The sequence below is a fragment of the Erinaceus europaeus genome, chromosome 8 (genome assembly GCF_950295315.1).
Source record: "Erinaceus europaeus chromosome 8, mEriEur2.1, whole genome shotgun sequence".
Classification (NCBI taxonomy): Eukaryota; Metazoa; Chordata; class Mammalia; order Eulipotyphla; family Erinaceidae; genus Erinaceus; species Erinaceus europaeus.
Genome location: NC_080169.1, coordinates 18,242,897 through 18,314,985, shown reverse-complemented (window position 1 = coordinate 18,314,985; position 72,089 = coordinate 18,242,897). Strand labels below are relative to the sequence as shown.

The 72,089-nt window shown below is 43.9% G+C and overlaps 1 protein-coding gene across 1 annotated transcript; it reads right to left on the bottom strand.

Moving 5' to 3' along the window:
* Positions 1-20,284: 20,284 nt before the first annotated feature.
* Positions 20,285-63,301, bottom strand: LAPTM4B (lysosomal protein transmembrane 4 beta). The gene is made up of 7 exons (XM_007532698.3): positions 62,971-63,301; positions 50,880-50,991; positions 45,456-45,529; positions 44,683-44,805; positions 43,254-43,352; positions 38,711-38,806; positions 20,285-20,742 (listed from the first exon to the last, which is right to left on the bottom strand). Exons 1-7 carry the CDS (start codon positions 63,067-63,069, stop codon positions 20,653-20,655), a joined length of 693 nt encoding a protein of 230 aa, XP_007532760.3. The 5' UTR covers positions 63,070-63,301; the 3' UTR covers positions 20,285-20,652.
* Between the last annotated feature and the right edge of the window lie 8,788 nt (positions 63,302-72,089).

Genomic DNA, 72,089 nt, shown 5'->3' with positions numbered 1-72,089 from the left:
CTGCCTGACAGCCTTTTTACTTTTTGTAGAGCCCAGTTGATGGGTCTATCTATAAGGAAAAAAATAACAGGAAGAATGGACAGCTTTAAAGTATAGGCTAGAATGTGTGGAAATTTGTTTTCTTGGATATTGACAAGGTGGAAACAAATGCTTGTCTCCCTAGAAACTCATCTAACTTTTGATGAAAAGAGAGAGACAGAATGAACTTGTTCTGTATGGAAGCATCACTCAGAGACACAGATAGCTGCTTCTATCCTCCATGAACCTATACATTGGCACAACAGCCTGCTACTTTCACTCTCATGCCTGTCATACTCAACTACCTCTTACAATGTCATTAATCAGTCTGTGTCTACCTGGTGTTAAACCAAATTGCAAGATACTTGGGCAGTGAGTATATGTATCTGTCTGATAAAATCTTCCAGCATGCTGGCAGAGTTCAATAAATGGCAAATGTTCTCTTCTGCTGAAGAAAATAACTGAGGCATAGTTATTACCAGAGACTGACAGAAGGGCAATCACTACAGATGGTCCAGTGGCAAGAATAAGGTGGTGAACTGCTGGGAGTGACAAACATCACAAAATAGAGAAAAATAAGATATAACACAATAAAAGGAACACTTCCATTTGCAGGCAAGTTTCTGAAAAGAAGCAATGGAAATTTCTGGACTAATTTAAAACAAGAATTAATAGGGAGCCAGGCAGTGACACACTCAGTTGAGTGCATATATTATCATGTGCAAGGATCTGGGTTCAAGCCCCTATGTGGGAGAAGCTTTATGAATGGTGAAACAGTGCTGCAGGTTTCTCTTTCTCTCTCTCCTTCCTTCTCCTTCACCCTTCTTCTCTCTCCTCCCCTCTCAATTTCTCACTGTCCTATCAAATTAAAGGAAAAAGGGGAAAAAATTGCCACCAGGAGTGGTAGGTTCATGGTACAGGCAGAGAGCCCTAGCAATAAACCTGGTGGCAAAAAAAAAAAAAAAAGGGGAGAGAGAGATAATTAAATTAATAAAGCATCAATTCCCAGTTGCACCATAAGCCAGAGTTAAGTAGTGCTCTGGTTTAAATAAGATTTTTTAAGAAATAGGGGGCCGGGTGGTAGCGCAGTGGGTTAAGCGCACATGGCACAAAGCTCAAGGATCCCAGTTAGAGCCTCCCCCCCCCCCCCCCGCTCCCCACCTGCAAGGGGAGTCACTTCACAAGGGGTGAAGCATGTCTGCAGGTGTCTTTCTTTCCTCCTCTCTGTCTTCCCCTCCTCTATTGATTTCTCTCTGTCCTATCCAACAACAATGACAGCAATTAAGAACAACAATAACAACAACAACAATGATTAAATAACAAGGGCAACAAAAGGGAAAAAAATAGCCTCTAGGTGCAGTGGGTTTGTAATGCAGGCACCGAACCCCAGCAAAACTCTGGAGGCAAAAATATAAATAAATACATAAATAAATAAATAAATAAATTTTATAAAACATTTTTAAAAATTAATAAAATAATTTCAAAGTGTGCAAAGTGCTAGGACATTATTAGGTAAATATACACAAAGAACAAAAAAAATGATGAGAAGAAAATGCCACAAGGGGTCAGGCAGTGGAGCACTGGGTTAAGTGCAAATAGTACAAAGCTCAGGGACCTGCTCAAGGATCCTGGTTCGAGCCCTGGCACCCCACCAGAGGGAGCATCTTTTCACAAGAGGTGAAGCAAGTCTGCAGGTGTCTAACTTTCTCTCCCCCTCTCTGTCTTCCCCTCCTCTCTCCATTTCTCTCTGTCCTATCCAACTGATGACAACAATAACAATAACTACAACAATAAAACAACAAGGGCAACAAAAGGGAATAAATAAATAAATGTTAAAAAAAGAACTGATATTTTTAAAAAAGAAAGAAAGAAGAGGAACCTGTCTCTACCTTTTGCAAGGGCCTCTCATACTTGAGGTTCCAAAGTCTCAGGTTCAATCCCCCACATCACCATGAGCCAGAGCCAAGCCGTGCTCTGGTTTAAAAAAAAAAGGGCTGGGGAGACAGCATTATGGTTATGCAAAAGACCCTAATGCCTGAGGCTCTGAGGTATCAGGTTCAAACCTCAGCACCAAGAGAAGCCAGAGCTGAGCAGTGCTCTGGTCTTTCCCTCTATTTATCTCTCTTTCATTAAAAATAAATATATATACTGGGGGGCAGGCAGTGGCACCTGGTTAAATGCACACACTACAGTGCACAAGGACCCAGGTTCAAGTGCGTGGTCCCCACCTGTAGGGAGAAAGCTTCATGAGTGGTGAAGCAGGGCTGCAGGTGTCTGTCTCCTTCCCTCTCTACCTCTCCCTCCTCTCATTTCTATCTCTATCTAAAAAATCATAGATAAATAAATAAATATACTTAAAAGGGGAGGTAGTAATAATTACAACAACTGCAACTAAAGAATGAAAGACAAACATGTTCTATAGTATAGTATTTCAGGATTTTATTGAAGGGACTGGGGGAACAGCATAGTGGTTATGCAAAAAAGACTTTCATGCCTGAGGCAACAAAAGTTCCAGGTTTAATCCAAATATCACCATAAACCAAAGCTGAGCAGTGCTCTGGTAACAATAAATAATAATAATAATAATAATAGAAAGAAAGAAAGAAAGAATGAATGAATGAATGAATGAATGAATGAAAGAAAGGCAAGCAAGTGAATAGGGGCCCAGTGGCGGTGCACCTGGTTGAGTGCACGTCACAATGCACAAGGACCCGGGTTTGAGCCCCCAGTCTCTACCTTCAAGGGGAAAGCTTTGCAAGTGGTAAAGCAGGGCTGCAGGTGTCTCTCTGTCTTTCTCCCTCCCTATCACCCCCTTCCATCTTCATTTCTGGCTGTCTTTATCCAATAACTAAAGATAACAATAAAAAATTAATTAAAAGAAAAGAAAGCAAATAATAAAACTGACATATGAAGTGCCTAGAAATGGACAATATTGTTTCCACATTTCAGTTCCCTGTTAGTCACTCAAAATTTCCCTCCCAAGGCCTCAGAATTTTTTTTTTTTTTGCCTCCAGGGTTATTGCTGGGGCTCTGTACCTACACTAAGAATCCACTGCTCCTAGAGGCTATTTTTGCCCCTTTGTTACCCTTGTTGTTTATTGTCATTGTTGCGATTAATGTTGTTGTTGCTGTCATCATTGTTGGATAGGATAGAGAGAGGTCGAGAAAGGAGGGAAAGACAGAGGAGGGGAGAGAAAGACAGACACCTGCAGTCCTACTTCACCGCTTGTGAAGCGACCCCCTTGCAGGTGGGGAGCCGGGGGCTCAAACCTGGATCTCTGAGCCAGTCCTTGTGCTTCGCGCCATGTGCACTTAACCTGCTGCCTTACCGCCCTGACCCCCAGGACTCAAGAATTTTTTAGGGTCTCACATTTGGTTATTGATGGCTTTAACAATGCAGTGATCCTCTAGGAAAAGGAAAAGAGAAAGTTCTGAGCAAGAAGGTTATCTCACAACCGGCTTTTTCAGTCTGAACCTGTAAAAGGAACTTGAATACAAAAATAGTTAAGATCTGAGAATACTGTTTCCTTTTGATTTCAGATTTTAACAAGTTTTAGCTAGCCTCTTATCTGAGTAGATCCTTAATCCTTTTTTCAGAGATCAATCCTTTTATTACAGTGTGGCTGGTTTTAGTCCATCATTTTCCCAACATTCTTCTAAAAGTCAAGATCCCCTCCCCCAGCCCCTATGCATTCCATACAGCCAGTAAATACCACACTAACTGGGACTTGGTAGGATTTTCTGGCTTTAAAACCATCCTTTCCTTAAATGATTTGTAGAAGTGAGTTGTTTCTATGTTGCTTTGCTTTGTTTTATTATGAACCTGTCACCTCGGAGTCTCAGACATGGAAGGCTTTTTGCATTACCATTATACTATGCCCCCAACCCAGGAGTGAGATTTCTTTATCTTGTGGGTTCTTCCTTGAAAACTGGGCTCTGGAACTGGAGCTCCCCTGAGCTATTCTAAGGGATTTGTTGCAATAACTATGGATGGGATTACAGGTGACATTCATAGTTCTCATAGGTTTATTTTAGTTTGAATATGGGATGATCTTACAGTTTCATTTTACTTTTATTCTAGTCACTCCCTTTGATTGCCTGTCATTTACTAGACAAGTGCTAAGCTCCAAGGACAGAAGAGTTAAGAATACCAACACAGGTACTCTAAGGGTTTCTTATCTCCTTAAGGATTACAGATAAGAAGCAACAGATGTGCCTTGTCTGGAACACTGGCAGTGCTGTGTGAGAACATAACGTGATGCCTCGCAGCCAATGGCTCATAGCAGGTTTGCCAAAGGAAGTGACTTTCATACTGAGACCCAAAGGGTAGATTTTTAAACTACTAGCTTTGTTCCCTCCCCCTCCTTTCCTTCCTTCCTTGTGTTTCTTTTATTGTTTCCTTCTTTCCTCCCTCCTTTCTTTCTCCCCTTCCGTCCTCCCTCTCTTTCCCATTGTCAAGGCTTCATTGCTCTAGACTGACTTTTTCAGATAGAAAGACAGAAGGTGGGGGAGATAGCATAATCATTATGGCACATGTGATACTGGGGACTGAACTCAGGACTTCTTGCCTGAGAATCCTAAGCTTTATGCACCGTTCCACCTCTCAGGCTCCTCATGTTCTTTTTTTTTCCAATAATTATTTATTTATTCCCTTTTGTTGCCCTTGTTGTTTTATTGTTGTAGTAGTTATTGATGTCGTCATTGTTGGATAGGACAGAGAGAAATGGAGAGAGGAGGGGAAGACAGAGAGGAGGAGAGAAAGATAGACACCTGCAGACCTGCTTCACCGCCTGTGAAGCGACTCCCCTGCAGGTGGGGAGCCGGGGGCTCGAACCGGTATGCTTGAGCTGTTCCTTGTGCTTTGCGCCACATGCGCTTAACCCGCTGTGCTATCGCCCGACTCCCTGGCTCCTCGTGTTCTGAGAGGTGGTAAGGTAGATAAAGCATTGGACTCTCTAGCATGAGGGCCTGGGTTCAGTTCCCACTAGCACATGTACCAGAGTGATGTGATGCTCTTGTGCTCTCTCTTCTCCTCTTTCTCTCTTTAACAATAATAATAGTGGTCTGGGAGGTGGCTCAGTGGATAAAATATTGGACTCTGAAGCATGAGGTCCTGAGTTCAGTCCCCAGCAGCACATGTACCAGAGTGCTATCTAGTTCTTTCTGTCTCTCCTTTCTCATAAATAAATAAATAGTTTAATAATATTAATAATAAGACTGCCATGCCTGAGGATCCAAAGATATCCTAGTTCAATCCCCAGGACAAAAGGCTAGGGAGAGAGCATAGTTGTTATACCAAAAAATTTCACACCTGAGGCTCTGAGGTTCCAGGTTCAATCCCTCATACCAGCACAAGCCAGAGATAAGCAGAGATCCAGTTGAGAGAGACAGACAGAGAGAGAAAAAGAGAGAGAGAAAGAAACACTATAACACAGAAGCTTTCCCCAAAGGTGGTAGGGGTTTATTCTTATAATAACATGTAATTTTTGTGACACCTACAAGTTGACAGTGTGTGGGATGCTAGAGTTATATCTGGATTCTCTATAAAGGTGTTCACATTAAGGTGTTCAAGGAAGGTTGTTGTCAGAGACACAGGTAAAAACGTGCATTCAGGCTGGGTGGTGGCACAGCCTGTAGAGTGTGCACACTACCAGGTCCCAGTCCCCAGTCCCCACCTGCAGGGGGAGCTTTATGAGTGGTCTCTCTCCATTTCTATTTCCCTCTGCCCTCTTAACTTCTGTCTCAAATTAATAAATATGAAAAAAAAAAAGAAAAAGAAAAAGTCTTATTTAAAAAGAGAGAAAGATGGGGGTCGGGCGGTGGCGCAGTGGGTTAAGCGCATGTGGCGCAAAGCACAGGGACCGGCATAAGGATCCCCGTTCGAGCCCCCGGCTCCCCACCTGCAGGGGAGTTGCTTCACAGGCGGTGAAGCAGGTCTACAGGTGTCTATCTTTCTCTCCCCCTCTCTGTCTTCCCCTCCTCTCTCCATTTCTCTCTGTCCTATCCAACAACGAACAACATCAACAATGGCAATAATAATAAACACAATGAAGCTACAACAAGGGCAACAAAAGGGGGAAAAAATGGCCTCCAGGAGCAGTGGTTTCATGGTGCAGGCACCGAGCCCAGCAATAACGCTGGAGGAAAAAAAAATACAAAATAAAATAAAATAAAATAAAATAGAGAAAGAGTAGCCCGAGCATGAGGACCTGAGTTCAATCCCCAGCAGCACATGTACCAGAGTGATAACTGGTTCTTTCTCTCTCTCCTCCTATCTTTCTCATAAATAAATAAATAAATAAATTTCTTAAAAAGAGAGACAGCACATTAACATCCCTTTGCAGAAGAAATATTTTGGCCCCAACAGAAAGGACTATTCTATGCTGTCCCCAGTGACAAATGTGAAAACAAGACACTATGGCAGGCTTTCTGGAGCAGGGGCAGGGAAGGAAGCTAGCTGTAAGGCCAACGATTCCTCCAGCATTATGCAAACAAGTTACATCACCGTTTGACTTCAGTAGCAGGCTGAAGTATGATGTTTGTGGCCTTAACACGCATATCCCTCTCACCACATAAATCAGTGCAGTTTAAAATGTTACCTATTTTCTTCAAAAGAAAATGCTCATTTAAAGCAATTAGCCCCTCTAAAAGGCCCACCTCAGTTAATCTTTCTCCCTGTTTGCTTTTTTCTTTCATTCTTCACCCCATTCTTTCTTTTTATAATAATAATAACTATCATTATTATTATTATTTTGCCTTCAGGGTTATTGCTGGAGCTTGGTGCCTGCACTATGAATCCACTGCTCCTGGCGGCTATATTTTTCCCTTTTGTTGCCCTTGTTTATTATTATTATTGTTGTTGTTATTGCTGTCACTGTTAGATAGGACAGAAATGGAGAGAGGAGGGGAAGACAGAGAAGGGGAGAGAAAGACAGACACCTGCAGAGCTGTTTCATACAGATACGGGGCCAGGGGCTTGAACCACCTACATATCAGATTTCAGGCTCATGGAAAAAAAAAACTAGTATAGGCACAGGCCCGTTGGAATATAACTAAAATATGCCTACTAGCTATCTATAAAACGGAGATGCCCCAACTCTCCATCTGCACTATTCCAGCCCTTAGGTCCATGAATGGTCAACAATTTGTTTGTCTTTGTATGTTAACTCTCTTTTCAGCCACCAGGTTCCAGATGCTAGCATGATGTCAACCAGACTTCCCTGGACAGACAACCCCACCAACGTGTTTTGGAGCTCCGCTTCCCCAGAGCCCTCCCCCACTAGGGAAAGAGAGAGGCAGGCTGGGAATATGGATAGACCTGTCAACACCCATGTTCAGCAGGGAAGCAATTACAGAAGCCAGACCTTCCACCTTCTGCATTCCACAATGACCCTGGGTCCATACTCCCAGAGGGATAAAGAATAGGAAGGCTATTAGGGGAGGGGATGAGATACGGAGTTCATGGGGTGGGAATTGTGTGGAGTTGTACCCCTCATCCTATGGCTTAGTCAATGTTTCCTTTTTATAAATAAAAAAATTTAAAAAAAAAACAGTGGGGAGTCGGGCGGTAGCGCAGCGGTTAAGCGCCCGTGGCGCAAAGTGCAAGGACCTGCATAGTGATCCCAGTTGGAGCCCCCGGCTCCCCACCTGCAGGGGAGTCGCTTACAGGCGGTAAAGCAGGTCTGCAGGTGTCTATCTTTCTTTCCCCCTCTCTGTCTTCCCTTCCTCTCTCCATTTCTCTCAGTCCTATCCAACAACAACAACAACATCAATAATAACTACAACAATAAAACAACAAGGGCAACAAAAGGGAATAAATAAATAAAATAAACTGTGTACTGTTACTCTTTAAATATGGGTTTTTGTTTTTACATAATGGATAAGACAAACAAAACCTGAGCCCCTCATGTTTTTCTTTTTAAACATTTATTTATTTATTCCCTTTTGTTGCTCTTGTTGTTTTATTGTTGTAGTTATTATTGATGTTGTTGTTGTTGGACCTCATGCTGTTTTAAGTCAAACTTTTCAGTTAGAAGCAGCTGCTGTTTCTCATCATTAGGCCCCTGATGGGTGGATAGTGCTGATACTTAGGTTTCTGATGTAACTTTTTCTGGGTTTGGCCAAGTGACAGCTTGTTACAATGCACAATGCTTGTCTCTCTGCTCTACTTAAAAGGTCTGCATGGGCTTCTAGGCTGAAGGTTCCAGAGCTGGCTGGCTTCCCGCTACACACCAATTACTGACATTTGGCAGAAAACTCAGCCACTGCACAGAAATACTTTCAGTGAACTCCAGGGTGTGGAGATAATTTTGCAATGTGGAGAAATCTTTGCAATGCCTCCAATGCCTTTCCTTTTGGTATCTCAGCTGCTGAATGCCCATTAGGTACAATCCCTGGCACTGTGTTTGGTGCTGCTTGGGTCTGCAGGTGTGAAGTCGTGAGTCGCCCTCATGCTGACAGTTCTTTCACTCAATTACTTCTCCATACCTTGGCAGATATACCTGTCCTCTCTCTTGCAGACCATAAAGGACTACAGCAATATTATTTCATGATATTTAAGCCGGTTTCCAGACTGGCTGCATAAGCCAGCACCTCCTTTTAAAATAAGTGGCAATTTTTTCCCTAGTCCCATTAGTTTTCCTCTATCAGAAAAAGTCAAGTTTATACAGTGGGACTCTTCTTTCCTGCATGATGAAATTTTCAGAAACAACATATCCCCTCTATGGAGAAAACAACTTTAATGGTTACAATCTGTGAAGATGTTCTATTGAGATCACTGCTAAGAATTGCTGGTTAATGAACTGAGGGTGGAGAGGAAAAGACAGATGAAATAAGGCGTGGTGGGGTTAGGCAGTCAAACTAAGCAAATGTTTAGGGCCAGAGCAGCGCAAAAATGCAGGAGGGGATTTGTACTATGAAAATAATTTTGGGGGTGTGGGAGGTGGCGCACCTAGTTGAGCGCACATTATAATGCACAAGGACCCCGGTTCGAGTCCTTGGCCCCTACCTTGGGGGGAAAGCTCTGCAAGTGGTGAAGCAGGGCTACAGGTGTCTATCTCTCCCTCTCTCTCTTTTTTTCATATTTATTTTCCCTTTTGTTGCCCATGTTGTTGTTTGTTGTTGTTGTTGTTGTTATTGTTGTTGTTACTGATGTCATTGTTAGATAGGACAGAGAGAAATGGAGCAAGACACAGAGGGAGAGAGAAAGACACCTGCAGACCTGCTTCGCCACCTGTGAAGTGACTCCCCTGCAGGTGGGGAGCTGGGGGCTCAAACCAGGATCCTTATGCCCGCCCTTGAGCTTCGCGCCACATGCGCTTAACCCACTGTGCTATTGCCCAACTCCCTCTCTCTCCCTCTCTCTCTCCCCCTACCCTCTCAATCTCTGGCTGTCTCTATCCAATAAATAAAGATAATTTTTAAAAAGTAAAATATTAAAAAATATAATTTAAAAAAAAAGAGAGACACAGAGAGGAAGTGAAAAAGATCACAGCACTGCAGCTTCCTTCAGTATGCTGGGAGTCAGACCCTTCAGTATGCTGGGAGTCAGACCCTTCAGTATGCTGGGAGTCAGACCCTTCAGTATGCTGGGAGTCAGACCCTTCAGTATGCTGGGAGTCAGACCCTTCAGTATGCTGGGAGTCAGACCCTTCAGTATGCTGGGAGTCAGACCCTTCAGTATGCTGGGAGTCAGACCCTTCAGTATGCTGGGAGTCAGACCCTTCAGTATGCTGGGAGTCAGACCCTTCAGTATGCTGGGAGTCAGACCCTTCAGTATGCTGGGAGTCAGACCCTTCAGTATGCTGGGAGTCAGACCCTTCAGTATGCTGGGAGTCAGACCCTTCAGTATGCTGGGAGTCAGACCCTTCAGTATGCTGGGAGTCAGACCCTTCAGTATGCTGGGAGTCAGACCCTTCAGTATGCTGGGAGTCAGACCCTTCAGTATGCTGGGAGTCAGATCCTTCAGTATGCTGGGAGTCAGATTTGAGCCTGTGTTGTGCACATGTAGAGCAGCGCACTCTCCAAGTGGTTCATTTTGCTAGCCCTAATTTTTTTTATTGATTTATACTATTGCATAAGTTCTAATGTCACCACACTATCATGACCCCTCTACCATTTCTTCCCAACCCTCTTCTGGGGACTCTTGGCAGCAGCAAGGACAAGGACAAGGACATCAGACTCTAGTGCTGCCCATGTTTATGAGGAAGGAGGTAGGTGCAGGAGAGAGCAACTGGTCTAAAACTCTTTCCCAAGACCTGGCAGTCTGAAAATCTGACTAGACATTGCAAGGTTTTTGTTTTGTTTTTTGTCTCCAGGGTTATCGCTGGGGCTCGGTGCCTGCACCACGAATCCACTGCTCCTGGAGGTCATTTTTTCCCTTTTGTTGCCCTTGTTGTTTTATCATTGTTGTGGTTATTATTATTGTTGTTGCTGTTGCTGTCATTGTTGTTGGCTAGGACAGAGAGAAATTGAGAGAGGTGGGGAGACAGAGAGGGGAAAAGAAAAATAGACACCTGCAGACCTGCTTCACCATTTATGAAGCAACCCCCCTGCAGGTGGGGAGCCAGGGGCTTGAACTGGGATCCTTACACCAGTCCTTGTGCTTCACGCCATGTGCATTTAACCCGCTGCGCTACCGCCTGACTCCCCATTGCAAGGTTTTTATGGGTAGACAGTTTCTCCCCTTTGCCTTAGTAAGAAGGCAGAAACCCTTCACCTCCTATATCTGCCTACTTCTTAGTGGCTAGCTGAACTGTGAGATGAGGGAATCTCAAGACGAAGAAGCAGAAAATAGGGTGTTCTCATCAGCAAAGTGCTCAGTAAAAGAGGTCTGCATGGGGCAGGCTAGTGGTGCACCTAGGTTGAGTGCACGTTACAGTGCATAAGGACCCAGGTTTAAGCCCCTGGTCCCCACCTGCAGCAGTGGGGGAAACTTCTTGAGTGGTAAAGCAGGGCCGCAGGTGTCTGTCTCTCTCACACCCTATCTCCCCTCCCTTCTCAATTTGTCTCTATTCAATACTAAATTTTAAAAGACATTTTTTAATTTTTGTATTATCTTTATTTATTTATTGGCTAGACACAGTCAGAAATCGAGAGGGAAGGGGGAGATAACAGAGGGAGAGAGACGGGGAGACACTTGCAACCCTGCTTCACCAGTTGTGAAAGATTTCCCCCTGCAGGTGTGGACTGGGGGCTCGAACCCGGGTCCTTGCACATTGTAACATGTATGCTCAACCAGGTGCACCACCACCTGGCCCCTAAAAAATATATTTTAAAAGGGGGTCGGGCGGTGGCGCAGTGGGTTAAGCGCACGTGGCACAAAGCGCAGGGACCGGCATAAGGATCCCGGTTGGAGCCTCCGACTCCCCACCTGCAGGGGAGTCGCTTCACAGGCGGTGAAGCAGGTCTGCAGGTGTCTATCTTTCTCTCCCCCTCTCTCTCTCTGTCTTCCCCTTCTCTCTCCATTTCTCTCTGTCCTATCCAACAACAAAGCAACGTCAACAATGGCAATAATAACCGCAACGAGGCTGCAACAACTAGGGCAACAAAAAGGGGGAAAAATGGCCTCCAGGAGCGGTGGATTCATGGTGCAGGCACCAAGCCCAGCAATAACCCTGGAGGAAAAAAAAAATTAAAAAAATATATATATATATTTTAAAAAAGAAATAAGCAATCTTAAAATGGTTCACTTAATTTGTCTCATTGAAATAGCCAGATCAACACCTCTGTAAACACATAGTAAACCCCACTTTAATATCTGGCCACCTTCTTCCTTTTTTTGTTGTTTACATAGAACCATCAAGAGTTATTAACTGGGGGGGGGGAAGGGTGATAGCACACTGGGTTAAGTGCATATATCATTAAGCACAAAGACCTGTGCCAGAATCCCGGTTTGAGCCCCTGGCTCCCCACCTGTAAGGAGATTGCTTCACAAGCGGTGAAATAGGTCTGCGGGTGTCTTTCTCTCTTCCTCTGTCTTACCCTCCTCTCTCAACTTCTGTCCTATCCAAAAAAGTTGAAATATGGCCACAGCAGTGGATTCATAGTGTAGGCACTGAGCCCCAACAATAACCCTGAAGGCAAAAAACAAAAAAGGAGGATCCAGGCAGTAGCACAGCGGGTTAAGCACAAGGCACAGCTCAAGGATCCTGGTTCGAGCCCCTGGACCCCCACCTGCAGGGAGGTTGCTTCATGGGTGGTGAAGCAGGTCTGCAGGTGTCTTATCTTTCTCTCCACCTCCTCTCTTGATTTTTCTTTGTTCCATCCAACAACAACAGCAATGGCAACAATAATAATAAGGGCAATAAAATGGGAAAAATCCACTCCAGGAGCAGTGGATTCATACTGCCAGCACTGAACCCCAGTGATAACCCTGGAGGCAAATATATATATTAACTTTGGTTCTTCTGCCTGCAAACCTCTTTTTCCTTTTTTTTTTTTTGTATTATCTTTATTGGATAGAGACAGAAATTGAGAGGGGAGGGGAGTTAGACACCTGCAGATCTGCTTTACCACTCGTGAAGCTTTCCCCCTACAGGTAGGGACCACGGGTTTGAACCTGGGTCCTTGTGCACTGTAATGTGTGAGCTTGCCACCATCCAGCCCTATTTATTCTTTATTCTTTGTTAATTTGAAAGAAATTGAGAGGGCATGGAGCTAGAGAGGGAGAAAGACACCCGCATCACTGCTTCACTGCTCATGAAGCTTCCCTCCTGCAGGTGGGGACAGGGTCCTTATGCATGGCGATGTGTGGCTCAACCACATGTGCCACTGCCTGCCCTTGACTATGTATTCTTTTCTTTTTTGCCTCCAGGGTTATCTCCGGGGCTTGGTGCCTGCACTATGAATCCACTGCTCCTGTGGCCATTTTTGGGGGTAGGACAGAAATTGAGAGGGATGAGGGAGAGAGGGATCAAAAAAGAGAGACACTTGCAGACCTGCTTCACCACTTGCGAGGCGACCCCCCTGCAAGTGGGGTGCCATTGACTATTCTTATGTGAGAGAGAGCCAGAGAGATGGTCAGCACTCACTCTGTGGACCTGTCCAGGGAGCAGTCACACTCACTGAGCACCTACCACAAGAATGGTCAGCACTGTCTGAGGACCTAGCACAGGAGTGGTCAGCACTCACTCTGAGGACCTACCCAAAGATGGTCAGCATTCAGTCTGAGGCCTTGCCCCAGAGTGGGCAGTACTCACTCTCGGTACCTGCGCCAGGAGTGGTCAGCGCTCACCCTGAGAGGTGAGAGCACTACTTTGGCATATGTGCTACCAAGGATTGAGCCCAGGGACTCACACAGGCAAGTCCTTTACTCTACCTGCTGGGCCATCCCCCTGGCCACAGCAGCAGTTTAATCCACACAACACTATCTGCTGTGAAGCAACTCCTTTGCAAAGGCCAAAATGGAAGAAGTTCTGGAGCAGAGCCTAGGCCATGCCCCAAGTCATAGCGCCGTACTGAGCTCAGAACTCTGAGAATGAAGTGAAACCGTGGCATCTACACCACTTGAGCACATCAACCAGCTCCTTTCTGGGACCTACAGACTCTCCAAGTCAGCACTCCTCTCCATTTGACCATGAGCCATTTTTCTACTCTTAAAATATATATATATGGGGAGTTGGGCGGTAGCGCAGCGGGTTAAGTGCACGTGGTACAAAGCGCAAGGACTGGCATAAGGATCCCAGTTCAAGCCCCTGGCTCCCCACCTGCAGGGGAGTCACTTCACAAGCAGTGAAGCAGGTCTGCAGGTGTCTATCTTTCTCTCCCCCTCTCTGTCTTCCCCTTCTCTCTCAATTTCTCTCCTAACAATGATGACACCAATAACAACAACAATCATGAAAAACAAGGGCAACAAGAGGGAAAAATAAATAAATATTTAAAAAATGGAGTTCTGGTGGCGGGAATTGTATACCTCTTATCCTAAGGTTTTGTCAGTGTTTCCATTTTAAAAATAAATTAATTAAAACTATGTATCTTAATAACTATTTTATAATTATGTACTTAATTTTAGAGAATCAGAGCATCACTCTAGCACATGTGATATTAGGGATCCAACTTGGGATCTCATGCTTGGAGTCCTATACTATTTTTTTTTTAAGATTTTGTTAATGAGAAGGTAGGAGAAAAGAGAGAGAATGAACCAGTGCTGCCAGGGATTGAACTCGGAACCTCACGCTTAAAAATCCAAGGCTTTATCCACCGCGCCACCTCCTGGACCACGGAGTCCTGTACTTTATCCACTGTACCATATCCCAAAACTATGTGCCATTTTTCACAGCACAGTAGTTATTAGGCAAAGAGCTGGAAAATCAGAGAGGAGGATGCTAATAACTGAATTCCTATGTGCCTTTATCCAAGACTGGTGAAACTACTTCATAGACCCTTTCTGTCCTTAAGAAACCTTAATATATTTAACTTAGTGTTAATCATATAGGCACATTACTTTAATTTGGGTTTTTTTGGTTGAGTTTATAAATAACTTTTTTTAAATTTTTTATTTAAGAAAGGATTAATGAACAAAAACATAAGGTAGGAGGGGTACAACTCCACACAATTCCCACCACCCAATCTCCATAGCCCACCCCCTCCCATGATAGCTTTCCCATTCTCTAGCCCTCTGGGAGCATGGACCCAGGGTCATTGAGAAGGTAGAAGGTCTGGCTTCTGTAATTGCTTCCCCGCTGAACATGGGCGTTGACTGGTCGGTCCATACTCCCAGTCTGCCTCTCTCTTTCCCTAGTAAGGTGTGTCTCTGGGGAAGCGGAGCTCCAGGACACATTGGTGGGGTCTTTAATCCAGGGAAGCCTGGCCAGCATCCTGGTGGCATCTGGAACCTGGTGATTGAAAAGAGAGTTAACGGGAGTCGGGCTGTAGCGCAGCGGGTTAAGCGCAGGTGGCGCTAAGCTCAAGGACCGGCGTCAGGATCCCGGTTCGAGCCCCCGGCTCCCCACCTGCAGGCAGGTCCCTTCACAGGCGGTGAAGCAGGTCTGCAGGTGTCTGTCTTTCTCTCCCCCTCTCTGTCTTCCCCTCCTCTCTCCATTTCTCTCTGTCCTATCCAACAACAACGACATCAATAATAACTACAACAATAAAACAACAAGGGCAACAAAAGGGAATAAATAAATAAAATTAAAAAAAAAAAAAAAAACTTCAAAAAAAAAAAAAAAGAAAAGAGAGTTAACATACGAAGCCAAACAATTTGTTGAGCAATCATGGATCCCAAGCTTGGAATAGTGGAGAGGAAGTGTTAGGGAGGTACTCACTGCAAACTCTAGTGTACTACTGCTTTCAGGTATATATTTTGCAGTAGTTTATGGATACGTGTGCACATAAGCTCTCTCTCACAGAAACTGGTGTATATCTAGGTTATGGGACTTTGTTAGAAAGTGAACTACCTGAGATGAAATTAGAGTGTACTATAAAAGGAAAGGTCTCACCCGAGTAATGAAGCTGAAGGGTTGTCATTCCACACGTGAAGTCTCTGGACACAGTCTGAGGTGAAGCATGTTGAGGTGGCAATCGTTGCGTTGGTTAGGTTGTGATCGGCGGATGCAATATTATTTGGTTTGGATTGGGAGATGCATACGGGAAAGTGGGCCCTATCCAAGGGTTCCAGGACTGGGGGAAGTAGGAGCTCTATAGTGGAGATGTGAGGTTCCTGCTGTCTTAGGGTTCAAAAAGACAATCGATAGTTAATGTTATCATCACATTATTTGTTAATTGGGTTAACTTTGAAAAGTCCTTTTGTTATGGTTTGCTGTACATATAAATAACTTTAATGATCAACACCAAAAGGAAGAATTGTACTTGATTCTCAGGGACAAAATATAACTTCCCCCTACCTCTTACTTTAATCTTCCTTGGAATAGAGCAAAATCTTACTAAAAAGTGCTCTATAGGGGGCCCGGCGGTAGTGCAGCAGGTTAAGAGCACATGACACAAAGCGCAAGGATTCTTACCTGTGTAAGAATCCCGGTTTGAGCCCCCAGCTCCCTACCTGTAGGGGGGTTGCTTCACAAGCGGTGAAGCAGGTCTACAGGTGTCTTTCTGTCCCCCCTCTGTCTTCCCCTCCTCTCTCGATTTCTCTCTGTTCTATCCGACAACCACAACAATAACAATAATAATAAACAAGGGCAACAAAAGGGAAAAAAATAGCCTCCAGGAGCAGTGGATTTGTGGTGCAGGCACCAAGCTCCAGCAATAACCCTGAAGACCAAAAAAAATAAAGTGCTCTATGGAGCTGGTGAAACAGTTCACTTTTGGGAAGGCAGCTGCCTCACCACATGTGGGACCCTGATTCAAGTCTTAGGCCTGGGCTGGGTGGTAGCACACCCAGTAAAACATGCATGTTACAGTGCACAAGGACACAGGTTCAAGCCCCTGGCCCCACCTTCAGTGGGGAAGTCTCATAAATGTATTCATATATATATTCAACTCCATAGATTATAGTAAGAACACATACTCAAGTCGTAGGCCCTCCACTGCACTGCAGGAAACTTTGCTGCTGTAGCAATTATCACTCTTGTCTCAAAAATATCAGCCTGGAAGCTCTTGTAACAATAACAAAAAGAACTAGAGAGATAGCACAATGATGTGTGCACCAGACTTTATGCCGAAGACTCTAAAGGTCCAGGTTGAATTCCTGTCACCACCATGAATCACAGCTGAGCAGTGCTCTGACCTTTCCTTAAAGTAGTATTTTTATGAAAGGTGTAGTACAGACATATGGTGGTTATATGCCTAACTGCTGAGAATTCAATGCTCAGAAGCAGAGTAGGAATATTGGAGGCTAGGGTCTTTTCATCTCCATCTCATTAGACCCAAGATGCCCTGATCTTATCAACACCGGATCTTTTTTCTTTTGCCTCCAGGGTAATCACTGGGGCTTGGTGCCTGCACTATGAATTCACTGCTCCTGAGGCTATTTTTCCCTTTTGTTGCCCTTGTTATCATTGTTGTTATTATTATTGTCATTGCTGTTGTCACTGAATAGGACAGAAATTGAGAAAGGAGGGGAAAATAGAGAGGGGGGAGAGAAAGACACCTGCAGACCTGCTTCACCACTTGTGAAGCGACCCCCCCCCCGCCCTTGCAGGTTGGGAGCCAGGGGCTCGAACAGGAATCCTTATGCCGGTCCTTGCGCTTCACTCCATGTGCGCTTAACCTGCTGCACTAGCACCCGACCCCCAGCACTGGATTATTATTATATGCCTGTGTATAAAAAATAAAAATGAAGTGCACATGTGTGAAACATGCCATAAACTCACCTTTTAAAGATTTTTTAATATTTATTTTTTATTTATTCCCTTTTGTTGCCCTTGTTTTATTATTGTAGTTATTATTGTTGTTATCATTGTTGGATAGGACAGAAAGAAATGGAGAGAGGAGGGGAAGACAGAGAGGGAGAAAGACAGACACCTGCAGACCTGCTTCACCGCCTGTGAAGCGAGTCCCATGCAGGTGGGGAGCCAGGGCTTGAACCGGGATCCTTATGCCGGTCCTTGTGCTTTGTGCCATGTGCGCTTAACCCACTGTGCTAATGCCCGACTCCCTTAAACAGATTTATTTTATAAGGAAAAGAATCAGAGCATCACTCTGGCACATGAGGCCTCATGATATGATTCCAGTGCTTTACCCAATGCACCTCCTGGCCTCTGATGTTGCCTTTTTAGGCTGAACTGTGTGTGTCTGTAAAGCCACTCGTGGGCACAGTAACTAGAGATGAACGGATATTCTCCTGGATAGGGGGAAATTTCACTTTAGTTGCAAAGTCTTCATTTAGAGCACATTCAATAAGGACCAAAACCAAAGTGGAGAGCTAAGGTTTATGAACACATGAATATATAATAAAACCCCTTGCAATTTAGATAATGGGTATGAGGTTATTGTGCAAGGAAAGCATTCCTCCCCATCTTCCTGAGGGCTGGCTGACATCTTCAGTTGTTTATCTAAACAGATTTTGATAAATGTGAGAGAGCCCAGAACACCGCTCTGACACAGGCACCGTGGGAGATTCAACCAGCACCACCTCATACATGTGGTCCACGCTTCACCTGTCCCATCACCTCCTAAATGGCAGGGTGACGGTTAAAAAGCTTCAGGAGGGGTGAAGCAGAACTGTGGGTGTTTCTTCTCCTCTCCCTCCATTCCTTCCCTCTCAATTTGGCTCTACCCAATAAACAAACCCATAATAAATAAATAAATAAATAGATGGTCACACATACTGGGAGGCTCAAAGCAATAGAATGTGCCTTTCAAGGTAAGAAGAAAAACTTTATATTATTATTATTATTTTACCAGAGCACTGCTCAACTCTGGCTCATGTTGCTGTGGGGAACTGAACCTGGGACTTTGGAGCCTCAAGAATGAGTCTCTTTGCATAATCATTGTGCTATCTACTCCTGCCCAAAGAAAAAACTTTTTTTTTTAATATTTATTTATTCCATTTTGTTGCCCTTGTTTTATTGTTGTAGTTATTATTGTTGTTGTCGTTGTTGGATAGGACAGAGAGAAATGGAGAGAGGAGGGGAAGACAGAGAGGAGGAGAGAAAGATAGACACCTGCAGACCTGCTTCACCGCCTGTGAAGCGACTCCCCTGCAGGTGGGGAGCCGGGGTTCGAACTGGGATTCTTATGCCGGTCCTTGTGCTTTGCGCCACCTGCGCTTAACCCGCTGCACTACAGCCCGACTCCCAAGAAAAAACTTTTTAAAATAATTATTTATTTCCTTTTCGTTGCCCTTGCTTTTTAAATTTATTTTTATTTATTCCCTCTTGTTGCCCTTGTTGTTTTATTGTTGTAGTTGTTGTGGTTATTGATGTCATCGTCGTTAGACAGAACAGAGAGAAATGGAGAGAGGAGGGGAAGACAGAAAGGGGGAGAGAGAGACACCTGCAGACCTGCTTCACCACCTGTAAAGCGAGTCCCCTGCAGGTGGGGAGCTGGGGGCTCGAACCGGGATCTTTAAGCCAGTCCTTGTGCTTTGCGCCACCTGCATTTAACCCGCTTAATACCACCAGACCCCCAGAAAAAGACTTTTTAAAAATGTTTTATTATCTTTATTTATTGAATAAAGACAGCCAGAAATAGAAGGCAGGATGATTTAGACACCAGCAACACTCCTTCACTACTCATAAAGCCTTCCCCCTGCAGGTGGGGGCTCAAACCTAGGTCCTTGCACATTTTAACATGTGTGCTCAACCAGGTACACCAGGGCCCAGCCCCCAAGGAAAAAGCTCATTATGACTACGGACGTGAACTCAGTCTTACAGGGACTTACAGGTTGTACAGTCTCCATTGCTAAATATGAATACATATAGGCCTCAGGTTATATCATTGTGGTAAAGTTAATTGCATTTATGTATTTTCTTCAAGTTTGCGAGCAACTCTCAGTGCTAATCTTGTTTCCTGGTTCTACTCAACTCTAACATCATCTTCCCAGACAATATTTTAATATATATTTTTTAATTACTTCATTTATTATTGGATAGAGATAGCATCTATCAGCAGGAATCTTGTTTTTATACCATCAATGAAAGAGAAGCAAATCTAGAAAACACCAGAGGAAGCCAGGCAGTTTGACACATCTATCTGAGAGAAGGGGAAAAATGGAAAAGACACTTAGAAGTAGTGATAGGTATATGGGTGAACTAGAAAGGGGGGGGGGGAGGGAGAAGAAAAAAATAGTTATAGGATCAACCTGTATCTGTGACCTTGGGAAAACTACTACACTTTCCAATGGAAACTGTGGGAACTGTAGGGAATCACACTCATATTACCTTACAATTTTGTAAATCAATATAAATCTCTAATTAAAAAAAAAAACTCTTTGTATGTAGCATTACATAAATAAATACCTATGAGTTATTCCACTTTGATCAAATGAGGCAAATGTTCTTGAAGATGGATGAGGTAAAATACAGCAAAAAGAAATACCTTTTATTGTGTAGTGTCAGTAGATCAAATACCCCGGCCCCACTTCCGCCATGATGAGACATGTTATTCCAGGACTACAGACATGGTGACCATCCTCACCACCACTCTGTGTGGGGACTAGATGGTCTTAATCTTTAGTCCATGAACTAAGTGCTTGAACCACATACTGATTGCCACTGAATTTAAATCATGAAGAATCTCAAGGAAATCCTTGTTTTACTGATGTATAGTTGAACTCCTATGTGTCACATTAGAGCAGTGATTGATTACACGATCAACAATCCTGTTCTTGGAAGGGCTTCTTTTACACACTGAAAGGGCTTGAGAAAAGTACTGTTTAATTATGATTTTATTTTACACCTTCAAGAGATACAGAGGGGATAGATGGAGTGTGGCTAATTCCCCAACTTGGGGGCTTCCCTAGGTATAAGACCAGACTTCTTTGATTTAAATTCATTGTTGGGAGGTTTCAATACCCATGAAAGCCTTAGGAAACCCACTACCTCCTGCCCCTACATAAAGAATTCTATAGATCTATCACAACGCTCCAACAGCTAGAGCATGTTTGCAAACTACAAAGGGTTTCAGCTTAGTGTCTCATTTTAAAATGGTAGCATTACAGCAACAAATATGCTCATTGCAGAAGTGAAATGAAAGAACTCTTGCCCCCCGTTGCTCCCAGCGGCACCCCTTTCTGGCTCAGGCTGACACATAGGGCGGGGGCGGCTCTTTGGCGGTGGCGGCGGCGGCAGCGCTCACAGCGGCATCACTGTACGGGGGCAACAGCACCTGAGAAGGAAAAGACAGAGAAGACCAGACTCAGTGTTCAAAGTGCACACACTGCGCCCTGGGCTTTTTCTTTCATTGAATTTTTACTCTAATGAAACATTTTCCATAACTCGTAACCTGTATCAACTGCGACTTTCCAGCAAGTGGATGCACTCTGAGGAGAGTTTTTTGAAACTTTCAAAGCAAATGGGATTAAGACTCTTGGCCCTGAGTTTTATGAACCCTGTCCACATGTGCCTGCCAGGCTGGAAGGCAATGCCTTTTTTTTTTTTCCCTCCAATTTTATTTATTTATTTACTTACTTACTTTACTAGAACACTGATGAGCTCTGGTTTATGGTGGGGGAGGGGGATTGAACCTGTGACTTGGAGCCTCAGGAGAAAGAGTCTCTTTGCATAACTATTATGCTATCTACCCCCCACACCCTGAAGGCAGTGTCTTTAGGACTGCAAAGAGGTGGTAGTGGTTCTAAAGAAGAGAAAGACTGGGGGGGGGGGGGTAACATAGTGGTTATGCAAACAGACTCTCATGCCTAAGGCTCCTAAGTTTCAGGTTCAATCCCCTGCGCCACCATAAACTAGAGCTGAGCAGTGTTGTTCTGGTGTTTCTCTGTTTCTCTGTGTGTGTGTCTCTCTCTGAATCACTCTCAAAAATAAAATAGATTAAAAGTATATATATAATTGAAAAAAGAGAGAGAAAGACTCCAGGGCAGTGTGCTGGTATCACACCTGCAGAAAATAGGCAAAAGGGAGCTGGGCGGTAGTGCAGCAGGTTAAGTGCACATGATGCAAAGCACAAGGACCGGCGGAAGGATCCCGGTTCAAGTCCCCAGCTCCCCACCTGCAGGGGAGTCACTTCACAGGTGGTAAAGCAGGTCTGCAGGTGTCTGTCTTTCTCTCCCCCTCTGTCTTCCCCTCCTCTCTCTACTTCTCTGTTCTATCCAACAAAGATGACAATAAGAACTACAACAATAAAACAACAAGGACAACAAAAGGGAATAAATAAATATTTTAAAAAGCATTAAAAAAAAAAAGAAGAAGATAACAGGGGTGTAATTCCATACATTTGCCAACACCAGAGTTGTGTCCCATCTTCTGCACTGGAAGCTTCCCTACCCCTTATCCCTCTGCCTTCTGGGAGTATAAACCAGAATTCTTTTTTTTTTTCTTTCTTTTTCTTACCAGAGCACTGATCAGCTCTGGCTTATGGTGGCACACGGGACTGAACAACCTGCGACTTTGAAGCCTCAGGCATGAGAGCTTAACCTGCTGCGCTACCGGACTCCCACACCCCTGTTATCTTACAATCATGCTAATCATTATGAAATCACTAAAAAAAAAAAGCTCCGTGCAGGGGAACGGAAAACGCAATGTATCAATCTGGACTCCAAAGCAAGATCAGTTACACTTCAGCATCACAATCTTGAGTTCTCTACTTGTAAAATCAAGAGACTGGAGACTTAACAGACACATAAAATATCCAATACAGCCTGGTACACACACAAAATGGGAGAACTGATTTGTAAATAGCTGGAGAGAAACACAAAGCTATTCAACATTCTCTCTGTTCAAATTTCAAGTAGAAAAACAACTGCTATGTTCCGGGAGGTGGCACAGTGGTAAAGCTTTGGATTCTCAAGCATGAGGTCCCGAGTTCGATGCCTGGCAGCACATGCGCCAGAGTGATGTCGGCTTTTTTCTCCTCCTTTCTCATAAATAAAATTAAAAAAAAAAAAAAAAAAGGGAGCCGTCGCTCTCTGACGCCAGCGCCGCCTCTCGCTCGCCTAGCTCCAGCCGAAGGAGGAGGGGGTAAGTAAGGAGCTCTCTGCCATGGCTCCTACAAAGCAGACCGCCCGCAAATCCACCGGTGTTAAAGCAGCGAGGAAGCAACTGGCTACAAAAGCCGCTCGCATGAGTGCGCCCTCCACTGGAGGGGTGAAGAAGCCTCATCATTACAGGAGGCAAGTGAGGCCTACCTGGTGGGCCTTTTTGAAGACACCAACTTGTGTGCTATCCGTGCCAAACGTGTAACAATTATGCCAAAAGACATCCAGCTGGCACGCCACATACGTGGAGAGCGTGCTTAAGAATCCACTATGATGGGAAACATTTCATTCTTTAAAAAAAAAAAAAAAAAAAAAACTCTTCCTGTTATTGGTAGTTCTGAACGTTAGATATGTTTTTTTCCATGGGGGTCAAAGGTACCTAAGTATATAATTGCAAGTGGGGGATAGGGGGCAGAAATCAGGAATTGGCAGTTCTTTCCGTTTTCATTTGTGTGTGGATTTTTAATATAAACGCGGGGACATATAAAGCATTACTGCAAGTCAAAATGTTTCAGTGAACAAGTTTCAGCAGTTCAACTTTATAATAACAATTATAAATAAACCTGTTCCATTTTTCTGGACAATGCCAGCATTTGGATTTTTTTTAAAACAAGTAAATTTCTTATTCATGGCAAAAAAAAAAAAAAAAGAAAGAAAGAAAGAAAGAAAGAAGGAAAAAAAAACTGCTGGCAATTGCTGATGAACTGTCAACACAAGGAGAATATGGACGATGTTGACTTACTAGGAGGAGATATGAAAGCAAAGCAAAGCATCAAAAGAATCAAGCTTTCTGCTAGGGAGAAACCATAGAGATGTAGGCAACAGACTTTTGTGTCTGTGGGGTGCAGGTTGCAGGTTCAATCCTAGAACTGAGAAAAGTTAAAAGATAATTAACTTTAGGAGGGAGATTAGCCTTTTGTTATTCAGCTACCTCACGTTTATAATGCACCTTCATGGCAGGCATTATAGAAATGAGAAGAATGAAAACCTTACCCAGAATACACACTTCTTAGAAAGAAGTTGCCCCAAGTACTCTGTAATGCCCAACCAAAAAGATCTACGTACACCTATGTTCATAGCAGCACGATTTGTAATAACTAAACCCTGGAAGCAACCCAGGTGTCTGTCTTTGCTTTATGTTTGATTCTCTAGGAAGAAGGCCTGTGTTTAAGCAGATGTGGGGAGTGACACAAAATTGTCAGTCACAAGGATCGGGCTGAGGCTATATTGCCAAGGTTCCACCAGAGAAATTTGAGGTTGCAGGTGTATCACAAACTGGTGGGAAGAACTTTTGCTCTTTGTGTACCTAAGGGAACCAGTTCCACAAAACTGTTTTCAATTATCTGCAATTGCAACATGGTTGATAGCTTTTCTTTGGCTTTTTCTTCCAGGCTGGATGGGCAGTTGTTGACACAGTCTCAGTGTGGGGTGAGTGGCAGTTCTAATGGCGACTGCCTGTGCCAGGCAGGCATCAGGGGCAGCCAGGCGGGTCAGATGGGCAGCAGTGAAAAGAACCCATAAAGAAGGACTGCTAGGGGCCAAGTGGTGGCGTGCCTGGTTAAATGCTCAAATTAGAGTGTGCAAGGCCCCAGGTTCAAGCTCCCGGTTCCTACCTGCAGGGGGAAGCTTCACGAGTGGTGAAGCAGGGCTACAGGTGTCTCTCTGTCTCTCTCCCTCTCTATCCCCCCATCCTCTTGATTTCTGGCTGTCTCTATCCATTAAATAAACATAATAGAAAAAAATTAAAAAAGAGGACTGCTGGGAGCTGGACGGTAGTCCAGTGGGTTAAGTGCACATTGCACAAAGCGCAAGGACCGGCACCAGGATCCCGGTTTGAGCCCCAGGCTCCCCACCTGCAGGGGGGGGTCACTTCACAAGCAGTGAAGCAGGTCTGCAGGTGTCTGTTTTTCTCTCCCCCTCTCTGTCTTCCCCTCCTCTCTCCATTTCTCTCTGTCCTATCCAACAACAACGATAAACAGCAAAGGGCAACAAAATGGAAAAAGTGGCTTCCAGGAGCGGTGGACTCTTAGTGCAGGCACAGAGCCCAGCAATAACCCTGGAGGCAAAAATAAATAAATAAATAAAAAGAGGACTTCCCAATTGGAGCCTAGGTGAATGTTGTGGAACTGAGTAGAGAGTGGGTTTTTACTTCTAATATTAGAGGGTTTTCTTTGTTTTGTTTTTAATTTTTTTATATTTATTTTCCCTTTTGTTGCCTTGTTTTTTATTGTTGTAGTTATTATTGTTATTGTTATTGATGTCATAGTTGTTAGACAGGACAGAGAGAAATGGAGAGAGATGGGGAAGACAGAGAGGGGGAGAGAAAGACAAACACCTGCAGACCTGCTTCACCACCTATGAAGCGACTCCTCTGAAGGTGGGGAGCCAGGGGCTCGAACCGGGATCCTTACTCTGGTCCTTGTGCCACTTGCGCTTAACCCGCTGTGCTACCACCCAACTCCTATATTAGAATTTTTGTTCTTGCTGCCTGTAAGTATCTTTTTTTCTTCTTCTCCTTCCCTTCTTCTTCCTTCAAATATTAACTGTGATCTAGGAAGTGGATAAAGTGTTGGACACTGAAGCATGATGTCTTGAGTCGAATTCCCAGTAACAAATAAGAAGGATTGATGTTCTGGTCCTCCTTCCCTCTTTTCCCATTAATAAATCAATAAACTACTACTAAATCAATGAAAATAATTTTAAAAAAACATGCCAAGCTGCTTTCCAAAGCAACATTATAAAGGGGGGGGGATCTGGGCGGTAGCGCAGCGGGTTAAGCGCATGTGGAGCAAAGTGCAAGGACCGGCAAAAGGATCCCGGTTCGAGGCCCCGGCTCCCCACCTGCAGGGGAGTCACTTCACAGGCGGTGAAACAAGTCTGTAGGTGTCTGTTATTCTCTCTCTCCCTCTCTGTCTTCCCCTACTCTCTCCGTTTCTCTCTGTCCTATCTAGCAACAATAATAACAACAACAATAAAAAAACAAGGGCAACAAAAGATAAAATAAATAAGTATTTTTTAAAAATTTTAAATATATTTATTTACGGGCTGATGGCGGCACACAAGTTGAGTGTACATGTTATACTGCACAAGTACAGGTTCAAGGCCCTGGGCCCCACCTGCAGGAGAAGCTTCACACAAGCAGTAAAGCAGGGCTGCAGGGGTCTGTCTTTCTCCCTCTGTCTCTCCTTCCATCTCAGTTTCTCTTTGTCTCTCTCCAATGAATGAATTAAACATTGCTCTAAAGGGCGAGGAGAGAGGAGAAAATTCTGGCACACGTAATGCTGAATGTCAAACGCAGACATCCACTGTGCCACCTCCCAGGCCACTAGCTTATTTTCTTTTGTTGTCATCTGAGTTCCAAGCCTTTTTCTATGCTGGTTTTACTATGTATCCTATGTTTTTTGTTGTGATCACGTGTGTGGAAAGAAAACAGAAACTGCTAACCTGCTATCATTACTTGGAACTTCACCTCTCCAGACCCCTAGCCCACTAGGGAAAAGACAGAAACAAGCTGGGGGTAAATATCGACCTGCCAATGTCCATGTCTAGCAAAGAAGCAATTACAGAAGCCAGATCTCCACCTTCTGCACCCCCAAGAAAGAATTTCGGTCCATACTCCCGGCAGAGGAGAAATGATAGGGAGAAGAGGAACAGAGGGCTCTGAACTCCAACTCCATCAGGACACAGAGAGAAAAAAGGAAGGACATTCAGAAGTAGTAACAGGTGTAGGTGTGACTTTCAAAGGGAAAGATGGGACTGTTAAAGAAAAAAAAAAAAAAGAACAAACATATACAAATATAGACAGTTGTAGAAATAATAGTTAACCCATATCTGCAACCCTGTAGCTTCCAATGATGGGAATGAGGATACAGAACTCTGGTGGTGGGAACAGTGTGGAATTATACACCTGTTATTACACAAATGTTAATATAAAGTCACCAATAAAATTAAAAGAAAAATCTCTCTCCTACCATGCTTATAATAAGGAATCACTTATTTCCAAATACAAGTAAAAAGGATTATATGTGCGTTGATATTTTATTTTTATTTTATTGGGTAGAGACAGAGAAAATATGGGTGGGTAGGGGGGAGATATAGACATAGCAAAAAAGACACATGCAGAAGGCCTGGTTAAGTGTGCAAGGACCTAGTTTCAAGCCCCTAGTTCCCTACCTGAAGGGTAAGTGCTGAAGCAGAGCTCAGGTGTCTGTCTGTCTGTCTCCCTTGCTCCATACCCCTCCCCTCTCAATTTGTCTCTAGCCAATAAATAAAATTTAAAAAGAGAGGCACCTGCAGCACTTCCTTCACCATTTATAAAGCTTCCCTAATGCAGCTGGGGATAGGGGGCTCAAACCTGGGTCCTGGTGCATGGCAACAGATAAACTCAACCAGATGAGTTACTGTCCAGTCCCTCAAGGGAAGCTCTTAAAAGCCAGCTTAGTAACTTGTTTCTAGGCAAGTCTTCCTTAAATCAACTCAGAAAGTTAGGACTTTTCTGAAGACATTGCATGCTCGTCTTAGTAACATTCTAGGCTTATTGCATAGGAAAGAATTTGAAAAAGTCTGACTGAGTAGCCCACCTGATGTCAATTTAATTCAATCTCCTTTTGTCTCTCTAAATGGGGTAAAAAACAAACAAAACATGCTATCATCTAGACCAGAACTTGTTTCTAGGTTACCTAGGAAGTAATGGGTAACCTGATTTTCAAAAACAGGAAATGGGAAAAAAAATTTAAAAATTAAAAGGTGAGCTGGGGAGACAGCATACTGGTTATGCAAAAAGACTTTCATGCCTGAGGCTCTGAGACCCCAGGTTCAATCCCCAGCACCACCATAAACCAGAGCTGAGCAGTGCTCTGGCCTTTCTGTGTCTTTCTCTCTGCATCTCTCTCATTAAAAAGTAAATAAATTATTTTCTTAAAAAGGTCGTTTTAGCAGTCACTGTAACTGACCACTATTTAAGTCCCTCCTACCTCCAAGCCAAGTTAACTGATAATTTGTTTTGACAGCCCAGGTCAGCCTTTATTAATCTTGGCTACCTCAAAGAGAAGCTAATGGAAGTGGCTGCCAGGGAGATAATCTGGCTTTCACCCAGCTCCCTGATTTTCTTTCTTAGCTGTGTTTTCCAAGCAGTCTGACTCAAAAGTCCCTAGCGGCAAAATACTGTGTGAAGTCGAAACAATAAAGTAGTATAGAGTGCTAACCAGAACTAGCAGCTCCAATAAGCATGGCCTAACGGACTCCATGAAGTTTAACATTCTCCTGCTTATTTCTAAGTAATGAGCCAGTTCCCTACATTATTCAAAAGATTGTAATTATTTTATCTGGCATCAGAATTTCAGATGCTACCTTGGCCAAATACCAATTTCACTACTTTTAAAGTGCTCCAATTCCGAAATAAATGGGTTTTTACAGAGTCAGGTGTTGACGCACCTGGTTGAAAGCAAATGTTAAAGCCCCTGGTCTCCACCTGCAGGGGAGAAGCTTCACAAGTGGTGAAGCCGTGCTGCAGGTGTCTCTCTATCCTCCCCTTCCTCTCAATTTCTGGCTGTCTCTACTAAATAAATAAAGATTTTTTTTTTTTTGCCTCTAGGGTTATTGCTGGGGCTTGGTGCCTGCACTATGAAACCACTGCTCCTGGAGGCTATTTTTTCCCTTTTGTTGACCTTGTTGTTTATCATTGTTGTTATTGCTGTCGTGGTTGTTGGATAGAACAGAGAGAAATCAAAAAAGGAGGGAAAGACAGACACCTGCAGACCTGCTTCCCTTCCCAGAGGCCACTTTTTTCCCCTTTTGTGGCCCATCATTGCTGTCGTTATTATTATTGTTGTCACTACTGTAGGTTAGGACAGACAGAAACTGAGAGGGGAGAGGAAGACAGAGAGGGGGAGAGAATGATAAGACACCTGCAGACCTGCTTCCCCACTTGTGAAGTGGTAGGGAGCCAGGAGCTCGAACCGAGACCCTTACTTGGGTCCTTGCGCTTTGCACCATGTGCGCTTAAGCCTCTGCACTACCATCCTGCACCCTCAGTTTTTCTTAAATTAGGTTTTCAACATTTGAAGTAAGCAAAAAAGTAAAGCTTACCATGACTCGTGTATTTATTTCATTAGCAAAAATAAGGCCGCATAGATTAAAAATTTCAAAATCTAATTTTTTTTTTTGTCTCCAGGGTTATCACTGGGGCTTGGTGCCTGCACCACGAATCCACTGCTCCTGGAGGCTATTTTTTAGGCTATTTTTTCCCCTTTTGTTGTGCTTGTTGTTTATCAGTGTTGTTGCTACTATTATTATTGTCATCGTTGTTGGATAGGACAGAAAGAAATTGAGATGGGAGGGGAAGACAGAGAGGGGGAGAGAAAGATAGACACCTGCAGACCTGCTTCACTGCCTGTGAAGCGACTCCCCTCCACGTGCGCTTAACCCGCGGCGCTACCGCCCAGCCCCCCAAATCTATTTTTTTAATATTTATTTATTCCTTTTTATTGCCTTTGTTGTTTGATTGTTGTAATTATTATTGGTGTCGTTGTTGGATAGGACAGAGAGAAATGGAGAGAGGAGGGGAAGACAGAGACAGGTGAAAGAAAGACACCTGCAGACCTGCTTCACCGCCTGTGAAGTGACTCCCCTACAGGTGGGGAGCTGGGGCTCGAACCGGGATCCTTATGCCAGTCCTTGTGCTTTAGGCCACGTGTGCTTAACCCACTACACCAGACTCCCAAAATCTAAATTTTTATAGATTTTTAATGTGAAAAACATCTTATATACTGTACATGTTCAGTGTTTTATTTAAAAAGTCTTTCCTTGGGGTTGGGTGGTGGTGCACCTGGTTGAGCACACATGTTACAATACACAAGGACCAGGGTTTGAGCCCCCAGTCCCTACCTGTAGGGAGAAAACTTCATGAGTGGTGAAGCAGTGCTGCAGGTGTCTCTCTGTCTCTCCCTCTCTACTACCTCTTTCCCTCTGGATTTCTGACTGTCTCTATCCAATAAATAAAGATAATAGAAAATTATGGGGCCAGGTGGTTGCGCACCTGGTTGAGCACACATGTTAACAATGCACAAGAATCTGGGTTCAAGCCCCCGGTCCCCACCTGCAGGAGGAAGGCTTTCTGAGTGGTGATGCAGTGCTGCAGGTATCTCCTCCTCTATGTCCCCCCCTTCCCTCTCGATCTCAGACTGTCTCTATCCAATAAAGACAATGAGATAAACAAATAAAATAAAACAAAAAGGTTTCCTCTAAAGGCCTATTTTGCACTATATTATATATTACATAGTATGTATGTGATTTTGGGGGGTCACCTACATAATTGCTGGGGTTCAGTGTCTACATGACAATTCCACCATTCCAGGTAGCCTCTTTCTACCTTTCTCTCTCCCCCCCCTTCTTGTAGAGACAGAAAGAGAGAGGGAGTGTGGAGAGGTTGGGAGAGAGAGAGAGACACCCCTACAGCACTGCTCCATGGCAGTGCAGGTCAGGGTCTGGAGCACCTGCCCATGTGCATTGTATGTGAACTCAGTCCCGTGTGATTTCTTTCTTTCTATTTTTGCCTCCAGGGTTATCGCTGGGACTCGGTACCTGCACCACGAATCCACTGCTCCTGGAAGCCATTTTTTTCCCCATTCTGTTCTTGTTACTATTATTGTTACCATTGATGTTGTTGGCTAAGACAGAGAAATCGAGAGAGATGGGGGGGGAGAGAAAGACACCTGCAGACCTGCTTCACTGCTTATGAGGCGACCCCCCTGCAAGTGGGGAGCCAGGGGCTCAAACCGGAATCCTTAGGCCGGTCTTTGCGCTTCGCACTGTGTGTGCTTAACCCGCTGCGCTACCGCCCTACCCCCAGATTTCTACAACAGTGTTCAACAGTGACAGCTGAGGTGCCCAACAACGGCAAGCAGTGACTTATGGTGGCACTTAGGAAGAGCCTCTGTCTTTATTTTGGTGGTTTTGTGGTTCTTTGCTACCAGGGTTATTTCTGGGGCTCAGTGCCTGCACCATAAATCCAGGTCTCCCAGAAGCCATTTTTCCATTTTTTCTTTTATTTGAGAAATTGAGAGGGAAAAGGGGAGATAGAGACTACTTGTGAAGCTTCTCCCCTGCTGGTAGGGAGCAGGGCTTGAGCCCCCAGATCCTTGCAAAAGGAAACAAGTGCGCTAAACAGGGTATACCACCAATGGACCAAGTCTGTTTTCAAAAACAATGCAACACCTAATAGATATGACACTAAATATTATCCTTAAGGTGTCTGAACTTGACCACTTAGTGTAATGAATAGTTAGGCACTTCTTCTGGCATAAGGGTACAATGGAAAAAGGTACCAGAGTCCTAAATTATAATGAACTAACAGGGTTGGTAACCCATAGGTCTTAGGTTGTCGTTTTTTTTTGTTTTTTTTAACGATATATTTTTTTAAATTATTTATTTAGTTGCCCTTGTTGTTTTATTGTTGTTGTTGTCGTTGTTGTTGGATAGGACAGAGAAAAATGGAGAGATGGGGAAGACAGAGAGGGGGAAAGAAAGATAGACACCTGCAGACCTGCTTCACCGCCTGTGAAGCGACTCCCCTGCAGGTGGGGAGGCGGGGTCTAGAACCAGAATCTTTCTGCCAGTCCTTGTGCTTTGCGCCACCTGCACTTAACCGGCTTTACCACCGGCCCAACTGCCATGGTTGTCGCTTTGTTATGGCATATCTACCAGCACAAGAGTCTGAAGATTGACTCAGAAAGACATTACGTTATGTGTTCTAAAAGAAGCTTGTGAGAGTCTGCATCTACTGTGAATTCCACGGGAGGGTGAATGAGCAAACGAGCGCCCCCTATGGGCTAGAACATTCTAATTATTATCTTTTATTAATTTATTGGATAGAGACAGCCAGAAATCAAGACGGAAGGGTTTGAGAGAGGGGGAGAGAGACAGAGAGATACCTGCAGCCCTGCTTCATCACTCGTGAAGCTGTCCCCCTGCGGGTGGGGACCGGAGACTCGAACCTGGGTCCTTGCACACTGTAACATGTGCGCTCAACCAGGTGCGTCACCACCCGGCCCCCCCTTTTTTTTATTATCTTTTATTTATGTATTTGACAGAGACAGCCAGAAATCAAGAGGGAAGGGTTTGAGAGACAGGGAGAGAGGAAAAGAGACAGAGAGAAGGGCTAGAGCCTTTTTAGAGCAAGTTTTACGATACAATTCCAGATTACCAACAAGAAAAACAAGAAAAGGGAAAAAGCTGGAGCAGCAGGAATTAAGACAAACAGCGGTACCTGCATAAACAGCTTTAGGATACAGGAAGAGGTGACTGCTCTTTATGGAACTCAGCATCTATGCTGTTACAGTCTCAGCAAGCTACTGATTCTCCCCAGCCATCTTTGGAATCATCTGATCCAGGGTCTTTTGTTTCCTAGATGCCTTTGCTTGGTGACCCTTTAATGTCTGGGGACTCTGCAGATAACTTTACTGCCTACAGCAGCACCCACCAGATGCTGGGTTAGGTGTCAAGCATATACCACATCTGAAATCATCAGCGACCTAGTTGGAATATGCTGCTACATGAGAGGTGTGTCCTTCAAAAGGGTGGTTGGGGGGCCAGGTGGTGGCGCACCTGGTTGAGCGCACGTATTACAGTGTGCAAGGACCCAGGTTCATGCCCCCTAATCCCCATCTGCAGGGGGAAAGCTTTGAGAGTGGTGAAGCAAGGCTGCAGGTGTCTCTCTGTCTCTCTCCCTCTCTATCACCTTCTTGATTTCTGGCTGTCTCTATCCAATAAATAAAGATAATAAAATTTTAAATAAAAGGGTGATTGGGAAAACTGTAGGAAACATTAATCCAGGGGATGAACTCATGTCTCTTCTCCCTCTGAGTAGTAAGTAACTGGCTAATAATATTTATTCTATTTTGGAAAAGAGGTTTTTAAAAAGTGCATATTTAGTTTTCCAGTCAATAAGAACCCCAGTTATCTCTCTACCAAGGTCACCCTGAGACTATTCAGCCTTAGAGAACAGTCATCTGACCTATTATTGGATAGAAATTAAAAGACACAACATGGTATACTGTCAACGTGGATGCCCAGTAAAGACAGGAGAAATGCTCATTACTGCATGCTACGAGGACCGGCATAGAGCTGTGGAAACCAGGGGGAATGACAGAACTAGATCACTGCAAGCATCATTTCGAGCAGACATCTCAGAGAGAATGAGACTCCAGTGTATTTAGTTTTCTTTTTTTTTTTCAATGTTTATTTATTTATTTTCCCTTTTGTTGCCCTTGTTGTTTAACATTGTTGTGGTTATTGATGTCGTCATTGTTGGATAGGACAGAGAGAAATGGAGAGAGGAGCGGAAGACAGAGAGGGGGAGAGGAAGACACCTGCAGATCTGCTTCACCGCCAGTGAAGCGACTCCCTTGCAGGTGGGGAGCGGGAGGCTGGAACTGGGATCCTTAAGCAGGTCCTTGCACTTTGCGCCACGTGCACTTAACCCCCTGCGCCACCGCCCAACTCCCTGTATTTAGTTTTCTAACAGGTGGCAGCATCAATTCCTTTAGTTAGTCAAAAGAATCCTTAGAGGGGGCCAGGCAGTAGTGCAGTGGGTTAAGCTCACATGGTGTAAAGTGCAAGGACCAGCATTAAGTATAGGGAAATCGTGAGGGTGTGATAGAGCTTGGCAGGGCTTGACCTGAGGGGTGCTTCCATCCTGTCAGTCTCTCTCTAAGAGATTGAGCAAGGAGGGACATAGGAACCCCAAAGGTTTGCCATGTCATATCAGACTCCCTACCTCAGAAAACACCCTGCATTTTTCTGCTTCCAGGAGCCTGGCATTCCTTAAAACATTAAGCCAGCTCCCCCTGCTCCATTCCTTGATACTATAGCTCATCCTTTTATTATCTACGTATCAATCCTCTGCTTTGTCTTACAGATGACTAAAGGTCTCCTTCCTAATTCCCCACAGGATATTATTAATCCTACCAGTTAAGCCCCCTAGCAACAGTTGCTAAGGAAGCCCCCTACCATTCCCAGCCCCTTCCAGCTTTCTACGCCCCTTTCCTAACCATGTATGGTACTGTCAAGCCACTTCCGTTTCTGACTTGTCTCTGCCCTTGTCCAGCCTGGAGAAGCGCAGGCAGACCAGGAAGGAGGCTGACTCTGGCCATTGAGGTTTGCACCACGTGGCTTAACCAGGTGTGCTACCACCGGACTCTGGGGGGTTCGGATGAATAAAGAATTGAATTGTCTTAAAACCACGAGTCTGGAGCTAGCTTGCACTGCATTCCTCATCAATAAAGATTGAACTGTGTCCCACTCAAAAAAAAAAAAAAAACCCACGAGTCTTTTCCTGAGTCATCTCTCTCGCATTGCTGAGTGAATAGCAACCCAGGCTGGCTCCAACTCAGAGAGTACGCGCCCGGGAAAAGGCACCCCCCACGGTAGCCCAGCATCTGGTGCCCAACGTGGGGCTGGTCCGAAGGTAGTGAGTTATCACAACTGGTTCTACAATCAGTTACAGCTCAAATGAATAAAGATTTGAATTGCCTTGCTGCCACAAGCTTGGTTCCTGGGTCATCTCTCTCTCTCTCTCTCTCACATCGCTAGTCCAACATGTAAGGATCCTGGTTCGAGCCCCTGGCTCCCCATCTGCGGGGGGGGGGGGGGGGGTGCTTCACAAGTGGTGAAGCAGGTCTGCAGGTGTCATTCTCTCCCCGTCTTCCCCTCCTCTCTTGACTTCTCTCTGTTCTGTCCAACAATGACAGCAAAAACAACAACAATAAAAACAATGATAAACAATAAGGGCAACAAAAGGGAAAAAAATAGCCTTCAGGAACAGTGGATTAGTGGTGCAGGCACTGAGCCCCAGCAATAACCCTGGAAGAATAAATAAATAAATAAAGCAATCCTTAAACATGCAGAATTGTGCTTTAAAAGAAAATCTGGTCTCTAACCCTAAAAAAAAAGTCAGATTACAATCTATATCAGAAGCAAACAGGGCCCCTTGGAGCAATGGCTGATTCCAGATGAGGGACAGGAAATGGGCATAAAAGCTCAGAACAGGGGAGTTGGGCGGTAGTGCAGCGGGTTAAGCGCAGTTGGTGCCAAGTGCAAGGATTGGCATCAGGATTCCGGTTCAAGTGCCCAGTTCCCCACCTGCAGGGAAGTCGCTTCAGAGGTGGTGAGGCAGGTCTGAAGGTGTCTGTCTTTCTCTTCCCCCTCTGTCTTCCCCTCCTCTCTCCATTTCTCTCTGTCCTATCCAACAACTACGACATCAATAACAAACAACAATAATAACTACAACAATAAAACAAGGGCAACAAAAGGGAATAAATAAATAAATATTTAAAAGTCTTTAAAGTTTTTTTTAAAAAAAAAAGGCAAGTTGATACAAAATGACTTAAAGGAAATAATGACCAATAACTATCATGAAGCAATTCCCCCAGGTTTAATTCAACACATTAGGAGAAAAAGTCAACAGTTGGCTCTAGACCATGGCACTGAATCTTAGTTACTACAAACTGGCCAGCTGGACGCTCTTCTAAAGAAAGGAAGCCTATTATCTGAAGAGCTGGCTGGGTATGTCCAGTTGAAGTGCACAATTATTTTTACTTCCTGTTAGGCAAATAAACTTACCTATTGCTCCTTCTTTGCTTTTAAATGGGAAAAAAATAAATTTAAAAAAAGTTTCTGGGAGTTGGGCGGTAGCACAGCAGGTTAAGCGCAGGTGGCGCAAAGCGCAAAGACCGGCATAAGGAATCCGGTTTGAGCCCCTGGCTCCTCACCTGCAGGGGAGTCGCTTTACAGGCAGTGAAGCAGGTCTGCAGGTGTCTCTCTTTCTCTCCCCGTCTCTGTCCACCCCTTCTCTCTCCATTTCTCTCTGTCCTATCCAACAATAGCAACAACAACAACAACAATAATAACCACAACAATGATAAAACAACAAGGGCAACAAAAGGGGAATAGCAATAACAACAACAATAATAACCACAACAATAAGACAACAAAAGGCAATAAATAAATGTTTTTTTAAATTTTGTTTTAAAAGTCAGCTAATTGGACAGAGGTAGATAGCATAATGCAAACAGACCCTCATGCCTGAGGCTCAAAAGTCCCAGGTTCAATCCCCCGCAGCAGCAGCAGCCAGAGCTGAGCTGTGCTCTGGAAAAATAAATAATAAACATACAAACAGTCCGCTGAGAGGCCAGTAGAGTACATGGGAGAGGACCCAGGTCTGAGCCCCTGTTTACTACATGGAAGCACCTGCACCAGGGGATGGTGGAGAGATGGTACAGAGGTTTATAACACCTCCCCGCTTTCTCAGGGAAGAAAGGAAGGAGGAGGAGGAGGGAGGGAGGAATAGAGGGTAGAAGGGAAGTTCCTTAGGAATGATGATGGACTTATGCAGGCATGTGGTTCAGCTAGGAAAGACCAAACAAGGCAACAACAACAACAACAACAAAAACCTACATAATTGGGAGTCAGGCAGCAGTGCCGTGGGTTAAGCAGGCACAGGTGGCGCAAAGTGCCAAGGATCCTGGCTTATTTATTTATAATATATATTTATAATAAATTTCTGCCAGAAATGTCAGAGCTTTCAGTAATACCAGGTTGGACCTATAGATGTAATACACAGCATGAAAATAAGTAGAGTCAGGAGTAGGTTGAATTATTTCATTAATGTCAAAGTGGACATGTCACCAGAATCTAAAAAAGAACAAATGGAAATATAAAATCCTGTCTTAGTTTAGACTTGACGTACTATTTATATTTAGTCCTCACCTGTCTTGTCCATTTTATCCCTTCTAAAACTATACTTTTTTTTGTTTTGGGGTTTTTTGCCGCGAGGGTTATTGCTGAGGCTCAGTGCCTGCACTATGAATCCACTGCTCCTGGAGGCCTTTTTTTTTTTTGGATAAGAAAAGAGAAATTGTAGAGAGAGGAAGACAGAGAGGGGGAGAAAGACACGGGCAGACATGCTGCACCACTTGTGAAGCGACCCCCCTGCAGGTGGGGAGCCGGGGGCTCAAACCAGGATCCTTGCATTTCGTAGTATGTGCACTTAACCTTGTGTGCTACCGCCCGGCTCCTATCCAATTTGTTTTTTTTTTTACCTTAAAAGAAATTGGGAGGAGGAGGAGGAGGAGGAGGGCTGGTGTGGTGGTGCACCTGGCTGAGTGCACGTTATAATGCGCAAGGACCCAGATACCAGCCCCTGTCCCCACCTGCAAGGGGAAACTCTGCAAGTGGTGAAGCAGTATTGCAGGTCTCTCTCTGTGTCTTTCTCTCTCTCTCCCCTCCCTTCCCCTCTCAATTTCTGACTATCTATATCCAATAAATAAATAAAAAGAATACTTTTTATTAAGATAAAGACAGAATGGTAGAGAGATACACAGAGACAGAGCCCAGAACACTGAAGTTTGTTGCATTCAATGTGGAGGGTGTCAGGATGGCCTGGGATGGGATACAGGACAAAGCAGCATACTGTACAAGTGAGAGCTCCTGTCCACTTTGGCCTGTCCCACAGCTACCTTCATTAAGCACTGTGTCAGGCATTGGTAGAAACACAAGGAAGATTGAAATATCTAGGACTTATACTTTTGTTTTTGTTTTTTTTCTTTTGCCTCCAGGGTTATTGCTGAGGCTTGGTGCCTGCAACTCCGAATCTACTGCTGCTGGAAGCTATTTTTTTTTCCCTTTTGTTGCCCTTATTGTTATTGTTGTTATTGAGGTCACTGTTGTTGGATAGGACAGAGAGAAATGGAGAGAAGACGGGAAGGCAGAGCGGGAGAGAAAGATAGATACCTGCAGACCTGCTTCACTGCCTGTGAAGCGACTCCCCTGTAGGCTGGGAACTGGGGGCTCGAGCTGGGATCCCTACTCCAGTCTTTGCACTTCCCCTCATGTGCGCTTAAGCCTCTGTGCTACATTCCAGCCTCCAGACTTAAGACTTTAAAAAAAAATTTGTTTATTTATTTATTTATCTCATCCCTTTTGTTACCATGGTTTTATTGTTGTAGTTATTGTTGTTATTTATGTTATTGTTGTTGGATAGGACAGAGAGAAATGGAGAGGGGAGGGGAAGACAGAGAGAGGGAGAGAAAGACAGACACCTGCTGACTTGCTTCACCACTTGTGGCACAACGGGTTAAGCACACATTGCGCAAAGCACAAGGACCGGCATAAGGATCCTGGTTCGAGCACCCGGCTCCCCACCTGCAGGGGAGTCGCTTCACAACAACATCAATAACAATAATACCTACAACAAAAATAAAACAAGGACAACAAAAGGGAAAATAAATAATAATTTTTTTTTAAAGTTTTATTTACTTATTTATTCCCTTTTGTTGCCCTTGTTGTTTTATTGCTGTAGTTATTGATGTCATTGTTGTTGGATAGAACAGAGAGAAATGGGAGAGAGGAGGGGAAGACAGAGAGAGGGAGAGAAAGGCAGATACCTGCAGACCTGCTTCACTGCCTGTGAAGCGACTCCCCTGCAGGTGGGGAGCTGGGGCTTTGAACCGGGATCCTTACGCTGGTCCTAAAGCTTTGTGCCATGTGCGCTTAACCCACTACGCTACCACCTGGCTCCCAATTTTTAAAAAGTTTTAAAAAAATATGGAGAGGGGGAGTCAGGCTGTAGCGCAGTGGGTTAAGTGCAGGTGGCACTAAGCTCAAGGACCGGCGTCAGGATCCCGGTTTGAGCCCCCGGCTCCCCACCTGCAGGCAGGTCCCTTCATAGGCGGTGAAGCAGGTCTGTAGGTGTCTGTCTTTCTCTCCCCCTCTGTCTTCCCCTCCTCTCTCCATTTCTCTCTGTCCTACCCAACAACAACGACATCAATAATAACTATAACAATAAAACAACAAGGGCAACAAAAGGGAATAAATAAAATAAAATTTAGAAAAAATTTAAAAAATATATGGAGAGGGTACAAAAATTATCTATCTGTAATATTTTTTGAAAAGCCAGAAACTAAAGCATCTAGATTTTAACATCCAGTAAGAAAAAGCAAAACCCTTTTCAATAAACTACTAATCTGTTGATGAGAAAGCAGCTCCTGAGTACATTTTAACAACAATGAAAACAAATGCTAGAGACATTCAGAAGCCATCATAAACTGGGTGAGTGGAGTTCTCCACATGAAATGATAGTATACCTACCGTAGTGTCGTTGCTGGTCACATAAACCAGGACATCAGAAGAGTTCCTGCCAATGATGTATCGGTAGCAGTTCCAAACACAGCTAATCAAGTAACCCTGAAATGAGTAATGATTATTAGAACCTTATTTTCTAGTATCACACAATTTTTAAAATAAATCTTTAATTATTTTTCCATATTTTCCCTTTTAAAAAAAAAAAAAAGATTTTATTTATTAATGAGAAAGATAGGATAAGACAAAGGAAGAACCAGACATCACTCTGGTACATGTGTTGCCAGGAATCAAACTTGAGACCTCATGCTTGACAGTCTAATGCTTTATCCACTGTGCCACCTCCCAAAACCCCCCTCACCTTTTTTTTTAATAACTTTTTTTTTTTAGATTTTATTTATTTATTAATGAGAAACACAGGAGGAGAAAGAGCCAGACATCACTCTGCTACATGTGCTGCCGGGGATTGAACTCAGGACCTCATGCTTGAGAGTCCAATACTTTATCCACTGTGCCACCTCCCGGACCACTCCCCTGCCTTTTTTTTTTTTAATATAACAGAGAAAGAAATAGAGAGGGAGAGACACAGTACTACCTCATCATTCATGAAGCTTCCCTCCTGCAGGTGAAAAAGTGGGGAGTATGTGAAGGAGGGGTGCTGCTTGAACCTGGTTCTTCGCACACAGTGATGTGTGTGCTCTACTGAGCATGCTACCACTCAGCCCCAGCTACCACCATGGTTAAGCTGTTCTACAAAACTTTTCATTTCTATAAATTATATATGTTTTAGTTCTATTAAACCAAAAGACCTTTATGATTAAATGTTAGGCTAAGGAAACATACAACAGTTGTGTAAAAAGGTTGTCATGTCTGAGGCTCAGAGGCATCAGGTTCAATCCTGGAACCACCATAAGCCAGAACTGAGCAACACTGATTAACAAAACAAAAAACAGAGTCAAAAGTGTTGGGTACTGAAGTCGGGCAGTAGTGCAACGGGTTAAGCGCACATGGCACAAAGCGCAAGAACCGGCTTAAGGATCCCGGTTCGAGCCTCTGGCTCCCGACCTGCTGGGGGGGGTCGCTTCACAGGCAGTGAAGCAGGTCTGCAGGTGTCTTATCTTTCTCTCCCTCTCTCTGTCTTCCCCTCCTCTCTCTATTTCTCTCTGTGCTATCCAACAACATCAATGACAACAATAATAATAACCACAACAATGATAAAACAAAGGCAACAAAAGGGGGAAAAAATGGCCTCCAGGAGCAGTGGATTCGTAGTGTAGGCACCAAGCCCCAGCAATAACCCTGGAGGCAAAAAAAAAGTGTTGGGTACTATAACTTCCTGACAAAAGGATATTACTGTAAACTTACTCTATCAGATCACCCTAAAAGAAGGCAAAGCAGAAGAGAGGCAGAGAGAGAGAAAAGACAGCTAGAATATTATCCCAAATGTATTCAAATGTTCAGTTAAGAAGTTGGTTTTCCTTTTAACCTTTATTTATTTATTGGATAGAGATAGTCAGAAATTGAGAGGGGTGGGGGGAATTAGAGGGTGAGTGAGAGAGAGAGAGACTACTTCACCACTTGTGAAGCTTTCGCCCTGCAGGTAGGGACCAGGGCTCAAACCTGGGCCCTTGAGTATTGTAACATGCACTCAACCAGGTGAGCCACCACCTGGCCCCAGTTAAAGTTTAATTACTGAAATCTTCAGTCTAGTTAACAATACATGTTGTTCTTTACTGGGGGAAAAAAAATCCTAGAATTTTTGGGAATTTCACTATAGAAGAAAAAAAAGACTGTTGGGGCATATTAGTTATATGTTATGTTAGGAGATGCCCATGATTTAAGTAGTATACAGCAGATACCTTGTAAGAGAAGAACTTTATCTGATGTGATAGCCCTACAATGACAAACCAGAAGGGCTAAAACAGTGTGAAGTGCCTAGTGTCTGGGACATCCACAAACCCACAGTCAACATTCCCCAGGGCATCTGGAACATCCCATGTATGCACTTAACTGAAGAGCTCCCAGGGGTGAAGCAGGTCTGCTGGTGTCTCTCCTTCTCTCACCCTCTGTATCTTTCCCTCCCCTTTCTTTTCAATTTCTCTCTGTCCTATTTCCAACACCCCAAACCGCCCCCCTAAAAAACTAAGTAGTCCTCAGGGAGAAACGCTGGCTTATTGTCTCTAAAAAACCATCACTCCAGAGTCGGGCAGTAGTGCAGGGGTTAAGCGCACGTGGTGCAAAGTGCAAGGACCGGCATAAAGATCCCGGTTCAAGCCCCCGGCTCCCCACCTGCAGGGGAGTCACTTCACAGGCAGAGAAGCAGGTCTGCAGGTATCTTTCTCTCCCCCTCTCTGTCTTCCCCTCCTCTCTCCATTTCTCTCTGTCCTATCCAACAATGACAACATCAATAACAACAATAATAACTACAACAATAAAGCAGGGGCAACAGAAGGGAAGAAATATAAAAAAAAAATTTTTTAAAAACAACCCATCACTCATTTCAGAGAGCTTGTCCTTATTTGACATACCTATAATCTTGAATAGAGAAATATTTAATTTCATCCAAATAAGTGTGTAGGCCCTGATCTCTTTACTATCTTAGGACAGAATAATGGTAAATTTAGGTTGTAGAAACCACAAATCAGGTAGAATAACAAGTGAAACCAACAAATTCATATATAAATAATATGTATTATATAGTAAGGAAATACTAGATGAGGTACATACTAAATATATTTACTGCAATATTCAAATAAACAAAAAAATGTACCACTATGTCCAACAACAGGCAAGTCATTAAATGACAAATCTACACATTGATATAAAATGTCATTCAGGCTAGAAAAAAACAACAGTTATGCAAAAAAGGCTTTTCATGTGTGACATCAGCAAAGGTACCATCTTTAATCCCCAACACCACTAAAAAGTCAGAGCTGAATAGTCCTTTGGTTAAAAATAAGAAAAAAGAAGGGCTGGGGAGATAGCATAATGGTTATGCATAAGACTCGTAAGCCTAAAGTTCCACGATGCCAGCTCCACCATAAGCCATAGCTGGGAAGTTCACCTGTCTCTCTCTTTCACTGAAAATATAATAAAGCATATTAAACAAACAAACAAACAAAAGGAGACAATAGCACAGTGGGTTAAGTGAAGGTAACGCAAAGCACAAGGACCGGCTTAAGGATCCCAGTTCGAGCCCCCAGATCCCCACCTGCAGGGGAGTCACTTCACAGGCGGTGAAGCAGGTCTACAGGTATCTGTCTTTCTCTCCCCTTCTCTGTCTTCTCCTCTCTCTATTTCTCTCCATCCTATCCAACAATGACGACAACAATAATACTACAACAATAAAAAACAAGGACAACAAAAAGGGAATAAATATTTAAAAAAGGAAAGAAAGAAAATACTACAATGTAAAATAATAATAATAATGTTCAAAAAGTGTTACATTTATTTTCCCTTTTGTTGCCCTTTTTGTTGTGTTATTGATGTTGTCGTTGTTAGATAGGACAGAGAGAAATGGAGAGAAGAGGGGAAGACAGAAAGGGGGAGAGACAGAAAGACACCTGCAGACCTGCCTAACCACCTGTTAAGCAACTCCCCTGCAGGTGGGGAGCCGGGGGCTTGAACCGGGATCCTTACACTGGACTGTGGTGCAAAGCGCTTAACCAGCTGCGCTACCACCCAACTCCCAAAGTGTTACATTTTAAAAACTAACTATAGTGTCCATGTTGTGGCACACCCAGTAAAACATAAGCACATTACTATGTATCCTCGAGGTCCCAGGTTCAATCCCCCAGCTCCCAACTGTAGTGGAGAAGCTTCACAAGTTGCCACAGGTCGGTTGGTCTCTCCTCTCCTCTCTTTCTCTATCTCTGTCATAATAAAATTAAAAACGGCCTTCGGGAATGGTGGTGTGGTTGTGCAAGCACTGAGCCCCAGCAATAACCCTCCCAGCAGAAAATAATAACACTAAGAAGAGAGAATCATAAAGAAATGTGTACACATACATTTTAATGAATGTTACATATGTAATACATATAGCTTTTTTTTATTTTCCCTTTTGTTGTCCTTGTTTTTCATTGTTGTTGTGGTTACTATTGTTGTTATTGATGTCATCGCTGTTGGATAGGACAGAGAGAAATGGAGAGAGGAGGGGAAGACAGAGAGGGGAGAGAAAGATAGACACCTGCAGACCTGCTTCACCACCTGTGAAGCGACTCCCCTGCAGGTGGGGAGCCGGGGAATTGAACTGGATCCTTCACCAGTCCTTGTACTTTGCGCCACCTGCGCTTAACTTGCTGCGCTACCGCCCAACTCCTATAGCATTAATTTCTTTCTACCCAAATAAAGTTGGGAATAACCCTTGATGAGCCTGAAGTTTGGTTAGTGTTTATCTCTAGTATAGACGAGGAATAAAATTGGTAGAAAGTCAAAAAAGCAGTGCAGTTATCTAAAGCAAGAGAAGAAACTGACCAAAATCAGCTTTTTTTTTTTAACACACTGATGAATATGTTTAATAAAATTTGGCCATAAGAAAAATCCTCTTGCTTACCTTAAAAGCCAAGATAATGCTGATAAACAGAAGAATAATAAGGACCAAGCAGGTGGGATTCACTGACATGATATCCCCTCTGTGAGGGAAATTAGGAGGCTGTAAAGGAAGAGTAAGGCTCATTAGCAAACCTCATTAATCATTCAGAACTTATTAGGCATTAATCAGAGGTAGTTCTCAGAAAGCAGTTAATTTAAGCTAGTATGAGACCACTGGAAGTTTCTAGTCTATATTCATTAATGAAAACAATCTATCAGTAGTCCTGGAGGTGGCACAGTGGATAAAACACTAGACTCTCAAGCACGAGGTCCCGAATTCAACCCCTGGCAGCACATGTACCAAAGTGATGCCTGGTTCTTTGTCTCCTCCTCCATTTCTACTAAATAATGGTGGCACCCAGTGGTGCAAAAGTTATAGTGTGCAAGGACGCAGGTTTAAGCTCCCAGTCAACACCTGTAAGTGGTGAAACAGTGCTGTAGGTTTATCTCACTATCCAATAAATAAATAATTGATATCTGGTTCTCTCTCTCTCTCTTGTAATGCAGGCATAGTGAGCCACAGTGATAACCCTGGAGACAAAAAAAAAAAAAAAAAAAAAAAGAAAGAAAGAAAGAAAAAGAAAAAAAAAATCCTTTTATGTCTAAAGCTCTGAGTTCCAAGGGTCAATCCCCAGCACTAGCATAAACTAGAGTTGAACAGTGCTCTGGTGTTAAATATATATAATTTTACCTGGGGCAGAGAGGTGGCACACCCAGTTTAAGCCCCCAGTCCCTCCCTGCAGGAGGGAAGCTTCACAAGTGGTGAGGCTGACCTGCCAGCAGCTTCCTCTCTCCCCTCCCTGTGCCACACCCGTTCCTCCCCTCAATGTCTCCATCCTATCAAATAAGAGAAAAAAAATTAAAAGTAGGGGTAGGGAAAAAAAACAAATAAAAGTAGGGGTAGGGATGCAGTTCAGTGAAAGAGCACATGCTTCACATATGTAAGTCCCTGGGTTTGATCCTTGGCACTACATGTATGTTAGTAACTCCAGTGTAAGTCTGTTCAGAATTAACAGGCGTGGGATGTGAGGGTGATCTGGCACCCCATTGATCACCTCATTGATCACCAGGGTTGATTCAGCTGATCTGGCTGGCTAGGCGGGTGTCCCCTTCCTCCCTCACCGCTCCATGTTCATCCCTCCCGAAGCTGCACACTCGGTCGAAGAGGACAGTCCCCAAATAGAGAAGGACCTGTCGTTGGTCGAGGGTACACAAGTAGCTGCGCTCCCCTGCTAGAACCTCCAAACAAGCTCTCAAAATTAAGTGTGTGTGTGTGTGTGTGTGTGTGTGTGTGTGTGTGTGTGTGTGTGTGTGTGTGCATGTCTACCTCTCATTCCTAAACCAGGTTTACGTCATGAAGAAAAGCAATATTTGGGATGCTATGTACATACCAGCTGCCGTATGTATTCCTGAATAGAATTTGGATAAACAAGTACAGTGACTGCAACCAAGGCGTTCACAGCAAAATCAAAGATCTGGTAACAGAAGAATGGGATGATCCATGCTGCACGTTGCTAAGTGTAAAAGAAAAAACCAGATATTAATAATGTGTTTCATATTGCATGATATTATTCTGTTGAATTCTGAGAAATCTTTCCTTCTTCTGAAAGGGGATGGAAGAATAGCAGTTCAAGGCAGGTCATATTGGCAACTGGTAAGTCAAACAGAAGTAGCTTCAATGAGCTTCAGCGAACGTTTTCCCAGTACTGGTTTCCTTCCTTTCTTTTGTTTAAATTTTACTTATTTATGTATGTATGTATGTATGTATGTATTCCCTTTTGTTGCCCTTGTTATTTCTATTATTGTAGTTACTATTGTTGTCATTGTTGTTGGATAGGACAAAGAGAAATGGAGAGAAGAGGGGAAGACAGAGAAGGCGAGAGAAAGATAGACACCTGCAGACCTACTTCACCACCTGTGAAGCGACTACCCTGCAGGTGGAGAGCCAGGGGCTCGAACCAGCATCCTTACGCTGGTCCTTGTGCTCTGCGCCACTCTGCACTAAACCCGCTGCACTACAGCCTCGCTCCCCTAATACTGGTTTTCTTTATACCACATAACACTAAAAAGTGATTTAAGCTCCTGAAGAATATACAGATGAAGAATATACAGATTAGATATGTAAGGACAGAAAAGGCCCATCATCTATTTCCAAGTTGTTTACCTTATATGCTCCGTAAGTAGCCATTGCACAGATCACGATCATGAGCACGGAAATTGCGATAGCAATGCACATGTCTGTCAAAAGAGTTTAAAAAAAAAATGTAAGAAGGAGAAACAGCATTATACCTGTCCTAATGTGGGGCTAGGAAATAAGTAGGGGAGGACCCTGATTCAAGACCCAGTCACATGGGAGCACCATGAAGAGCAGAAGCTTCACGTGTGCTATGGAGGAGAGCTATGGCATCTCTCTCTCTCTTTCTCTCTCTCTCTCCCTCTCTCTCTCCCTTTTCCTCTCTCCCCATTTCTAATTCTATTTGGAAAAAGGAGTTTCCAGGAGCAGTGGAATTATACAGGCACAGAGTCTCAGAGGCAGTAGATAAACAGATAAGACATTAAACTGGGAGGAAAATCAAAACTCTCTGAATACATGAAGCTAAGGGGTTGAACAGTGGTCCTCACACATGAGAGTGTGCACTCTGCCAGGCGAGCTAGCCATCCCCCAACCTCTAAATGAAAACTTTCCACTGGGGCCAGGTGGTGGCATACCTGGTTGAGTGCACGTTAAGATGCGCAAGGACCAAGGTTCAAGCCCCCAGGCCCCACCTGCAGGGGGAAAGCTTTGCAAGTGGTGAAGCAGGGCTGCAGGTGTCTCTCTGTCCCCTCTCATTCACTATTTCCCCCTTCCTCTCAATTTCTGGCTGTCTCTATCCAATAAATTAATAAAGATGATTTTAAAAAAAGAAATAATTAAAAAAAAAAAAACCTTCCACTAGGCAAGCCACCAAAGTTCATTTGAAGTTGAAGAATATAGTTACAAAAGAAAAGTGCCAAGAAGATATTCTTCCCAAACCAAACCATATAAATGTCTATCATTCAGAGCCTGAAGCACAAGGTCTTATCCACTGTACCACCTGCTTAGGCTACTATATTTTCTTTCTTTTTTCTTCTTCTTCCTTTTTTTTTTTTTTTTACCAGAGCACTATTCAGCTCTGGCTTATGGTGGTGCGGGAGATTGAACCTGGGATGTTGGAGTCTCAGGCATGAGAGTGTTTGCATAACCATTGTGCTATCTACGCTCCGCCCACTGCTATATTTTCTTTATTCCAGTGGATTCTTTTTTTTAATTTTTTTATTATTTATTTTCCCTTTTGTTGCTCTTGTTGTTTTATTGTGGTTATAGTTATTATTGTTGGTGATGTTGTCGTTGTTGAACAGGACAGAGAGAAATGGAGCAAGGAGGGGAAGAGAAAGATAGACACCTGCAAGCCTGCTTCACCGCCTGTGAAGTGACTCTCCTGCAGGTAGGGAGCCGGGGGCTGGAACCAGGATCCTTACGCTGGTCCTTGTGCTTCGCACCACATGTGCTTAATTAACCCACTGTGCTACCGCCCGACTCCCTCCAGTGGATTCTCTTATAGCCCCTATTTTACTTTTTCTTTTTAACTAGATCACTGCTCAGCTGATGGTGGTGCATGGGATTGAACCTGGGACTTTGGAGCTTTGAGAATGAGTCTCGGGGGCCAGGTGGTAGCACACTTGGTTAAGCGCGTACATTACAGCGCACAAGGATCCAGGTTCAAGCCCCTGGTCCCCACCTGCAGGGGGAAAGCTTCATGAGTGGTGAAGCAGGGCTGCAGGCGTCTCTCTGTCTCTCTCCCTCTCAATTTCTATCTCTATACAATAATAAATAAAACATTTTTTAAAATTTTAAAAGAGTCTTTGTATAACCATTATGCTATCTATCCACCGCCCTATGCCCGTTTTATATATGTAATAGGAATTTCACTTTCTTCTTCTTCTTTTTAATTTTTTTATATTTATTTATTTTCCCTTTTGTTGTCCTTATGGTTTTTCATTGTTGTTGTAGTTATTATTGTTGTTATTGATGCTGTTGTTGTTAGGACAGAGCAAAATGGAGAGAGGAAGGGAAGACACAGAAGGGGAGAGAAAGACACCTGCAGACCTGCTGTACCACCTGTGAAGCGACTCCCCTGCAAGTGGGGAGCCGGGGGCTCAAACCAGGATCCTTGTGCTTTGCACCACCTGCATTTAGCCCGCTGTGCTACCGCCCAACTCCCTTTTTTTTTTTAACCTAAGTATTATTCTACTTTGGTTTATGGTGTGGGGGGGATTGAACCTGGGACTTTGGAGCCTCAGATAGGAGAGTCTGTTTGCATAACCATTACGCTATCTACACTCCACCACCCGAATTTAACTTTCTTCTATCAGATCTTTTTTTTAAAAAACATGACAAGGACAAGTGGCACACATTCCTTCTGTCCTTCTAAATACACATCTGCCAAGAAAACACAACTAAGACTAGTCTCCCTCACACTTCTTGTGCTCACAAACCTAGTCCTTTAAATGCATCATCCACTTAGCAACGAAAGGGATCTGCTTAAAACACACATCATGCACGACCACTACATGGCTTCTTCTCACTCACTCCAAGAACAAAACCCTCCTCTCAGTTACACTATGTTTTCTGCATGATCCTGCTCTATCTCTAAGACTGCCTCTTGGAACACTCTCCCTTCCTCGGTCACTTTTCTTTCTTTCTTTTTTTTTTTTTCCTTTTTTTCTCTTAAGATTTGTTTTTAATAAGTGCTCTGTAAGGAATTGTGTAAGGACCTAAGGAGAAAGACTGAGATAAGAGTTGTTACCAAACAGCACAAAGGGAAACTGTCCTGCCTGTTCCTAGGCAATTAAGTTCAGTAATCCAAAAAAACACTGACAGCTGATGGGGCACTAGGTTTCCTAGAAGGCTGAGACAACCCTCGCTAGCTGTACCTCTAATCCTATATCCAAGGGAACTGCAGTGAGAAATCACAAGGGAAATGTTGCATTGTTTCATTTAGTGAGACTCTCAAAAACCTTTGGACAAACAGAAGGAATACATTCATTTTGGCTTCTCTAGAGGCCTGAGGGATATGGGGTCACTTTTATTTTTTAAATATTTTATTTTATCGAGAAATAGAGAATGAAAGGAGAGGGAGGGAGGGAGGGAAGGAGGGAGGGAGGGAAGGAGCAGAGGAGTGAGTGTGTGAATAGAGCACTGCTCAATTCTGGCTTATGGCGATGCTAGGGATTGAACCTGGGACCCCTAGAACCTCAAGCATGAAAAAGTCTTGTATAACCACTGTGCTGTCTCCCCAGCCCGCTTTTTGTTGTTGTTGTTCATGCAGTGCTGCAAGACTGGGGAGATAGCATAGTGGTTATGCAAAAGACTTTGATGCCTTAGGCGCCAAGGTCTCAAGTTCAATCCCCAGCACCCTTACAAACCACAGCTAAACAATTCTCTGTTAACAGAAATCCCAAGATTTCTATTGACAGTTGTCCCTGCTGGTAGAAAGTAGAGGGAGTGTTCCTGTTTGGTGATCAGACCAAAACTTTCAGATATAGCCAGGGGCAACAATAAAATTAGAAAGACCCCCCCAAAACATCAAATAACCAGCAACAGGGTTTTCAGAATGAAGATAACCTTTTGGAAGAAAGGTAAACACTGAAACATAATAGAAAATACAATGACAGAGGAGGACCTAGTGGGGGTTGAACTGTTATGTGGAAAACTGAGAAATGTTAACACTTGTAAAAACTATTGTATTTTACTGTCAACTGTAAACCTTTGATCCACCAATAAAGGGCAAGGGTAGATAGCATAATGGTTATGCAGAGACGCTCGTGTCTGAGGCTCCCAAGTTATAGGTTCAAATCCCCTGTACCACCATAAGCTAGAGCTGAGCAGTACTATGGTAAAAAACAAATATTTTTAAAAATAAATAAATTCTACCAATAAAGAAAAAAAAAAATCAATGAGCTGACAGTGCCCTGGTCTCTTTCTCTTACTAACATCAAAATAAAATAAAGACAAAGTGTAGGCAATTTAAAAAAAAATGGGAACCAGGCAGTAGCACACCAGGTTAGACACACGGAGTGCGAGCCTCAGGCTCCCCAGCTGGGGGGGGGGGGGGTCGCTTCACAAGTGGTGAAGCAGGTCTGCAGGTGTCTACCTTCCCCCTGTCTTCTCTCTCAACTTCTCTCTGTCATATCCAACAACAACAGCAACAACAATGGGAAAAAATGGCCACCAGAAGCAGTTGATTCGTACTAGTGCAGGCACTGAGCCCCAACAATAACCCTGGAGACCCAAAAAAAAAAAAAAAATGAAATAGACATTGTCCTTTCAACCTGTTTGCTGCCTCCTCTCCTTCCTCCCTAAAAGGCCAAATGTTCAGGGTATAAAGACTGACAAAACAGTGTTGAAAAAGCAAAATGGATACACTAATAAAATGAGAGAAAAAAGCAGCTAGATGGTGGCACACCTGGCTGTGAACACCTGTTACAATCCCCTAGTCCAAACCTACAGGGGGAAGCTTGGCAAGTGGCGAGACAATGATGCAGGTGTCTGTTTCTCTCTTGATCTCTGTCTCTCCCTTCTCTTGCAATTTATTGGATTTCTCTATCCAATAATTAAAGATAAAAAGAAAAAAGAGGGCCAGATCATGGCACACCTGGTTAAGCCCACACATTACAGTACACAAGGACCCAGGTTCAAGCCCCTGGTTCCCACCTGCAGGGAGAAAGCTTCACAAGTAGCTAAGCAGGTCTGCAAGTGTCTCTCTGCCTCTCTCTCTTTCTCCCTCCCCCTCCCTCTCAATTTCTCTCTATCTCTATCCAATAATAAATAAATAAATAATATTTTTAAAAGAAAGAAGGGCAGGAGTAGATAGCATAATGGTTATGCAAAGAGACTCTCATGCCTGAGGCACCAAAGTCTCAGGTTCATCGTAAGCTAGAGCTGATCAGTGCTCTGGTAAAATAAATAAATAAACAGTACGATGGGGGAAGAATCATCTTACAATTTTGTAAACCAATATTAAATCACTAATAATAAAAAAAAAAGGCAGTAGGGCGGTAGCGCAGCGGGTTAAGCACATGTGGCGCAAAGCGCAAGGACTGGTGTAAGGATCCCAGTTCAAACCCCACCTGCAGGGGAGTCGCTTCACAAGTGGTGAAGGAGGTCTGCAGGTGCCTATCTTCCTCTCCCCCTTTCTGTCATCCCTCCACTCTCCATTTCCTACATCAATAACAATAATAACCACAACAACCATAAAACAAAGACAACAAAAGGGAGTGGGGGAGCCTCCAGGAGCAGTGGATTCCTGGTGCAGGCACCGAGCCCCAGCAATAACCCTGGAGGCAAGAAAAAAAAAGAAAGACATCTTACTTAGTTGCTACATTTAGATTAGAGACAGAACATGGGGCAGTACATAAATATTTGCTGATCTAATTTGTAATGACAGAAAGACAGCTAAGTTTCAGTTCAAATGGACTCATGAATCAATATTTATAATAAGAACTGGCATTTGGATTCCCTGCCCCAGAAAACACCAAAAATATCTACAATTGCCATCTGAATACTTACTGGCATCATCCATGAACTCAAAGTCACCTCCTAGTTTAGAAGTTGAAAAGTGGTACTGGCCTGGATCAGCCAGGGCACTCAACAGTATCAAGAGGACCACAGCATTGATGATCTGCAATAAGAAATCAAAGAGTGTGAGTAACCCTGGGAAATGGTTTTTGCATAGCTATGACTTTTCCAACAATCCAACAGGTCATGGTGACCACATGCAGCTCAGCTATCAACACTAAGCACCAGTTATGGAAGGAGACAAAGATTTCCAAGGTAGAAACACTGCCAGCCTATTCAGACACAACCTTAGTTAAGGGCAGATGGCACCAAGTGCAAGGACCCGCGTAAGGATACAAATTCGAGCTCCCCACCTATAGGGGAGTCGCTTCACAGGTGGTGAAGCAGGTCTGCAGGTGTCTGTCTTTCTCTCCCCCTCTCTGTCTTCCCCTCCTCTCTCCATTTCTCTCTGTCCTATCCAACAACGAACAACATCAATAACAACAATAATAACTACAACAACAAGAGCAACAAAAGGTAAAATAAATAAATAAATATTTTTTTAATATTTATTCATTTATTTATTCCCTTTTGTTGCCCTTGTTTTATTGTTGTAGTTATTATTGATGTCATTATTGTTGGATAGGACAGAGAAATGGAGAGAGGAGGGGAAGACAGAGAGGAGGAGAGAAAGACAGACACCTGCAGACCTGCTTCACCTCCAGTGAAGCGACTTCCCTGCAGGTGGGGAGCCGGGGGCTCGAACCAGGATCCTTATGCCGGTCCCTGTGCTTTGCTCCACGTGCGCTTAACCCGCTGCTCTCCCGCCCGACTCCCATAAATAAGTATTTTTTTAAATTTTTTTAAAGAGTAAGGATCCCTGTTTGAGCCCCCCAGCTCCCCACCTGAAGGGGGTCGCTTCACAGGCGGTGAAGCAGGTCTGCAGATGTCTGTCTCTCCTCCTCTCTGTCTTCTCCTCTTCTCTCCATTTCTCTGTCTTATCTAACAACGATATCAATAACAATAATAATAACTACAACAACAGTAATAAACAAGGGCAACAAAAGGGAAAATAAATATATAAATATAAAAAATATTTTTAAAAACCCAACTCTTGGAGATATTGTAAGCTAGAGGCAATATTCATAATAACCACAAAACAAAATAAAGCACAAAGATAAATATAAAACATATATACACTAGGCAAGACCATTATAGAAAATCATCCACATAAAACAAACAAAAATAAATAGAGTCAACAAATGTTTTTGCCTTTAAAAACCAGGTTGTAGGGGGTCAGGCAGTGGCGCAGTGGGTTAAGTGCACGTGGCGCAAAGCACAGGGACCGGTGTAAGGATCCCAGTTCGAGCTCCCAGCTCCCCACTTGCCAGGGGGGTTGCTTCACAGGCGGTGAAGCAGGTCTGCAGGTGTCTATCTTTCTCTCCCCCTCTCTGTCTTCCCCTCCTCTCTCCATTTCTCTCTGTCCTATCCAACAAACGAACAACATCAACAATGGTAATAATAATAACCACAAAGAGGCTACAACAACAAGGGCAACAAAAGGGGGGAGGGAATGGCCTCCAGGAGCAGTGGATTCATGGTGCAGGCACCAAGCCCAGCAATAACCCCGGAAGAAAAAAAAAAAATTTAAATTAAAAAAAAAAAAAAAAAAAAACCTGGTTGTAGAAAGTCGGGCGGTAGTGCAGCGGGTTAAGTGCGCGTGGCGTGAAGCACAAGGACTGGTATAAGGATCCCAGTTCGAGCCCCCAGATCTCCACCTTGGGGGGGGGGGATCACTTCACAAGCAATGAAGCAGGTCTATAGGTGTCTTTCTCTCCCCCTCTGTCTTCTCCTCTCTCCATTTCTCTCTGTCCTAATCAACAACAACATCAATAATAACTACAACAATAAAACAAAGGCAACAAAAGAGAATACATAAATAAATATTAAAAAAAAAAAACAGCTTGTGAGACTAGCCTACACTGCTATGACTGACTTTGAGACAGTACTCAGCCAGGTACCTGGCTGGGTAAATAAAGGCTTTCTAATTTGGACCTTGGTCTCGAGTGGTCTTCCTTGCCTCTACACCACAACACAAGAACATAAATAAAACAACCTCGAAACAAAAGCCAGAATGGCTATAGGCAAACCACATTTATCAATATCACCCTAAATGTGAATAGCTTAAACTCACCAGTCAAAGCATTAAGAGTGACTGAATCCAAGAAGGATTCAGAGGTCCTAGTGGGGGTTGTATAGTTATATGGGAAACTGGGGAATGTTATGCATGTACAAACTATTGTACTTATTGTTGAATGTAAAATATTAATTCCCCAATAAAAAAAAAAGAAAAGGAAAAAAAAGTTAAAAAAAAAAAAATCAATACTCAGGATACAGTCCCACAAAAAAAAAAAAGTGACTGAATGGATTATAAAGCAAGACCTATCTATTCTGTGTCTAGTAAACACACATCCAGAAGAGAATACGCTTCATGGAAAGGTGACTTTAATAACAGCAAAAAGTAACAGACTTTTGGAAAAGCTGAGAGACAAAAATTATAACACAAACAATTTTAAGGTATCAGACTAAGTGACTAACAATAAGTCTTAAGCAAAAATCCAAACAAACAAAAACAAACCACATTTAGGAATCTTTTGGTTTTAATTATTATAATTACAGTCAATGTGTAAAATGGGAAGGCATGGTCCGAGAGGGTGGTGCAGTGGATAAAGCACTGGACTCTCAAGCATGAGGTCCTGAGTTCAATCCCCAGCAGCACATGTACCAGAGTTATGTCTGGTTCTTTCTCTCTCTCCTCCTATCTTTTCTCCTTAATCAATAAATAAACTCTTTAAAAAATAATAAGATTAGAAAAGAAAACACAAGTTGAACCTGAAATGGAATTGGAGTATTACACCAAAGTAAAAGACTCTGGGGTGGGTGGGTGGGTGGGTGGGGAGAATACAGGTCCATGAAAAATGATGAATTAAATAGTGGGGGTTGTATTGTTAAATGGGAATCTGGGGAATGTTATGCATGTAAAAAAAAAAAAAAAAAAGAAGAAGAAGTAGAAACGCAAAGCAGAAATTGACTGAGTTTGGAGTATGGCACCAAAGTAAGAAAGCAGAAGTACACTAGAGTTTGCAGTGAGTACCTCCCTAATACTTCCTCTCCACTTTTCCAAGCTTTGGGTCCAGGATTGCTCAACAATTTGTTTGGCTTTGTATGTTAACTCTCTTTTCAGTCACCAGGTTCCAGATGCCATCAGGATACCGGCCAGACTTCCCTGGATTGAAGACCCCACCAATATGTCCTGGAGCTCAGCTTCCCCAGAGCCCCACCCTACTAGGGAAAGAGAGAGGCAGACTGGGAGTATGGACCGACCAGTCAACGCCCATGTTCAGCGGGGAAGCAATTACAGAAGCCAGACCTTCTACCTTCTGCAACCCTCAATGACCCTGGGTCCATGCTCCCAGAGGGATAGAGAATAGGAAAGCTATCAGAGGAGGGGGTGGGATATGGAGATTGGGCGGTGGGAATTGTATGGAGTTGTACCCCTCCTACCCTATGGTTTTGTTAATTAATCCTTTCTTAAATAAAAAAATAAAAAAATAATAATAAAATAAAATTGGGAAAGCTGCAAATCAAAGGGTAGTCTCTAGGTTATCTAAGAAAAGGGGGAAAGTTTAAGTAGTCAAAATCTGTGCCTTTTGGTAGAGTCTTATTTTAACAGGCAAATTAGAAAAGTGTATTACAGAGCTCTTCCACCCCACATTTATCTGTTGTAGTTCAATGTCATTCTTTCAGTACATCTTTCTCATGGCAAGGAGTTAAATCAAGAAACCACTAACCACACCTTACTCTGTTATTAAAGCAGTTTTTGTTTCCCCTATTAAGGAGGATTATAATTATTCAATGGTACAGATGAGAACCCTTCAGGCTCCAAAGTAAATCTGCACAGGGTCATATTGTTTTCAGCTTGCTTTATTTATCTTTCACCAGAATACTACTCAGTTATGGTGGTGCTGGCGATTGAACCTGGGACCTAGCAGTCTCAGGCAAGAGTCTTTTTTTTTTTGCATAATTGTGCCAGGTACTAGTCATACTGTTTTTAGCTGAGATCCAATCATTGGCCCCTTAGGATATAAAAATGTCACACTTGCTTTTTCCAGGAACCGAGGTTCCTCCCCCAAAAGCCACCACACCCCATTCACAAATCTTGGACCATTATGCTAACCAATTCCCTTACAAAAGACTCAGAATTCTTTTCAAGGGAGCATTCTAAGACAGTCACTTTGTGTGTGACTGGAGCCTGGCAAGCAAAATGAAACTGATTTGCCACTCCAGTAGAAGCAATCAATTTATCTCAGTGAACTACATTGAGTTTTGAGCTTTTATTTTCAGTCAGAGACAACACAGGATCAAGTGAATTAATGAGAAAGTGTCTAGACCCTGAGCAGAAGCCTAAAGAATGTTGTTCCTTCCCCCACTCCCTAGCAGAGACCAGAAAGAGGAATGCTGGCCACAGTCACTAGAAGACTTTAGAGTGGGACTGTGGGCATGGAGAATAAAGACGTTATTATATTTATATTTTTAAAGATGTATTTTCTTTTTTAAAAAAGATTCATTTTAGTGGTCTGGGAGGTGGCACAGTAGATATAGCATTTGACTCTCAAGCGTGAGGTCCTGAGTTCAATCCCCGGAAGCACATGTACCAGACTAGAGTGATGTCTGGTTCTTTCTCCTATCTTTCTCATAAATAAATAAATTCTTTGGGAAAAAAAGATTTAGGGGATCGGGCGGTAACACAGTGGGTTAAGCACACATAGCACGAAGGGCAAGGACTGGCAACCCTTCGAGACCCTGGCTCCCCACCTGTAGGGGGGTCGCTTCACAGGTGGTGAAGCAGGTCTGCAGGTGTCTGTCTTCCTCTTCCCCTCTCTGTCTTCCTTCCTCTCTCCATTTCTCTCTGTCCTATCCAACAACAACATCAGTGGCAAAAATAACAATAAGGACAAGGGCAAAAAAATGAGAAAAAAATGGCCTCCGGGAGCAGTGGATTTGTAGTGTAGGACAGAGAGAAATGGAGAGGGAGGGGAAAACAGAGAGGGGGAGAGAAAGGCAGACACCTGTAGACCTGCTTGACCACCTGTGAAGCAACCCCCCTGCAGGTGGGGAGCCGGGGGCTCGAACGGGGATCCTTAACTCCGGTCTCTGCGCTTTGCGCCACGTGCGCTTAACCCAAGGCGCTACCACCCGACTCCCAAGATGTATCTATTTTCAATGAGACCAGAACAGTGCTCAGCTCTGATTTATGGTGGTGCTGGGGATTGAACCTGGTTGGGAGTCAGGCTGTAGCGCAGCGGGTTAAGCGGCAGGTGGCGCAAAGTGCAAGGACCGGTGTAAAGATCCAGGTTTGAGCTCTGGCTCCCCACCTTCAGGGGAGTCGCTTCACAGGCGGTGAAGCAGGTCCGCAGGTGTCTGTCTTTCTCTCCCCCTCTCTGTCTTCCCCTCCTCTCTCCATTTCTCTCTGTCCTATCCAATAACGATGACAATAATAACTACAACAATAAAAACAACAAGGGCAACAAAAGGGAATAAATAAATATAATTAAAAAAAAAAAAAGATAAACTGTTGTTCATCTAAATACCATTAAGAAAATTAGTAGGGAGTCGGGCTGTAGCGCAGCGGGTTAAGTGCAGGTGGCACAAAGCGCAAAGACCAGCATAAGGATCCCGGTTCAAGCCCCCGGCTCCCCACCTGCTGGGGAGTCGCTTCACAGGCGGTGAAGCAGGTCTACAGGTGTCTATCTTTCTCTCCCCCTCTCTGTCTTCCCCTCCTCTCTCCATTTCTCTCTGTCCTATCCAACATCAATAACACCAATAACTACAACAATAAAACAACAAGGGCAACAAAAGGGAATAAATAAATAAATAAAAAGAAAATTAGTAGATGAGACGGGGCAGTGGTTAAGCACACACATTACAGTGCACAAGGACCAGGTTCAAGCACAAGGACCCAGGTTCAACCAAGCCCTGCAGGGAAAAGCTTCACTAGTGGTAAAGCAGTGCTGCTTCTCTCCCCCGCCCTCTCTCTATATATATTTCCACCGCCCCTCTTTGATATCACTCTGCCTCTATCCAATAAAAGAAAAAAATGAGTCAAGCAACCCAGGAGGTGGTGCAGTGGTAGAATTTTGGACTTACAAGCATGATGTTCCATTACCTAGTTCCGTTACCAGCGCTGCATATGCCAGAGTGACACTTTGGTGTCCCCCCCCCCCCTTCATCTTCCTCTCCTGAAAATAAAATTAATCTCTAGGGGGAAATATGAGTAAGTTTGTTATGTTTACCCTGTGTTTCTCTGTCTCTGCCTGGAAAAGTCAGGCTGGCACAGTGATGTCCCACTGATGATAAAAAGGAAAAAAAAAAAAAAAATAGAAAGAAGGCCAGGAGGTAGCCTTTATCCAGTGGATAAAGACTGGATTCTCAAGCATGAGGTCCTGAGTTCAAACCCTGGCATTGCATGTACCAGAGTGATGCTCTGGTTCTCTCTACCTCTCATAAATAAATAGATAAAGTCTTAGCTTGTTTAGAAAATGCATTTGCCCTGTCATGTGCACAGCCCAGATTCAAGCCCAGTCCCACCACAGTGAGGGAAGCTTTCATGCTATGATTCCTGTCTCTACATCTGAAAGCGTCAGTCTGGAGTGCTAAAGCCCCAGTGATCACAAAAATAAATAAATACATAAATAAACAAACATTAAATGCAATAGCAACTTAATCTTGAAAGAAATCATTCAACTAGTAGAACACAGGATTTATATGCCTACGGTTCTTGGTTTGATCCCTGGAGCAACAAATACCAGAGTGGTATTCTGGCTTCTTTGGGTTTTGTTTGTTTGTTTGTTTAAAATATGTATTTATTCCTTTTTGTTGCCACTGTTGTTTTATTGTTGTAGTTGTTGTTACTGATGTCATCATTGTTAGATAGGACAGAGAGAAATGGAGAGAGAAGAGGAAGACAGAGAGGGGGAGAGAAAGACAGACACCTGCAGACCTGCTTGAGCCTGTGAAGCGATTGCTCTACAGGTGGGGAGCTGGGGGCTCCAACCTGGATCCTTACCCGGGTCCTTGTGCTTTGCACCACGTGTGCTTAACCCCCTGCGCTACCGCCAGACTCCCCTTTGTTTTGTTTTTTTTTAAACGTTTTTAAATTTTATTTCAAATGTTGTATTTATTTATTTATTGGATAGAAACAGAGAAATCAAGAGGGATAAGGAAAATATCGAGAAAGAGAGAGACACCTGCATCACTGCTTTCACTACTTACAAAATTTTCCCCTGCAGGTGGGGGCGAGGGGCTTGAACCTCCATCCTTGTGCACTATAACATGTGCACTCAACCAGTAGTGCCACTACCTGTGTCCGCTCCCCCCCCCCCACCCCCCGCCGCCGTTATGGCTTCTCTCAATTTCTCAGGTGAACCATTCTCATGTGATAAGCAAAATAATGACTTCTTGGAAAAGTTGTGATGCATTTTTTGCTTAGAAGAGTTGTCAAAAAAAAAAAAAAGAAGAGTTGTCATGACTGTTTCTGACAACCCAATAAATCTTTTTCCCTTTATTTTTTTATTGGGAGGTTAATGGTTTACAGTCAAGTTGTTGGCACATGGGTACAATTTCTCATCTCACCAAGATAAATGTCTGCAAAACACTCTCACTCCCAAATTAGGCCCATCATCAAGTACCAGGACCTGAAAGCCCCTCCTAGCAGGCCCCTCTCTACCCTCCTTCCCCAGAGTTCTTTGCTTTGGTGCAATACACTCACTACCAGCAGACATTACATTTGGGGGAGTTAGCAAAACAGTATGCAAAAAGATTTTCATGCCTGAGGCTTCAAGGTCCCAGGTTTAACCCCAGTGAGAACAGAGCAATGTTTATTTATTTATGTATTTATTTTGCCTCCAGGGTTATCGCTGGGGCTCAACACTGCTCGATGAATCCACTGTTCTTGAAGGCCCCTTTTCCCCTCCTTTTAGTTGCCCTTGTTGTTTTATCATTATTGTGGTTATTATTATCCTTGTCATTGATGTCATTGTTGTTGGATAGGACAGAGAGAAATAGAGAGAGATGGGGAAGACAGAGAGGGGGAGAGAAAAATAGATACCCGCAGACCTGCTTCACCGCCTGTGAAGCGACTCCTCTGCAGGTGGAGAGCCGAGGGCTCGAACCTGGATCCTTATGCTGGTCCTTGCGTTTTGCACCAGGTGCGCTTAACCCACTGCACTACCACCTGACCTCCCCCCTTTTTTTTTGGGGGGGGGGGGGTGGCAAGCCACACACTGAGAGAATCAGAGCATCACTCTAGCACATGCGTGCAATGCAATGCAGGAGATAACAATTCTGGACCTCAAACTTACATGCCAACTTTTAAAAGATAAAAACTGGAGTGGTCCGGAAGGTGGCGCAGTGGCTAAAGCAACAGACTCTCAAGCATGAGGTCCTGAGTTTAATCCCCGGCAGCACATGTACCAGAGTGATGTCTGGTTCTTTCTCTCTCTCCTATCTTTCTCATTACTGAATTTAAAAAAATCTTTAAAAAAAAAAAAAACTCGGAAGTTGAGCAGTTAAGCACAGGTGGCCTGAAGCGCAAGGACCGGCGTACAGATCCCAGTTCAAGGCCCCGGCTCCCCACCTGCAGGGTAATCGCTTCACAGGTGGTGAAGCAGGTCTGCAGGTGTCTCTCTTTCTCTTCCCCTCTCTGTCTTCCCCTCCTCCATTTCTCTGTCCTATCCAACAACGACAACATCAATAACAACAATAATAACCACAACAACAATAAAAGGGGGGGGGGCAATAAAAAGGAAAATAAATTTTAAAAAATTAAACATCTCTGTAGCAAGACAGATCATCTAGGGGCTGGGTAGATAGCATAATGATTATGCAAAGAGACTCCCCCCATCCTTTACTCTCTCTTTATCCCCTTCTATCAGAAAAAGTCTTCATGCTGGGAGTGATGAAGCCCCAGCAATGACTAAACAGAATGTTCAGGGCCAGGTGGTGGCGCACTTGGTTAAGCACATATATTGCAGTGCGCAAGCTTGCAGGTTCAAGTCCCTGGTTCCCACCTGCAGGGGAAAAGCTTCACGAGTGGTGGAGCAAGGTTGCAGGTATCTCTTGGTCAGCCTCTCTCTCTCTCTCTCTTTCCCCCTCTCAATTCCTCTCTGTCTCTATCCAATTTAAAAAAAAAAAAAAAAAGGAATGTTCATGTAATCAAAGTTCTGGATGACCAAGTTATATTACAGTTATGAAGGAAACTCACTTTTTTTTAAGTCTAAACTGTTTTATGAAATGCAAAAAGACTTTATAAAAACTATCAATACTAAAGCCAGGAGTCCCATTTGTCAGGTTTACCTTAAAGTGGTTTTCTCATACACACCTGCTAGAAGACCACACATTTCCAAAAGTTAAACCATGCACACCAGTAGCTTTCCACAAAAAAAAAAAAAAAAAAAAAAAAAAAACCGTGCTGAAACAGTAGACAAAGCAAGCAAGTACTCCACTTTTATTTATTTATTTTCTCTTTTGTTGCCCTTGTTGGTTTTTTTATTGTTGTGGTGGTTATTATTATTGTTGTTATTGATGTCGTCATTGTTAGATAGGACAGAGAGAAATGGAGGGGAAGAGAAAGAGAGACACCTGCAGACCTGCTTCACTGCCTGCAGGTGGGGAGCCCGGGGCTCGAACCGGGATCCTTATGTAGGTCCTTGCACTTTGCACCACCTGCACTTAACGCTGCACTATAGCCGGACTCCCAAGTCCTTTTATCACATCCATACAGTCTGGTTGGATTCCAGCCAAGAGCAGGACTCAAGCAGATTTATCTTTCCTGTAGATCACGTAGTGCATTGCCTAATGCAGTGCCCTAGATTTTACAAATTACATTCACCAATTCACTAAGTCTGCAGACCAAGACATTTTCAAGGTCACAAGGCAGTTTGTATAAAAGTCTCTCTTGATCACAAATAAAAGCACTACTGGTGGCCGCCTGCTATCTATTGTATAATGTTACATTTCTGTACAGGATTTCCTGGCTTTTAGCAAAGTCAGGGTTGAGCCAATAAAGTGATGTTCTATCTGCATTCACACTGCACAGTTCCACGCCACACACACACACACCCCAAAGATTAGTTTGTAAGCTTTTAAAGCCTAAAATTCCTAATTGGCCTATAGGCAAGGCTAAAAGAAAACTATAAATAGCCCAGAGAAGACAATATGCCTGGGGGGAGGGGCCGTGCTAAAAGGCAAAGTAAAGGGCTCACAATTTCACTTAGTGCTTCTATTATATTTACAAGGTGAACATGCCCGAGAAATTTACTCGCAAAAAGGTCCAGAAATCATCAAACCATCATTTTTAAGTAATTCCTCATGATGCAACAGTATTCACTGCAAAATGGCCTGGCTCTAACTATCCATCATGATGTCACAAAACCTCCACAAGCTGTGGAATCCGCCTCAGCACTGGTGCAATCGAGGGGTGCCAACAAGCAACCCGGAGAAAGCACAGCACTTCAGGCTTTCTCGCTCCTCCCCATACAAACAATATCCCAAGGGGTGGGGGAGTCAGCATAATGGCCATGCAAAGAGATTCATTCTCATGCCTGAGGCTCCAAGGACCCAAGGTTCCCCACACCACCATAAACCAGAGCTAAGCAGTGCTCTGGTGTGAAAAAAAAAAAAAAAAAAGGAGAAAAAAAGAAACATTTGCCTGCGGTGCCATTTAAAAAAAAGGTCAATGGTAGGAGGTAAGTGGTGGTAAAAGGGCTTTCCCTGGACAAGAGAAACGCAGTCAATCAACAGCAAATCTCTCCCTAGCACAACGACTGAATAACAAACGTAGGGGGGACCCCCATTCGGAATGTGCCTTGCACACATTCTTTTTATTTAAAGATGTATTTATTAATGGGGGGTGGGGGTCAGGACATCAGTTTAGGGCATACCTTAACAGGAATGAAATTCCGGACCCCATGCACAAGAATCAACAACTCATTTACTGCGCCACCTCCCTGGCTGCAAGCCCCCAAACGATTGATTGCAAGCCGGGATCTGAAAGCCCGCAGGAGACCAGACAGCAGACCAGCTGGGGCCCACGGCCACATAGGGTGTGGGGGGCGCACAGTGCCCCCTCCCCCTCAAGACCTCAGGACCTGGACGTGTACAAAGCCGAATTAAGGAAAGAAAGGACCGGAGAACACGTGCTCTCCACCGTGCAGACCCGAGGGGTCCCGCCATCAGATACACTTTCACTGCAAACCGAGGAAAGCTTGGAGAGGACGCCTCCCAGACCACCCCTCACCCCACCTCACCCCCAAAATCCGGCCCCACGTGGGTCGAGATCAAGCGTGAGAATGGAGGAAGACTCACCAAGGGAATTAAGTTTCTACTAATAAAACTTGAGGAGGGGGAGTCCGGCGGTAGCGCAGCGGGTTAAGCGCACGTGGCGCAAAGCGCAAGGACCGGAGTAAATATCCCGGTTCGAGCCCCCCGGCTCCTCACCTGCAGGGGAGTCGCTTCACTGGCGGTGAAGCAGGTCTGCAGGTGTCTGTCTTTCTCTCCTCCTCTCTGTCTTCCCCTCCTCTCTCCATTTCTCTCTGTCTTCCCCTCCTCTCTCCATTTCTCTCTGTCCTATCCAACAACGACGACATCAGTAGCAAATAACAATAATAATAATAACAACAAGGGCAACAAAAGGGAAAGTAAGTAAATAAATAAATCAATAAAAAGAAACTTGAGGATAGGCGCCGGCCTCACTCCTCTCACACCCCGCCCCCCGAAGGGGCGAAACAGGAGCTCAACAGAGAGCATGGAGGACCCAGGGGCGCCTGCGGGCCTATGCACCCCCTCGCCCGGCCAGTAGACCCCCCTCCCTGCCAGTGCACCCCCCTCGCCCGGCTGGTGCACACCCCCCTCGCCCGGCCAGTGGGCCCCCCTTCTCCTGGCCGGTGCACCCCCTTACCCGGCTGGTGCACCACCCCTCGCCCGGCTGGTGCAACGCCCCCTCTCCTGGCCGGTGCACCCCCCCCGCCCCGGCCACCGCGCTCACCAGGTACCACACGCCCAGCAGGATAGTGCCAGTGCGGACATGGCAGCACAGGCAGCAGCTGTTGGAGTAGAACCGCGTCCAGGGCGCGACCATCTTCATGGTTGGGGTGCAAGGGCGCAAGCGTGCGCCCAAGTTTGCAGGAAGCTCGGCCGCGTCTGCCCGGGGACCGCCGGCTGCTGTGGGCTCCGAGTCTGCTGCCCCGGCTCGTCTGCTGGCCTGTCGCCGCTGCCCGGCCACTGGCTGCCCACTCCGCTTCCCGCGAGATCTGGCGCGGCTGCGGCAGCTCGGCCCTGCGCCTCCAGGACCGCGGGAGAGCAGGCGGGGCGGGGGCGTGGCCGGGAGGAGCCGGATCAGCTAGGGAAGGCTCACGTGACCCGCACCTCAAACCGTGACGTCATGGCGGGTTCCATCATTCAGCAGGCTCCCACAGTTTGGAATAAATAAGTCCTCGGACGCTCTGGGCTGGTCCCAGAGTTTGTATTGTATACCTGGAATTTGGGCCTTTCCTTTCTATCTATCTATCTATCTATCTATCTATCTATCTATCTATCTATCTATCTATCCATCCATCCATCCATCTATTTATTATTTATCTATTTGGGCTTTTCCTTTCTATCATCTATCTATCTATCCATCCATCTATCTATTTATTTATTATTTATCTATTTGGGCCTTTCCTTTCTATCTATCTATCTATCTATCTATCCATCCATCCATCCATCCATCTATCTATTTATTATTTATCTATTTGGGCTTTTCCTTTCTATCATCTATCTATCTATCTATCCATCCATCTATCTATTTATTTATTATTTATCTATTTGGGCCTTTCCTTTCTATCTATCCATCCATCCATCCATCCATCTATTTATTATTTATCTATTTGGGCCTTTCCTTTCTATCTATCATCTATCTATCCATCCATCTATCTATTTATTTATTATTTATTTATTTGGGCCTTCCCTTTCTTACTTGATCATGTGTGGAACTCTTCCAGGAGTCTGCGGTATACAGACTGGTTAGTGACGGGCCCTTCCCCCCTGGCTTGCAGGGAATCTACTTGCAGGGCTATCCCTGTTATTTTGCAAATCCGAGGAGGCCACACTGCAGGGTATCTTCTTCTTCTTCTTCTAGCGTTTGCACTTCTTCCGTAGCCAATCAACAGGGTATGATTCCTGCTAACTGCTGTACTTTGAACCCCCTGCTGGAGCGGCCAAGAGCACTTTGTCTCTACTTCCCAAGCTCAGTGCCTCTGGTGGTAACTTTTTTTCCCCCAGAAGATAGGATATGTGTCAAGGACAGCAGTGCTGGACTTTGTCTAGCATTTTTTATCGTGTCTACAGCTCTAAAGAAACAATCATCGAGGCAATTATTTGGCACAAGGTCTCAGCGAGACACAGCACTGACTACTGAGATATTGAAAGGTGGGAGGACAGGCGCCAGTTTGAGTTTATTTACTTCAGTCTGCTGTTTTGTCTCCCAGCGGTGCTTGTCCTCGGCCAGGCTCCAATTACTGTTAAGGCAAAGCATCTCTGGGTTTTTGTTTTCCTTTTAATTTATTTTATATAACAGTTTTGTTTTTGAGGTAACCTTGGTTCACAAGACTATAAATGTTGTAGAAGTATCATTTCTTACCTCTTTAAAATGTGTTACTAGGGCTGGGGAGACAACATAATGGTCATGCAAAAGACCTTCATGCTGGGTGAAGGTAGGTTGCATAATGGTTATGCAAAGAGACTCTCATCACCAAGACTCCAAAGTCTCAGGCTCAGTCCTCCAACCACCATTAACCAAAGATGAGCAGTGCTATGGTTATAAGAGGGAAGCCCAGCAGGCCATCTGCTACCAATCACAGCCCCAGGCTAGACAGTTCCTGTGCATGTGATCTTGTAAGCAAAATCATAAAGACTTAAAAAAAAAAAAGGAGAGAGGAAGGAAAGAAGCAAGACAAAAACAATACATGTTGAGTGGAGTTGGGCGGTAGTGCAAAGCACAAGGACTGGTTCCGGTTCAAGGATCCGGTTCAGCCCCTGGCTCCCCACCTGCAAGGGAGTCGATTCACAAGAGGTGAGGCAGGTTGCAGATGTCTATCTTTCTCTCCCCCTGTTTTCCCCTCCTCTCTTGTCAGGAATAGGAATATTCAAGCATTCAGTTAAGTGTCCCTTACATATACCAGATGAAGAAAACACGGCCCCTTCAACACAAGGGCTGAGACCTCAGATTCCTGAATACATTCCTGAACACATATGTTGGGACCAATGTTCAGACTTGGAATGACATTCGACTGCAGTGAAGTTAGAATGTTAAAATACGGGAGTCGGGTGGTAGCGCACAAAGCGTCGGGTGGTAGCGCAGCGTGGCACAAAGCTCAAGGACCGGCATAATGATCCCGGTTCGATAGCCCCCCCCCCCCCCCCGCCCCGCTCCCCACCTGCAGGGGAGTCGCTTCACAGGCAGTGAAGCAGGTCTGCAGGTGTCTTTCTCTCCCCTCTCTGTCTTCCCCTCCTCTCTCCATTTCTCTCTGTCCTATCCAACAACGACATCAATAACAACAACAATAATAACTACAACAATAATTTTTTAAAAGGGCAACAAAAAGGAAATAAATAAATATTTTTTAAAAATTAAAAAGAATGTTAAAATACCTATTAAAGTGTGAAAATATTCCTTTGAGTTTGAAGTGTTAAAATAGTTATCTAAGTTTGACCCCTGAACAACTATGTTATGACTTATGCCCAGACTTAGAATAGAATAATATTAATGTATAAGGAGTGTGAATTTAGAATAATATTGAAGTGTGTACTTAGAATATATATAAGAAGTGTGAGAATATTAAGTGTGAAAGTCTTTAAGTTTGAAATGTTTAAATAAGCTGGAAATATCAAGATAAATTGTTTAAGTTCAGAGTGTTGAAATATTTGTTAAAGTGAATATTCAGGTGTGAGAATATTATTTTGAGTCTGAAATGTTAAAATAAGTCAGAAATGTTAAAATACTTATTTGAGTGCTGAAACATTGTTAAAATTAAAGTGGTAAAATACTTCTTGAGTTTAAGGTGACAAAGTAGAGTGAAAGATAAAACTTAGAACCCCCGGCCCCCAAGTCCTGCAGGCCTGCATTAAGATAAAGGCCTGTGCAGAGCAAGCCTTATGAGGCCCCTGAGTTCTCTAAAATGCCCCTGCACCGGCATAAGATAAAGTCCTGTGCAGAGCAGGCCTTGCATCTGTGTAGCCTGATAAAGTATAGACTTACGTGTCAGGAAGACCCCAATCCTCATTGGCTGGAAGTGATCTAATCCACACCCCAGCCTAGCTCAGGGATAAAAGCCCAGAACTTTTGAACATGGTTGGCAACTTTTGAACTGCATGCTAGTCTGTAAATTCAGAAGCCCCTATCCGGCATATCCTGTGACAATCAACATGTGCAGTGAGGCCTAAAGTGCTGAAGTGGCTGTCGAAGACAAAAAAGGATGTCAGCAGGGCCTACGACGGCTCCTTGTGTGCTCAGTGAGTCTGTGACAGGATCAAGCGTGCTTTCCTTCTTGAGGAGCAGAAAATTGTCATCAAAGTGTTGAAGGCACAAGCACAAAGTCAGAAAGCTAAATAAATGGAGCATTTCTGAGTAATAAAATTTAAAAAGCAAAAGAAACAAAGAATACATGTTGAGCATCCTATAAGATACCATGGGAAATTGGAGAGGAATTAATTCTATTAAAAATGTGGGTAGAGGGGCCAGGTGGTGGCGCACCTGGGGAGACAGAGGAGAGAGACAGAGAGACACCTGCAGCCCTGCCCCATTGCTCATGAAGCTTTCTCCCTATAGGTGGGGACCAGGGACTTGAACCTGCAAACTTGTGCACTACGATGTGTGCGCTAAACCAGGTATGCTACCACCTGGCCCTGGCCCAAACACCTTTCTACCTCAGCACCCAGGGGTTTTTTTTGGTTGTTGTTGTTGTTTTAAATATTTATTTATTTCCTTTTGTTGCCCTTGTTGTTTTATTGTTGTAGTTATTATTGTTGTTGTAATCGATGTCGTTGTTGGATAGGACAGAGAGAAATGGAGAAAGGAGGAAGAGTCAGAGGGGGAGAGAAAGATAGATACCTGCAGACCTACTTCACTGCCTGTGAAGAGACTCCCCTGCTGGTGGGAAGCTGGGGGCTCGAACCGGGATCCTTACGCCAGTCCTTGTGCTTTGCACCACCTGCACTTAACCTGCTGCGCTAATGCCCGACTGACTCCCAGCACCCAGTTTTTTATCTTTTTTCAAGCTGGGCGCAGCACAAGCTGATTTGTAACGGAGCCCACCAAGGTGCTGACATCATCAAAAGTGAGAGCAGGTTGGCTACAATCAGGGTCCACCAAGGTCTCCACTTGGGATACTATTTTTTTGCCTATGTATTTTTATTTCACCTGGCCAATTGTCTATTCCAAGAGAAACCTCTGAACTCTCCCTCAAAAGCTGAGAAAAATTAAAATTGCCATCTAGCTTTCCTGGTAAGGAGTAAGGGGCAATGACTATACCAGAGGGTGCTATTGAAGAACTTCTTCAATACTGAAAGTACTGCTTGTCCTGAATAAGATCAAAGAAAACCTTATATGTCTCCTCATCCCATGGGCCTCCAAATAAACCAGGATCCTATTTATTGATTCATTCATTCATTTGGTAAAAAAAGAATGTATGCTTACAGCAGGGGGGTAGATAGTATAATGGTTATGAAAAGAAACTTTCATGCTTGAGGCTCCAAGGTCCCAGGTTCAATTCTCCACATCACCATAAACCAGAGCTGAGCAGTGCTCTGGTTAAGAATAAAAAAAAAAAAAAAAAAAAAGGGAGTCGGGTGGTAGTGCAGCCAGATAAACGCATGTGGCACAAAGTGTAAGGAACCTGTATAAGGATTCCAGTTCGAGCCCCCTGCTCCCCACCTGCAAGAGAGTTGCTTCACTGGCGGTGAAGCAGGTCTGCAGATGTCTGTCTTTCTCTCCCCCTTTCTGTCTTCCCCTCCTCTTTCCATTTCTCTCTGTCTTATCTAACAATGGACAACAATAATCTAACAACAACAATAATAACTACAACAACAATGAAAAACAACAAGGGCAACAGAAAAGGAAAATAAATAAATATATAAAAAAAAACCTTACGCTTACCTCTTTGGGACTGAGTGTCAGTATACTGTCTTAAAAGATATGAGCCTGTCTTTGCTTGTGTGGAGCTTACAACTGAGTAAGGGAAACAGCAAAATAAACACAAAACGTATAGTCTGGGAGGTGGTGCAGAAGATAAAGCATCGAACTATCAAGCATGAGGTCCTGAGTTTGGTCCCTATCAGCACATGTACCAGACCAGAGGGATGTCTGGTTCTTTCTCTCCTCCTATCTTTCTCATTAATAAATAAATAATTAAGATAAATAGGGAACATTTTTTTGGAAATAATATAAGCATAAATGCCATGATATATTTAGCATAGATGTGTTTTACTAGGAGAGTTCCAATGTCTCAATTTTTTTTGCCTCCAGAGTTATCACTAGGGCTGAGTGCCTGCACTACAAATCCACTGTTCCTGGAGACCATTTTTCCCATTTTTGTTGCCCTTATTATTGTTTTTGCTGTTATTGGATAGGACAGAGAGGAGGGAAAGACAGATAAGACACCTGTGGACTTGCTTCACCACGACCACCCTGCAGCTGGGGACCAGGGGGCTCTAGTCTGGGGCTCAGCTGGGATCCTTATGCCAGTCCTTACTTTTTGTGCCATGTGTACAGTAGCCCCTGGGCTACTGCCCAGCCCCCAACCAATATCTCAACTTTGAGAAGATCAGAAGGACTTCCTCAAGGTGTTTAACAGCGACATTCAGATTAAATTGGAGTTGGTCAGGGAATGAAGCAGGATCATTCTACGGAGGATGAGAATAGGTGAGAATAAGATAAACAGGGCTAGGGAGACAGCAAAAAACTTTCATGTCTGAGGCTCTGGAGTTCCAGATTTAATCCCCAGCAACATCATAAACCATGACAGGTAAATAATAATAATAAAACAGCAAGTAGAATAGCTGGGAAATAACATTTGAAATAAAGGGGAAGAGAAAGGATTGTGGAAATTTTAGAGGTGTCAGTGGAGGAAGGTAACAGGATGAAAAGCTTGCTATGCCAAGCTGCTTTGAAATGTATTGTGTCTGTTTCCTGTGGAAATCGGAGAACTTCTGAACTATGAAGGGTTTCATAAATTTTAAACCAACTGGGATTCGGGTGGTAACACAGTGGGTTAAGCACACGTGGCACAAAGCGCAAGGACCTGCTCAAGGATCCCGGATTCAAGCCCCCAGCTTCTCACCTGCTAGGGAGTTGCTTCACAAGCGGTGAAGCAGGTCTGCAGGTGTCTTTCTTTCACTCCCCCTCTCTCTCTTCCCCTCCTCTCTGTCCTATCCAACAACTACGACAGCGATAATAACTACAACAATAAAACAACCAGGGCAATAAAAGGAAATAAATATTTTTAAAAATTTTAAACCAATTAAATTAAGAAATTAAATACAGAAGAAGAGAAGAGGGAGTCGGGAAGTAGCACAGTGGGTTAACCGCAGGTGGTACAAAGCACAAGGAGCTGCGTAAGGATCCCGGTTAGAGCTCCCAGCTCCCCACCTGCAGGGGAGTCACTTCACAAGCGGTGAAGCAGGTTTGTAGGTGTCTATCTTTCTCTCTCCCTCTCTGTCTTCCCCTCTTCTCTCCATTTCTCTCTGTCCTACCCAACAATGACAACAACAATAATAACTACAAAAAAAAAATAAAAGAATAACAACAAGGGCAATATAAATGGGAAAAATGGCCTCCAGAAGCAGTGGATTCATAGTGTAGTCACTGAGCACCAGTGATAACCCTGGAGGCAAAAAAAAAAAAAAGAAGAAGAAGAAAAAGAAGGAAGAGGAGGAAGTGAAGGAGAAGGGAATTAAGAACAAACTAAACAAGAAAAAAAAAAAAGGAGGGATGTCTCTTGTTTCTGTCAGATAACAAAGAACCACTTAGTGGAGGCTGTGACTGATGTCAGTTTCATAGGAGCATGTGAAAGCAAATAAGCAGTATGCCAGGTGATTCATTAAAGAACCTGGAACTTCTCCCAGGCGGAGGCCAGGGCTGTGACGGTCAGAACATGCAGCTAGCTAGCTCCAGCCCAGAACCGCAGCCAAGGTGGAAGTCAAAAAACCATGATTGATAGGCTCTTAGAGATCCATGTGTTTAATCATCTATTTATTTAAGTGAGCATTTGGGGTTTTGTTGGGTTCTGGACTGGGGATTGTGAAGAAGAGTGTCTTAAATACAGTCCCTGCCTCGTAGAAACTTGGAAAATGATGGAAATGACTGCCACCAACAGAGAGAATCCTTGGCGTGGCTAACAGTACAGTGACCATAGGACCGTATTCTGATTAACAGTAAGGTGGATATGCACTCAATATAGTTTGTCAATGTTGGCAGATTTGGAACGCAGTCAGATAAACCTGTATTGCCCCAATCAGGAAAATAGAAACCACTGAAACAATTTTAGACAGGGAGAATTGGCAGTTGGAATATAATATCTCACAAGTGGTATTTTTATGTAGTTTTGAAATCATAGCTCAGAACTCTGAATACCTCTTTGCAGATAATTTGCTAAGCCCTCCACCTCAACTGCTTTCCTTCTCAGACTCCAGACAACCACATTCCAATACACTACCCTAGAAGCCAGAAGACTCAAATAATGCACATCCATGGGGTCTTTTTCTTCCCAGGGTCCCAAAATAATTCAATTTTTTTTTTTAATTATCAACTTTATTTATTAGATAGAAATAGCCAGAAACTGAGAGGGGAGGGAGAGATAGACACCTGCAACACTGCTTCACCACTCTCAAAGCCTTCCCCCTGCAGGTGGGGACCGGGGCCTTAAACTCAGGTCCTTATTCATTGTAACGTGTGCTCAACCAGGTGCTCCAGCACCCGGCCCCATGATTCAAAATTCTTAAGCTCCAGAAAGTCTTGGAAATTTAGCTAATTTCAACCTTTTTTTTGCCATACACCACCCAGCTCTTACAGACTCAATTCACAGTTGCCTTGCCCCCAGGTATAACACCCTGTGATCCTGCTTGGTAGTTTTCTCTCCTTTAGGCCAGTAAGGAACAATCCAGATGTCATCTTTTTACTTTTATCACTTGAGGAAATGTTGAGTTACAGGACTGTAAAAGTTGATTTACAGGGGAGTCAGGCGGTAGCACAGTGGGTTAAGCACAGGTGGTGCAAAATGCAAAGACCAAACTAAGGATCCCGGTTCGAGCCCCCGGCTCCCCACCTGCTGGGGAGTCACTTCACAGGTGGTGAAGCAGGTCTGCAGGTGTCTATCTTCCTCCTCCTCTCTCCATTTCTTTCTGTCCTATCTAACAATGACATCAATAACAACAATAATAATTACAACAATAAAAACGACAAGGGCAACAAAAAGGGAATAATTTTTTTTAAAGTTGATTTACAGGACTGTTGGGGGGGGGGGTTTGTACAGTTCCACACCTCTCCAAGATAGGTGTCAGCACATCTCAGCCTACACCATAGTGCACTGTACCCAGTGTTCCTCTGTCTTCTTCTGGCTTATTTCACTTACCATATTCTCTACCTACCTAACCCCAAATCTGGCTAAAGCTGAGATATACTGCCACTGTTACAAAGGCTAGAAAAGAGGAAAACTTGGCCTTTGTTCTCCACCCTACTTCCCCTCCTCTGCCAGAGCTTCTCATTGACAGAAACAAGGGACCCAACAGTCAGCAGAGGTATAATCATGCTCATGGCAGCATTGTTCACAACAGTCAAAAGGGAGAAGCAGGGGCCAGGTGGTGGCATACCTGGTTAAACACATACATCACAGTGTGTAAGGATGCAGGTTCAGGCCCCTGATCCCCACTTGTAGGGGGAAAGCATCATGAATGGTAAAACATGGCTGCAGGTCTCTCTCTCTCTCTCTCTCTCTCTCTCCTCCAGGTTATTGCTGGGGCTTGGTGCCTGCACTATGAATCCACTGCTCCTGGTGGCCATATTTTCCCATTTTATTGGATAGAACAGAGAGAAATTGAGAGGGAAGGGGGAGACATCTGCAGACCTGCTTC

Coding starts and splice junctions, on each gene's coding strand:
- LAPTM4B (XM_007532698.3), bottom strand. CDS start 63,069: ATGAAGATGGTCGCGCCCTGGACGCGGTTCTACTCCAACAGCTGCTGC. Junction 38,807..43,253: donor GCATTATCTTGGCTTTTAAG/GTAAGCAAGAGG, acceptor TACTCATTTCAG/GGTTACTTGATTAGCTGTGT. Junction 20,743..38,710: donor TGACCAGCAACGACACTACG/GTAGGTATACTA, acceptor TTTCCTTCTCAG/GTGCTGTTGCCCCCGTACAG.